The 52,964-nt window shown below is 42.6% G+C and overlaps 2 protein-coding genes across 2 annotated transcripts; both read right to left on the bottom strand.

Moving 5' to 3' along the window:
• Positions 1–11,345: 11,345 nt before the first annotated feature.
• Positions 11,346–31,565, bottom strand: LOC308518895 (zinc finger protein 124-like). The gene is made up of 4 exons (XM_081090688.1): positions 31,365–31,565; positions 14,156–14,282; positions 13,672–13,744; positions 11,346–13,148 (listed from the first exon to the last, which is right to left on the bottom strand). Exons 1-4 carry the CDS (start codon positions 31,365–31,367, stop codon positions 13,109–13,111), a joined length of 243 nt encoding a protein of 80 aa, XP_080946814.1. The 5' UTR covers positions 31,368–31,565; the 3' UTR covers positions 11,346–13,108.
• A 10,097-nt stretch (positions 31,566–41,662) lies between these two features.
• Positions 41,663–47,288, bottom strand: LOC308520595 (uncharacterized protein). The gene is made up of 3 exons (XM_081093199.1): positions 46,686–47,288; positions 46,190–46,262; positions 41,663–45,131 (listed from the first exon to the last, which is right to left on the bottom strand). Exons 1-3 carry the CDS (start codon positions 46,717–46,719, stop codon positions 43,586–43,588), a joined length of 1,653 nt encoding a protein of 550 aa, XP_080949325.1. The 5' UTR covers positions 46,720–47,288; the 3' UTR covers positions 41,663–43,585.
• Between the last annotated feature and the right edge of the window lie 5,676 nt (positions 47,289–52,964).

Below are 52,964 nucleotides of genomic sequence, written 5' to 3'. Positions count from 1 at the left end.
ATACCCTCAGTTCCTGCTAGTCCCTCAGGGGTAGAATGGACATGGGAATAGAAGAGGCTGTGAGGAGGGTGGTCTTTGGATGGCCTGAGAGGCTGTTAGGTGGGAAAAGGCTGTTTTTGTTCTTGTATTTGGGCTCTCAGGGGCCAGGGGAAAGGTGGTTGCTGGTTAGGAGGGTCTGGGTTTTTGGGAACCTGCCGGGGTGACTAGCAGATATAGAGTGACAGAGGTATGATTACTATGACACAGGATTGCTGTGAAAGGGAGGACTAAGGGACTGCCTGGCTAAAGGAACCAGACAGCCTGGATTGCCTGCCTCTGCAGGCTTTAACTGTAATAGCAGTTTGAGATAAAGTTTATCTTTTAGATTCAGTCAGTAGGGTAAGTAATCTTGGGAGGACACATGTGTCTGCAGTGTCCTTTAAGCAAGGGTACCTAAAGATTAAGCATGAAGATTCCAATAAAACTCCCAGGGGCTCAGACTTGTTTGGAAAAGTCAAGGCAGGGTCTGCCCCCTTTGGCAAGGTCCATTCGACTTTTCGGAGAGTCCTCCTTACAGACTTGCCAACCAAGTCCCATGATTCCCCACAGGAATCTGCTGCAGGTGAGGCAGGGGATGTGTAAGGGGGTGAAGGTTGTGGTCTGCTGGGTCAGAAGTAAATTCAGAATCAGAAGTGTTCGGGGTATGATGTTTTATGTGAAGAAGAATCTGATGGGTAAACAGGACTGACAGAGAGACGATGGAGACTGGAGGATGAAAAGGCGTAGACATAGGGAATCTCTGAATATTTTCCACTGTGGTGTCAGCAATTACCTAAATTATGCAATGTGTTAAAATTGCAAGTGCTGTCTCTCACTTTTAATTTCTATTTCCTTGGTGACTAATGCTATGTAGCATTTTTTCATGCTCCCAACCATTTGCATATCTTCTTTGGCAAAATGTGTATGCAGATACTTTACCATATTCAGATTGATTTATTTCATTTTTAAGAATTAGGTTGTGCCCTAAGTGGTTTGGTTCAGTGGATAGAGCGTCAGCCTGTGATCTGTTTATGTCCCAGCCTTCTATTCTAGTTCTAGTCTGAGAACTGTTCATCAGTTTGTAATTTTTAAGTAATTACTATCCTGTTTTTCATACCATGACAAAATATCATATCCCCAGGAGTAGCACACTGGGTTCCAAAGAGTGTTGATGGTGTCCTTTCAACCATAACTCATTAATTACCTGTTTCCATTCGCTAAATGTTCCTTTAAAAGGGGGCAGCCTAGAGGCCTTGAACCACAGACAGTTAACCTTAGCAACTCAAAAAAACAGTGGAAGCTGTTGCAAGACCATGGGAGGAAGTGTGGTTCATTTCTGACTGTTCCTTCAAGTACAGGGGGGTGTGGCTCCAACAAGGGGACAGGGCACCACCTCCTGCACCTGTGCACTTCAGGGAAGGGGGAAATCACTAGCATTTTGAGCCCCTTAGTGAGGTGTGGTGCTGCACTGCATTCTGGGACACAAATGAGGTGAGAGTGACCGTGGGGGTGCTATGTCCTTTGCCACAGGCCATGGAGATGAAATTCTGGAGCATTATTCCACAGGAGAAACCACCAGCTTTGGTGGGGGCGCTGCACACTGTGGAGGCAGATCTGAGGTGAAGAGGCCATGGGTAGTCAGCACATGCACTTCTGAAAACACAGGGGAGTGTGCGCAGGACTCAGGGAAGGCTCTTTAGGGACCGGTAAGCTCCCAGGGGTCACCTAGAGGCTAGGAAAAGGCAGAGCATCCCCTTTGACATTGATGTATTGGACTGTTGTGAAATGTGCTTCCTGGCAAAGAGGGGTGTGTTCTTCATGACATGGGCTCTGAGTTCTGCCCAGAGTCACCTGAGGCTACATTTTGCCAACTCTGATTGTCTTTCCACTTAGGAAAAAGGAAGTATGAATATTAAACTAAAGGGACCACTTGTGTTTATTTTGACATTAGATTTGGCTATTTCCACCTAACTGATCTCATAGCAGAAAATTAACTAAGTGATATAGATGTTGCAGTTAAACATGTTTCCCAGAGAGCAGGCACAGATTTGGCTTGAGATGGGAAATATAAGGACTGGAAAAGGCCTCAAGACCTGCCCTGGGAAGACATGAGGCTGATGCCCAAGGATTACATTAGGACATTCCCAGGCTGACCTCACTTGTGCAGACCAGTTAGATTCCCCATTTCTGATCATAGCATTTCCTGAATAGGACTCAAGAACCCTGGTGTCACCTCAAAGGTGGGGGCCAGGGGCCCTATCACTGTCTCAGCACTTGTGTGAATGAGGGCAGCGGTTGCCCGAGAGGCTGTTTCCTAAAGTCAAATTCAGTATCAAGAACATCCTGCTGTGGCCGGTGCTCTTCTCCAGACTGTGTTCTCAGTTCTTTATCAGAAGGACGCCAAGGTGGTGGAAGGAAGTGTTACACATGCAGACCAAGTTTACCATTTTTGTTGTTTCATATTGTTTTTAATATGTGCACATACTGTTTCAAGAGCAGTTATGAGTTCTCTCGAATGCAGTTACACCACCATCAAGACGGAGAACACTCCATCAACCCAAAGGAACACAGTCGTGGTGGCGGTTTATACTGTATCCCCTCTGAACAGGGATTTGTTACCGGTTCCTCCAACCCTGGACCTTTTCCGGAATGTCACGCAGTGGATCACCACGTGGTCTTTTAAATCCTGTTTAGAAACTTTGACACTGCATTTGCAAGGGCACAGAATTATACAAGTCTAACAATGTTCTTCTGAGTTAAAGTTTTTGACTTTGCACAACAGCACACATTAGGACTTCAAAATGGAGATTCTACTATTATGAGTTACGTAAATTGGGACAAGATTTCTGCTTGCCTTTCTTCATTTGCATGGGAGGGGGGGAGCAATGATGGGGCGGGGGTCATAGGAGATACCAATGATCATAAAATCATAAAATCTCTACATCGCTAAGAAAACAAATTAGCACTGAAAGGAGAAGAGGGACCAAATCTGGATATCCTTTACTTTTCAAAGAAATAAAAGCAACATCTTTTCCCCCTATGTTTCATAACATTTCCTGGAAATATAAACATGGAAATGACCCCTGGAAACAGCAAAAATGAACATGGATGGCTTGGTGCCTTCTGCTGAAACAAAAAACTTTCAGCTACTCCTCTTATCAGAGGCATAGAAAATGTCCCACTTCCATGATATCAAATCTACCTGCTTTGCTGATACTCTCAATTTTTCATTAGATCATTGTCCTCTAAACATCAATGGCTTCCTGGTGTTTTAACCAGAAAACCACCTTGGACTTGCACAGGAATCACTCTATTTACAGAAAACCCATATGGGTACAATTGTGCAGATGACCAGAACTTTCGTCAACTGGGAGGAACTCAAACGTTTCAAAAGGTACACAAATTGTGTCACTCTGTTTGAATAGCAGGAAAATGATATGCCATTTCAAAAATGAATTTCAAATTATTTCCATTGGTTTTAAATAGAAACACCATGGCCTAAAGCAGTGAGAAGTCCTTCAGGTCACACACCCATGTCCATATTCTTAATAAAGTAGCACATGCTCTGAAACTTACAACCATGTCTAGAGCTTTCGGGAAAACCATTGCTGAAACCCAGGAAGGCAGAACTTTGGGGATGTTTGCCCATTGTTTAAATACACACTCTAGCAGATCCAAAAGTCTCTAAGAAGTATTACATGGGAGGAAAGATGATGATTACACCCCATTTACTGAGGCCCCTACCCTCCAAAATGAAGATGTATAATCCACCCTCATTCCCAATTATCTTACCTGTCAGTGTTTGGGCTTACTTTCAACTTTTTTCCTTTTCTTTTAAAAATATATATTTTTTGTTTTTAGAGAGGCAGAGTGAGATAGAAACATCAATGAGAATGAACATACATCAGCTTCCTCCGGCACACACCTCACGAGGGATCGAGCCCCCAACCTGGGCATGTGCCCTGACCATCAATCAAACCATGACCTCCTGGTTCATGGGCTGATGCTCAACTACCAAGCCACACTCACCTGGCAACAACTTCATTTTCTAAGAAACCAAAGCTTTTTTATTTAACCAGTATCTCCTTTCCTACAAAAACTTAAGCACCAGCAATGCAACACATTTTTTCTTTCGTGCCTATATATCATGACTTGGGCAGGTGTGCTAAATTAGGCATGTTTTCCATTGCCTGGCATGTGCAGGTCATTGACATTATCATCATGATCATACTTCCACCTTGGCCAGGCAACTCAGTTGATTTCAGCGTTGTCCCAATGTGCCAAGCTTGTAGGTTCATTCACAGGTCACACACAAGAATCAACCAATGATTGCATAAGCATAAATAACTGGAACAACAGATTGATGTTTCCCTTTCTGGCTCTCACCCTTTTTTAAAAGGTGAGGGAAAAAGTCAAATTCTGTCAGCAAGAATAGCTTCTGGGAAGAGAGATCATAACTTTGTTTTCTTGCTAGATTTGTGTTCTTTGATGATATTCCTAAATTTATAAACCTCAGTTGACCGATAAAGGAGTGAACCAGTTACATATCTTGTTAGGAAGTACGTAATTTTATATTAAGATATATGTAATATAGATACTTAATTGAGGTACTTTTTGGAAATGTGCCCAATACAGCAAAGTAAATATTTCAGTATTTAGGTAACAAGAAAGACAAACGCTGTTCGACAACTGGTTGCTGGCCTTATACTCCCTGTGGGAAAGAAAATGTTAAACGTCCATCATCACACAGAACTACTCGATGACCACAATGAATCAAGACAAAAGCAAAGGCATTCATGTCTGCACATGTGATCAAGGAGAACATGTTTCAAAGAAATAAAAATAACCAATATTGCTTTTCTCACTAATACAATTTGTGCTTCTTACACTTTTGGTTTAGCATTAATTTTTCTGCATTCTAAAGAAAAATGATTTTCATTATGCAAGATAGAATGAAGTTCATTTCCTCCCAGAATTCAATGCAGAAAAATGTATAGCTTCCTTAATGGAAATCAAATTGTCTATCACAAGGCAAAATATAACAAAAAATTCTTTGAAGGCTGCTGTTACTGTTACATCCCAGGCATTTATGGTTTCTGGTCATGCTTATTATTTCAATTCATTTCACCTCATTTCACTTTTACTACAGATGTGATTGTGTTGGTCTTTGGCTGAAGGGGACTAAAAAATACATGACTTAAGTTTTTAATACTTTGAATGAATAAGAAACTAGTCTGTGCCAGATATTATAAGTATGCAGATAAGAAAAAATATAATTTCCCTGGGGAAACCATGTATGAATATGTACACACATGATACTTCTGACTCAGAATGTATAATGATTAAATGGAAAAAGTTACAAATTGATCTGAAAATACATAATTACTATGGGATAATTAAATACATCCTCGGGAAATAACAAAACACCATAACATGTCTTAGCACGAGTGGTTGGGAAACAGTTAATATTTCATTAAAAATTACTGAAGCACTGCCCTAGATGGTTTTTCTCAGTGGATAGAGCAAGAGCCTGCAAACTGAAGGATTGGGGGTTGATTCTGGTCAAGGGTACATGCCTGAGTTCCAGGCTTGATCCCCAGTAGAGGGTGTGCAGGAAGAAGCTGATCAATGAGTCTCAACATTGATGTTTCCATCTCTCTCTCCCTCTCCCTTGCTCTCTGAAATCAATAAAAAAATTTTTTTAATTACAGATGCATTTATTAGGAAAAAAAGGCACATAACTTTAATCACATACAACCAAAGATAACTGAAAACACTGAGAGATTAGGCTCAGCTCTGAGTGACAGCACACATCCAGAGTCTGCCTGAAATGAGGAAAGTGCCGATTCTCACGTGTCTCAGAGCCCTCACTGCAATCACAAACTGTCACATGGCTCCTTGGCACTGCACCATTGCAGCTGTCACAGTGGCATCTGAATCACAGTCAGTAGTAGAACCAACAGGACAAGATGATTACTAGACAAATTAGACCTCATGCAAATGCAATCTAGAGAACAGTGCATACCTTTCAGAAAACAGCCTCAACCATGACAGTCTACATTTACCTGTTGGACATCTATGGGCTTGCAGGAAAAGGCAACCTATGCTGGGTCGTTAATGTTGAATTCTGAACAACTGTAAGCTTACTTAGAACTGACATCAAGGGAAATGAAGCTCGAGAAACTAAGATGGCGGCATAGGGAAAAACCGAAATTGCTGCCTCCTACAACAACTTCAAAACACAATAAAAAGACAAAATGGACATCATCCAGAACTTACAGGAAGGCTGGCGGAGCGGAAATTCTACAACTAGAAGGAAAGAGAAAAGCACATTGAGGGTCAGGAGCTGCGGAAGTAAAGTGCAAAGGTACGGAGGCTCGAGAGCGCGCGGAAAGGGGCTGGTACCTGAGGACGCGGCTGTCCTTTTGAATCGGGAGGGAGTCACAAGCTCCCGACTGGTTCCGGGAAGTCTCTGGGGACCCAGGACTCATACGGGGAGAAACTGGACTGTCTGGAAGCGGGCAGAACTCGGAACTCGAGGGCGTCTTTCTCTCAGAGGTGCTTGAAGCAATTATCAGGACACTGAGAAGCACGCGGCCCCTTAGGGCAGGGCTGAGGATCAGCCATAGTTCCTTGCTCTGCCCGTTGATTCCCTGAGACCCCGCCCCACCCAGGCTGCAGCAGAGGCTTTTGCATATGAATGCCCTGGCCCTTTGCAACCTGAAAATTACCTAACAAACTGCAGCTGGGCCACAGACCCAGAACTTCCAAGAGAAGGCCCAAGGCCCCACAGCAGGTTGCATTGCTTCACAGCTGGGCCTCATCAAGGCACCTCCAAACTCCAAAAAAGAAAGGGGAATCTGAAGTTCCCTTCATAGCTCCTGCTGGGTAACCTCCAAGAGCCAGTGTACCCTGTGGTCAGACGGGGACCATCCGGATTACAACTCCTCAGATCCATAAGAGACACACCCAGGGGGCAGATTCAGTGAGCACCAAAGCCCCACTGAAGCAAGTCTTGCCCCAGAAGGGTGTCTTCAGCACAGAAGTTCTCCCACTGCAGACACAGCCGATTCTTACTGCCAATTGGCCTGGAGGTCAATTACTCCCAGTGATCCTACAACAATCAAGGCATAACTACAACAAGACTGTGCACAAAGCCCACAAGGAGGTGCACCAAGAGTGTCCACCTCAGGTAACAGGGGAGGCTGAGCCACTGGGCCCTACAGGACACCTAGCACACAAAACCACTCTACCAACACAGGGAAGCATAAAAAATGCGGAGACAAAGAAACAGGTCACAAATGACAGAAATGGAGGAAAGCAAACGACTGGATATAGAGTTCAAAACCACGGATATAAGGTTTTTCAAGAATTTTATGGAAACCGCCGATAAATTTAGTGAGACCCTCAAGACATCTAGTGAGACCCTCGAGGATATGAAAAATGACCAACTAGAAATTAAGCATACACTGACTGAAAAAAGAATAATATACAGAGATCCAACAGCAGGCAAGAGGATCCCAAGAATCAAGTCAAAGATTTGAAATACAAAGAAACAAAAAATACCCAACCGAAAAAGAAAAATGAAAAAAGATTCCAAATATATGAAGATAGTGTAAGGAGCCTCTGGGACAACTTCAAGCGTACCAACATCAGAATTATACGGATACCAGAAGAAGAGAGAGAGCAAGATATTGAAAACCTATTTGAAGAAATAATGACAGAAAACTTCCCCTACCTGGTGAAAGAAATAGACTTACAAGTCCAGGAAGCGCAGAGAACCCCAAACAAAAGGAATCCAAAGAGGACCACACCAAGACACATCATAATTAAAATGCCAAGAGCAAAAGACAAAGAGAGAATCTTAAAAGCAGCAAGAGAAAGAAAGTCAGTTACCTCCAAGGGAGTACCCATATGACTGTCAGCTGATTTCTCAACAGAAACCATGCAGGACAGAAGAGAGTGGCAAGAAATATTCAAAGTGATGAATAGCAAGAACCTGCAACCAAGATTACTTTATCCAGCAAAGCTATCATTCAGAATAGAAGGTCAGATAAAGAGCTTCACAGATAAGAAAAAGCTAAAGGAGTTCATTACCACCAAACCAGCATTATGTGAAATGCTGAAAGGTATTCTTTAAGAAGAGGAAGAAGAAAAAGGAACTCTTACCATTTGCCACAGCATGGATGGAACTGGAGAGCGGATAAATACCACAGGATCTCACTCATTTGTGGAATATAATGAACAACATAAACTGATGAACAAGGACTGATCCAGAGATGGAGAGGCATTGATTGGACTGTCGGGCCTTGGAGGGAAGGTAGGGGAAGGTGGGGGTAAGGGGGAAAGATCAACCAAAGGACTTATATGCAAGCATATAGGCCTAACCAATGGACACGGACAATGGGGGGGGGGGGGATAGGGGGTAACGTGGGGATAAGAACACATATGTAATATCTTAATCAATAAAAAATATATTTTTTTTTTAAAAAAAGGGAAATGAAGCAGTGGCTGGCTGATTTGAGGAAAGTCTTGGCTGGCAGGGTAAAGATTGAGAAAAACAAACTGAAATATTCTCTTCTTAATGTGAACTCCATAGCACAATTCCCAGCGAAAAGCCACACACACACACACACACACACACACACACACACACACACATGAAAAGAATACACAGGGGTAATCTACAGTGAACAGTTAATATGCATGAATATATGGCAATACTTCTTGACTAAAATAGTGAATTTCAAGTGCTATTGAAAAATTAAAAAAGAATATATATGTGTGTAGGGCCTATTCATTCAATTCCTGTCAGGGCACATGGCAAGACAACACATCGATGTTTCCCTCTACTTCTCTCTGCCTTCCTTACTCTAAAGCATCAATTTAAAGAAACTAACAAAAATAAGAATGAGTACTGATAATGAACCAAATATGTCAAAAGTTTATAGAACTTCTTTAATGCTGTGAGTTTCGGGGAGTATATGACTTAATTTTCAACAGGCTTACATGTACCAGTTAGATACACTAACAGGATTTCCTACTAGTGCAGTTTTCTAGCTACTCTAAAAGTATCTGTGAAAACTTTAAAGTTTTTTGTTGTTGTCAATCATACAGTATACATTCTCACATGGTATTGTAGGGATATGAGGCAACATGAAGGTTTTCCTACATTTTTACATTCAATACAACTCTCCACTTTGAGTTTTTTTCATGATCTTTCCAAGGAAAAGAGACAGCTGAAGGCTTTATCACCTTCACTCTATGTATACACTATTTCTCCAGGTGCATTTTCACATGTCCAAGAGAGGCTCTCCCAAATTCCTATGTTCATACTTATTCTTGGGTGTGAGTCCCTTCATGATTTTGTAAAGAACTAGGATGGCCAAAGGCTCTTCTACCATGTTCACATGACAGGGCTTCTCTTCAGTGAGTTCTTTCATCCTTTACAATAAACTGGAAGAAATGAATGCTTTCTAACCCTCTTACATTTCTAGGGTCCATCCCCAATATGGATAATCATGCATGATAGCACAGCTAAGAGATAAATGAAGGCTCTTTGTTATTCTTTTTTTAAAAAAAATATTTTATTGATTTTTTACAGAGAGGAAGGGAGAGGGATAGTTAGAAACACCAATGAGTGAGAAACATCTATCAGCTGCCTCCTGTACACCCCCTACTGGGGATGTGCCTGCAGCCAAGGTACATGCCCCTGACCGGAATCGAACCCGGGACCCTTCAGCCTGCAGCCCGACGCTCTATCCACTGAGGGCTCTGTTATTCTTTACATTAACAGTGTTTATCAATAGATTTTGCTTCCACATGTCTATAAAAACTAGTTGGGAAGCTGAAGGGTTTACCACATTCCTTAAATTGATTTGGTTTTTCTCCATTATGAGAATTTTTGTTAATTTGAAAGGATCTGGGATGACTATAGGCTATCCCACATCGCTTGCATTCATAGGGTTTCTTCCCAGTATACATTTCATGACATCTCAGAGAAAAGGGATGGCAAAAGGTTTACCTCATTCCTTATTCATGAAGCTTTTTTTCATCATGACTTCTTTTATGTCTACCAAGATGTGTGACGCAACTGAAGATTTTCCCACATTGCTTAAATTTGTAAGGTTTTTCCCTAGTATGTGTTCTTCCATGCTTTCTAAGAGACTTGTAGAAACTGAAAGTTTTACCAAATTCCTTACATTCTTAAAGCTATTCTCCACTGTGCGTGTTTTCATGTCTGGGAGTGTGCAGGAGGTAAACATCAATAATGCTGTCTTTCTCTCTGACTTCCACTCTCTCAATGGAAAAATATCCTCAGATGAGGCTAAAAAAAAAAAAGAAAAAAAAAAGCCCTGACCAGTTTGGCTCAGTGGATAGAGCATCGGCCAGTGGACTGAGGGTCCCAGGTTCGATTCCAGTCAAGGGCACGTACCTTGGTTGTGGGCACATCCCCAGTGGGGGGTGTGCAGGAGGCAGCTAATCGATGTTTCTTTTTTAAAAAATATATATATATTTTATTGATTTTTTACAGAGAGGAAGGGAGAGGGATAGAGAGTTAGAAACATCGATGAGAGAGAAACATCGATCAGCCGCCTTCTGCACATTCCCCACTGGGTATGTGCCCACAACCAAGGTACATGCCCTTGACCGGAATCAAACCCGGGACCCCTGAGTCAACACGCCGACGCTCTATCCACTAAGCCAAACCAGTTAGGGCTAATCGATGTTTCTAACATTTTATTCATCTCCCTTCCTCTCTGTAAAAAAATCAATAAGATATATTTTTTAAAAAAAGAATTAGGATGGTCAAAGCTTTTGTACTATCTTTACATAATAGGGCTTCTTTTCAGTGTGAGTTCTTTCATTCATTATGATTTCTCTCCACAATGCAAGTTTTTGTGGATTTGAAGGAAATTGGGATGAATAAAGGCTTTCTCCCATTACTTATATTGATAGGGATTTTCCTTATTATGCGTTCTTTCATGACGTTGAAGGGAAGTTGGATAAGAGAAAGCTTTACCACAATGACTACATTCATAAGGTTTTTCCCCAGTATGAATACTTTCATGAAGTCGGAGGTGATATTGATCAGGGAATGTTTTACCACATTCCCTACATTCATGAGGCTTCTTTCCCTCATGACTTCTTTTATGTTTTCCAAGAGAGCTGAGCCAACTGAAGACTTTCCCACATTGCTTACATTCATAGGGTTTCGTCCCAGTATGAGTACTTTCATGATTTCTAAGGGAATAGTGATGATGGAATGTTTTACCACATTCCTTACATTCATGAAGCTTCTTTTCTTCATGACTTATTTTATGATTTGCAAGAGAACTGCTGGAACTGAAGGCTTTTCCACATTGCTTACATTCATAGGGTTTTTCCCCAGTATGAGTTCTTTTATGATATTGGAGGGAAGTTGAATAAGAGAAAACTTTACCACATAGCTTACATTCATAGGGTTTTTCCCCAGTATGAGTTCTTTCATGATCTCGGAGAGAAGATTGATAATAGAAACCTTTACCACAATGCTTACAGTCATAGCATTTTACCCCGGTATGAGTTATTTCATGACGTTGGAGGGCAACTAGAGAATAGAAACCTTTGCCACAATGCTTACATTCATAAGGTTTTTCCCCAGTATGGGTCCTTTCATGATCTCTAAGAGAGTAGCGACGAAGAAATGTTTTACCACATTCCTTACATTCATGAGGCTTCTTTTCGGCATGACTTCTTTTATGTTTTCTAAGAGAGCTGAGCCAACTGAAGACTTTCCCACATTGCTTACATTCATGTTTGTCGCCAGTACGTGTTCTTTCAGGATTTCTAAGAGAAGTGGAACTGGAAGCTTTACCAGATTTCTGATATTGATGGGGTTTTTCTGCAGTGTGTGTTCTTTCATTTTCTCCAGAGTACTTGGGAGAATGGAAAGCTTTGTCACGTTGCTTAGTTTGATATGGTTTCTCTCCACTATGAGTGTTTTTGTGAAGTTTAAAGTAACTGAGACGACTAAAGACTTTCCCACATTGCTTACACTCATACAATTTCCCAGCAATATGCATTCTTTCATGATTTCTAAGGGAAGCTGAGTAGTGGAAAGCTTTCCCACTGGGGCTGCCTTCATGGCTTCGATGCTTGAAAGCTTTCTCAGGTTCCTTACATTTATAAGGGCTTTCTTCATATTCTTGACACAGGTATAGTTTGGGTCCAATGTGAGAACTCAAGTGGCTATTCAAGGATAAATAATGCATGAAGATTTGCCTACACAACCTGGATTTAGGTTGTTTTATTTCAGTAGGAGTTTCCTTCTTTTCATTATGATTTGGAACCTGGCTGAAGTTTTCTCTGCATTGACTACCATCCTTCCTTATACAGAGTCTCTCTACCATATGACTGCTGTAAAAATCAGAAGCATATTATTAATACTCTGTTAACCATTTAATATTTATTAATAGCATAAAAATGACATTTTTACCATTTTCAGAGAAAGGGTGGAGTTTCTGTACATTCCAATTTTTGAAAGTATATATCCTAAAACCTCTGAAATAGACTGGATCATAGATATTACGAAAATACTTACAGTTATTAATGGTACTTCTGTATATTGTTTTCAAGTGTAAATATTTTTTATACACTAAACATATCGCTCATATTTAAGAAAAAACATTTGATGAGATTATTCAAAGAATCAACAAATTTGAAACTGGGCCGATATAATTGGATTACCTGTTTTTAAGATTCTGTTTTGGAACAGGCCCATATGGCTCAATGGTTCAGCATGGACCCATGCACCAGGGGGTTGCTGGTTCAATTCCCCAAAAGGCAACATGGCAAGACTTCAGACTTATTAACCCCAGTATAGGCATGCAGGAGGCAGCCAATCAATTTTTCTATTTCTCCCTCTCACCTCTACACACCAAAATCAATAAAAACATGTTTCTACACCAACAGAGAGGCTCATTGATTGAGAGCTGACCTCTGAACTAGGAGGTCACAGTTCAATTCCTGTTCAGAGCATATGCCCAGGTTCTGGACTGGATTCCAAGTGTGGGGGCATGCAGGAGGAGCCATCAATAAATCTTTCTCATCATTGATATTTCGCTCTGTTTTTCCCTATCCATAGCTCTCTGGAAAAAAAAAAAAAGTCCTATATAATAAAAGCCTAATATGGTAAGTGTCCGGCCATCCGGTCTGCCATTCAACCAGTCAAAGCATAATATGCTAATGATATACTAAGGCCACTCAGCCGCTCGCTATGATATGCAGTGACCACCAGGGGGCAGATGCTCAACGTAGGAGCCGCCCCCAGGTGGTAAGTGCGCTCCCACAGCAGGAGTACTGCTCAGGCTGAAGCCAGGTTCATGACTTATGAGCACAGTGGCTGTGGCTAGGGTCTCTCCCGCTTCCATGGCAGCACTAAGGAGCAGTGAGGCAAGTAGTAAGGAGTGAGCAGGCAGGCGGTTAGGGGCAAGGGATCCAGATTGCAGGATAGTTCAGGTAGGGGTGAGGAACTCCCTCCCCCCCCCCCCCCCCCCCCGCATCCCAACTCATGCACAAATTTCATGCATCAGGCCTCTATAACTATATAAAAACAAATTTTGGAGAAAAAAAAAGATGCTCTTAATGCTTTCTCATGTCAATGTGACTCACCTAAGATTCATCCCATGATTTTCATACTGATCTTCACAGTGATGGTCTTCACATTTTTCTTCTAAAATACATGCTAGAAAAAGCATTATAAACTATTAAAGAATATAAAAAATGGTTAGGTTTGAAGTACACAATGAGCTGTGATCATTCCTAGTTTAATTACCAATGTATTCCCTTTCCATATTTCAGTTTCTGAAACAGCATTAATGAGCAAGCAACACTAGTTTTCTAATTGACTAAATAAGTAACAAGTTGTTGCTGGCCAGAATCACACTGTGGTTGACTGTCAACCTATGAACCAGGAGGACACAGGTCAATTCCCAGTAGGACCAGTTTCCAGGCTAGATCCCTAGTGTGAAGCACACAGGAGGTACCCAATCAGTGATTCTCTCTCATCATTGATTTTTCTCTCGTTATCTCCCAACTCCTTCCTCTCTAAAATACTTTAAAAGGTATTTTTAAAACAAAAATTTGTCATAACTACCTGCTGATGCCAACTTCCAGAAGGTTTCCAGCATCACATCTGTGTAGAGTTTCTTCTGGGTCAGATCCAGGAAAGCCCACTCCTCCATGGTGAACTCCACATTAACATCCTCAAAGGCCACTGAGTCCTAAAACATCCCATATATGCATATAGGAGAATGCGTGAGACATTCAGCACTGGGGATTTATATACAAGAAGTTCACGTAGGCCACGTGGTCCCCAACATTCAGTGTATGATTTTATTGTAAGACTATTGTTAATTTGCTGCACTCACTTCCTCAAGAACACATGGAATTTATTGATATGATTTTACTGTGATCACTTCAAGTCTTCATTGCTCTGAAATGTCAGGGTAAAGAGCACTTTGAACAACTTCTATGTTAATAAATTAAAATACTTTTATTTTATGAGAAAAGTCATCTCTATTATAACCACCAGCAGTCCATGAAACATACTGTCATATCTACATAAAATTTCAATGACTATGAATACAATAAAGGCCTGGTAGCCTTTCTATTCTCATCACCAAACAGGAAAGGCCAAGTGGTGAGTGGAAATTCAAGTTGGAACAAAATGCATTTGGCCATATTGTCCTGAAGTACTCCAGAATATTACAAGTAGTTAGATGTGCCTGAATGAATTAAAATATTCTTATGGAGGAGTATGAATGATCAGATTTTTTAATATTTACTAGGGGCCCGGTGCACGAAATTCGTGCACTGGGTGTGGGGGGGGGGGGGAGGAGAGTGTCCCTCAGCCCAGCCTGCCCCCTCTCACATACTGGGAGCCCTCAGGCGTTGACCCCCATCACCCTCTGATCACCAATCACCGGATCGGCCCCTTGACCAGGCCTGAGGCCTCCGGCAGAGGTGTCAGGCCTGGGCAGGGGACCCCCAGCTCCCCGCGGTTGCAGGCTCCGCCCCTGCCCAGGCCTAACGCCTCTGGCCTAGGCGTCCGGCCCAGGCAGCGGGGACCTGCAGTGGCAGCGGGGGGCGCCGCGATTGTGGGCTTCACTTTAGGCCCAGGCAAGGGACCCCTAGCTCCTGGGACTGCCAGCTTCGACCGTGCCCAGCTCCCATCGCTGGCTCCACCCCTACTTCCTGCTATCACTGGCCAGGGCGGCAAAGGCGCCTGATTCTCCGATCATGGCTGGGGGGCAGGGCAAAGGCGGCCCCAGGGCCGCCTTTGCCCTGCCCCCCAGCTCTTAGCTCCCCCCTGGGTTTCAGATCACTGTCAGTGGCAGGGGGCTTCTTCCTGCTTTCCCTTTCGCCTCCCTGCATTGTGCCTACATATACAAATTAACCGCCATCTTGTTGGCAGTTAACTGCCAATCTTAGTTGGCAGTTAATTTGCATATAGCCCTGATTAGCCAATGAAAACGGTATCGCCATACGCCAATTACCATTTTTCTCTTTTATTAGTGTAGATTAGTAACTCAGTTTGACCTTTTGCCTCTCTCATTTCATGGAGATAGGACATTAGAGTTAGAGCTCAGTCATGAACAAGACAGGACAACTTAGTACTCTACAGAAGTCCTCTACTCATGAGCCTGAGGGTTACTTCATACTGATTTTTAGGACACATGGACACGTATATTGAAATCATTGAATCACACTCAAAAGAAGTCTTTCTGGCAGAATTGTGACACTATAACCGGGGCCTGAACCTTGAGGAACAATTTAAGATTTAGCATGTGCAAGGCCCTTTATTGAAATCATCAATATTTTCTTTTCTTTTTTTAGATTGTGTAATTATTTATTACAAGTAAACGGTGGTTTCACATCTGTCAAAAACGGGTCCTGCTTTTACATGTGTGTGCAGGTTCTGAATGTACAAGAAAGGGTCATGTGCTTAGTTCGTCCTTGCAAAGCTCACACGTACATCACTAAATACTTTAAAAATAGAACTATCTCCTTTTGAACCAATCTGTTTAGATTCACGATAATAAAACAGTATGAAACTAATGAAATACAGTGACAGGAATTAGGAAGTGCGACACTGATGGTTCTAGGCATGTGAAGGGTGAGGGACAGAAGGGTACACACGGTATTCCCTTCAGTTCTGCCGAAGAGATGAGCTCTGAGGGCCCGAGCTGCTCCATGCCCAGAGGAGGTGGGTGTGGTCAGTGGCTCTGTTACAGAACTTCCTACCAAGCAGAGACCTTACCCGACCCACAGGAACCTTTTTACTCCAGAAAACAGAAACAGCCAGTTCCCAATGTGCATGGGAAAACCAGTGTCCCCTCCTGTGCACGGTGTCCTGATGGGGTGACGGGGGAGGTGGGCGAGGGGAGCAGTGCAGAGTTGTTAGGCAGCTGGAGTGGGAGTGGAAAGGCCATGAAATGTCCACAGTCCTGGCTGTGCCCACGGCCTGGGCTGCTCCTCCAGGCCCTGGCTGAAGGATTAGGGCTGATTCTCTCAGAAGGGAATAATCCATGGGTGGAAGATTTACAGGCTCAGGGTGGGCCGTGTGTTAGTTTGGGGCAAATCCCTCAGCATTCCTGCTGCCAAGTCCTCAAAGGAATGAGGCAGAGGCACCCTCACCCCCAAGACCCCTTCATGGACATTTTAGCATCTACGTGATTTTTAATCCCTTCAGGGAGACTTTCAATCCTGCAGTCCAATCCCACCACACTGTTGCTGTTTGTCTGCCAGCTGGGTCGAGCATCAAGGGGAAGGGGGGTTTATACTCACTGAAAGACTACTGATCTTACCGGGAAACCAACCTGTTTACTGTACTGTTGTAAATATCATACCCTTTATATCCTGTATATTGGCTTCTTTTAAATAAAGTGAAATGTCTTAGAAAAAAAAAAAAAGGCAAGGCAGGGTGGGACCCAGAAGCCCCAGAAGCCGCCTGATATGGTAGTAACTCTATCAGTAAGCACTCTGAAAGTCAGTGGCATAAATGTACCAATTAAAGGACAGATTATGAGGATGAATCAAAAACAAAACCCACTTTAAATACAAAGACACATATAGATTAAAAGTAAATGAATTAAGCTGCAGCCTGTTTTGCTCAGTGGATAGAGCATTAGCCCATGGACTGAAGGGTCCCAAGTTCGATTCCAGTCAAGGGCATGTACCTCTGTTGCTGGCTTGATCTCCAGTCCCTATCAGAGCATGTGCAGGAGGCAACCAATCAATGTGTCTCTCCCTTTCCCTTCACTCTCTCTCGAAATCATCAATATTTTCATGTTGATGTAGCACATGATTCCAATATACATAAGGGGTCTTGTCAGTACTGAAAATATATGGCGGAAAACTCTGTAAAACTTGAATAAACACTATGTTCTACACCTGAAACTAATACAAAATAAAATAAAATGTAAATGTAATTGGAATGTAAACTATAAATGGAACCATATATAGTGTTTATGGATAGGAAAAATTAATATTATTAAAATGTCCATACAACCCAAAGCAATCTATAGATAAATTCAATGCAATTTCTTATCAAGATACCAATGATGTATTTCACATAACTAGAACAAATACACAAAAATTTTATATGGGACCAAAAACACCCTGAATAGCAACAGCAATCTTGAGGAAGAAAAACAAATGTGGATGAATCACACTACCTAATATCCAACTATACTACAAGGCTATAGTAATCAAAACAGCATGGTCCTGGCATAAAAAACAGCATATAAATCAGTGGAACGAAGCAGAGAGCCCAGAAATAAACCCATGCCTTTATGGTCACGGAATACTTGACAAAGGAGGCAAGAATACACAATAAAGTAAAGATAATATATTCAATCAATGATGCAGGGAAAATGCCAAAAAAACAACAAAACAAAACAAAAAAAAAACCCAGAACAGCTTCTTACACCATACACAAGAATAAACTAAAAATGCATAAAAGACTTAAATGTAAGACTCAAACCCATAAAAATCCTAGCTGAAAAAACTGGCAATAAATTTGTGGACATTTCTCCTAGCAATACTTTTTCTGATATGTCTCCCCGGGAAAGAGAAACAAAAGAAAAAATAAACAAATGGGACTACATCAAACTAAAAGGAAACCATCAACAAAATAAAAAAGCAAACAACCCAAATACAGAACATATTCACCAATGAAACATCTGGTAAGGGTTTTTTCCCAAATGTATAAAGAATTTATACAACCCAACACCAAAAAGAAAAAAAAAAGAGTCATGAGTTCAGTTCCTGATCAAGGCACATGCCCTAGGGATGTGTTTGATTCCCAGTTGGGGTGTGAATGGGAGTCAGCCAATAGATGTTTTTCCCCAGCTCTCTCTGCCCCCCTTGCTATCTTCTAAAGTCAATAAAAAAACATACCTGCTGGTGAGGATTTAAAAACATGAAATAAAAAACAGCAAAGGAAACAGCTTAGATAAAAAGAAAAATGGGCAAAGGACCTGAATAGATACTTCCCCAGAGGACATACAGATGGCCAATACACATGTGAAAAATGAAATTAAAACCACACTGAATAATCACCTCAAACCTGCCAGAATGGCTATCATCAATAAAGGCACAAAGGACAAGTGTCAGTATGGAGTTTTTTCTAAATTTAAAAATACAACTGATTCATGGCCTGTTGGGGAGCACACGAGACTTGGTTGGAAAGTTTGTAAGGAGGACATCCCAACAAAAGGAAAGTGTGCGGATGGCTGCCTGCCCTGTTTATTGGAATTCCAACTTAGGGGAGTGCTGAAGGCTGTGCCCCTATTTATTCCTTGATCTTTCCAAACAAGTCTGTGCACATGCAGATCCCCTGGCTGTTTACTGGAATCCTTTTACTTAATCTGTGGGTGTCCTTACTTAAAGGACATTCCAAATACATGTGTCCTCCCAAAATTACTGACCCTACTGATTGTATCTGAAAGATAAATTTTATCTCAAACTGCTGCTACAATAAGGCAAACAATACCAGGCGGGCAATCGAGGCTGCCTGGTTCCATCAGCCAGGTCGTCCCTGAGCCCTCTCTTTCACTGCAAATGTTGTGTTGCACAAATCCATTCATCCGTCATTCAGGGTCTGCAGGTCAGCCCCGGCAATGACCCAGCAATATCACTTCTGGGGATATATCTGAAAAACTGAAAATACTAATGCAAAAGAAAATATGCTCCTTTGCCTGCATTGTAGCATCATTTACAACAGCCCCGATTTGGAGGAAGCTCAAGTGCCCATCAGTAGGTGAGGAGATAAAAAAAAGCCGTGGTACAACTCAACTGAATATTACTCAGCCATAAAAATGAAGGAAATCTTACCCGCTGTGCCAGAACAGATGGATCCAGAGAGCATTATGCTGAGTGAATAAACCAGCAAGAAAAACACAAATATCACATGATTTCATTTGTATATGGAATGTAAAGAAGAGAAACTAACAAAGTGTACAAAGACTCATAGAGACAGAGAATTGACTGACAGCTGTCAGAGGGGCAGGGGGTTGGGAGACTGGATGAAAAAAGTGGGAGGGATTAAACAACACAAACTCTTAGGCCAGTGATGGCGAACCTATGACACGCGTGTCAGAGGTGACACGCAAACTCATTTTTTTGGTTGATTTTTCTTTGTTAAATGGCATTTAAATATATAAAATAAATATCAAAAATATAAGTCTTTGTTTTACTATGGTTGCAAAGATCAAAAAATTTCTATATGTGAAACAGCACCAGAGTTATGTTAGGGTTCTTCAAAATGCTGACACACCGAGCTCAAAAGGCTCGCCATCACTGCCAGCAGCACGCCCCTCCTGGTGGCTCCACCATGCTGAGGGGTGGGCAGAATCCAGGACAGACTGAGTTGGGTGCTCAAGGCTGAGTGCCACTCCACCCACCTTCCCCCAAGCCTGACGGGCACCTCCCCCTCCAGGGAGATCCCGAGCCCCACCTTCCTCACACTTAGTGGGCCTGCCCTGCAGAGATCAGGTTCCTGGAGAATCTGGCACAGACTGAGTTGTGTGGCTCTAGGTCTGGGGCCATTTTCCTTCCCAGGCACAACCTGTACAGAGTCCTTCCTTCACATGGTCAAAGTTTGGTCTGTTTGCGCCTGATAAACTCTGCTGGCCACATCCTAAGGACTTCCTGAGGCCCTGCCCACCACAAGGGTGTGGAGCATCCAGCGATAGTGGCTAGACTTTGGCATACGTTGGGACATTTGCTAAGAAATGATGAACACTGTATTTGGGAGTAACAAGAGAAACAGTGCTGGAGGGAACAGCATATGTGGGCAGTGAGTCTTAAGTGGCACTTTTCTATTTCACAGATGTACTGCAAATAAATGCAGAAATTTATATACTCTATTTTTAACCATTCTAGAATTTAATTCCTTTAAATAATAAGTTTAACACTGATAATGTATTGACTTTTCAGAAATTTACATACTGTTCTAATAGTTAACATACAGTTCAACTACAATAAAAATTCAATGATGTAACCATTTTTAAGGTTCTCTAGAGCAAGCATGTCAAACTCAAAGGCTAACACGGGCCAAATAAAAAAGGTTTAAGTTTATGTGGGCTACAAAAGAACAAAAGCTTCGATTTTCATAGAAATTTAGATTTATTTTGATACAAAGGGCTGAAATAAATGAGTAATTGTTAATATAAAATAAAAGAATATTTTAATAAAATATTTTTTCTTGAACATTAACTTAGCAGACACTGAATAACTGCACAAATTAATAAACATAACGCAAATGAACCTATTTTTGTTGATCTCCAAAAGCTAAATATTTCCTGTTGCGCATGCCAAACAAGTCAGTCCAAGACTATTGATGAGGCAATCGGCTGCTAAAATATTCGCTGCTATTTTTAGCGGAGAGAAATGGTACTCCTGAGCTTAAGGGAAATAAATGCAACACGATTTAAGTAATCAGTCATTAGCGAATGTTGTAGTTCGTTATTAACACATTGTTTGAGGGTAGTTTTTATCGCATGCTAACAGGTGGCGCGGGCCATTTTTGCTAATTTTTTGCGCAAATGGCAACGTTCAGTAAAATTACGATAACTTTAATTTACGTATTTATACGTTACCCGCATTCTACCGCTAGTCTATAAAAAATGTATTAATACGTGTCCCGCGCTCTACTACACTGGTAGAATGTATAAATACATAAAACGTATAAACACGTTTCCCGCATACAATGTGTTAATAACTAGAGACCCAGTGCACGATTGGTGAATGGGTAGGGTCCCTAGGCCTGGCAGGCGATCAGGGCTGGCCAGGACCTTCCTTCGTTCCATGCCGACCCCTCGTGGTCAGCGCATATCATAGCGAGTGGTTGAACTGGTCGGTCAAACTCCCCAGGGGACTATCTACATATTAGCCTTTTATTATATAGGACTAGAGGCCCGGTGCCTGAAATTTGTGCTCAAGGGGGGTCCTTCAGCCCAGCCTGCACTCTCTCCAATCCAGGACCCCTCGGGGGATGTCCAACTGCCTCTCACAATCTAGGACCTCTGGCTTCTAACCACTCGCCTGCCTGCCTGATAGCCCTGAACCACATCTGCCTGCCTGCCTGATCGCCCTTAACTGGTCCCCTACCAGCCTGATTGCCCCTAACTGCCTCTGCCTCGCCCTGCACCTGGGACCCAGAATTCACTCCTCTGGCTGGTCATAGGCACCCGGGACCCGGGCTTCCCTATCTCTGGCCAGCCTCAGGCAGCCAGGACCCGAGCCAGCTTCACCTGGGCTAGCTGCAGTCGCAGGGAACCGTGGGTGGGCAGCTTCGCCTGGGCCACAGCCACAGGCGCTCGGGAACATGGGGCAGGTGGCTTGTCCCTCTCCAGGGCTCAGGTGCATCCACTGGCACCCAGAACCGCAGGGCGGGTAACTTGTCCCTCTCCCAGGCTGCAGCCCTAGCAGCTGGAGCCAGGTGGCTTGTCCCTCTCCAGGGCCGCAGGCACAGGCACAGGGGCGCCCCAGGATCATGGGGCGTGCGGCTTGTCCCTCACCTGGGCTGCAGCCTGGCTGGTCCCCATTCCTCTCTTAGGAGCTCATTTGTGCCTTGATGGTCTCCATTCCTCTCTCCCTAGTGTTGAGTGTCTGAGCAGTTCCAGTGGGAGGGTGCGAGGGCGTGATGACCATTTGCATGTTAGCTCTTTATTACATAGGATTATATATAACAGAATAGCATAAAAATTAAGTTACAAAACATTTATTAGAACGTGTCTTACATACCATTATATTGGTTGGGCCACAAAAATATTCATTGTGGGCCATATACAGCCAGCAGGCTGCGAGTTTCATGTGCTTGCTCTGGAGACATGACACATAAACAGTGATCTAAAAATAAAAAATGTGCCCGGTAGGTGTGGTTCAGTGGTGAAGTGTTGACCCATAAACCAGGAGATCATTGTTAGATTCTCACTCAGGGACAAGCCTGTGTTTTGGGCTGGATTCTCAGTAGGGGGCATGCAGGAGGCAGCCAATCCATGATTCTCTCTCATCATTGATGTTTCTGCCTCTCCCTCTCTTTCCTCTCTGAAATCAATAAAAATATGTTTAAAAAACTAAAAACAAAAATGTGCCTGAAAATGTGCAGCCACTATGGAAGACAGTATGGAGTTTCCTCAAAAAGTTAAAAATGAAACTTCCATTTGACCAGGTAATCCCACTGCTAGGAATATATCCCATGAAATCAGAAACACCAATCAGAAAGGATATATGCACCCCTATGTTCATAGCAGCACAATTCACCATAGCGAAGATCTGGAAACAACCTAAGTGCCCATCAGCAGGTGAATGGATCAGAAAACTGTGAGGCCACTTAGGAGACTAAAAATAACAATTAGCCTTCAGGCAGAAGCAACTTCCCCATCCAGTTGAAAAACACTCTCGCCATAACTCAGGACCATTGCCTGGGGGGGACAATTCTAGTCAGAATACTATCAGTGTATACGTAGAGGCGGACTTCTCAGACTTTGAGTCTTTGCCTGATTGAATTAGTCAGAAACAGCATTTGACACTGTCCTGCACTAGAGTTTGAGAGGCATAGAGGATCCACGTAGTACACAGTCACAAACCCAAACTGAGGAGACAAAGAAACAACCCCCAAATGAAAGAACAAGAGAATTCTCCAGAAAAAGAGATAAGTGAAGCAAAGATAAGAAATTTATCTGTTACAGAGTTCAGAATATGATGTTAAAGATGATCAACAGCATGAAAAGAGTTATATTAGCTATGAAAAAAGAACAGTTTGAAATAAAGAATGACAAAACACTAATAAAGAACACATTGGAAGGAATACACTGCAGATTAGGGGAAACTGAGGATGAAATCAGTGAATTAGAAGACAGAATTGAAAATATCACTCAATCAGAGAACCAAAATGAAAGACCAATTAAAAAACATGAAAATAGCTAACCAGAGCTGTGAAACAACGTGAAAATTAAAAATATTAGAATAGCAGGTGTGCCAGAAAAGGCAGAAAGGGAGAAATGGATAGGGAACTTCTTGGAAGAAATGGCAGGAATCTTCCCTAACCTGGTAAAGGAAAAAGTCACACAAGTTCAGGAGGCACAGAGAACCCTAAGCAAGAAGAACCCAAACAGACCCAGGCCCAGACACATCATAATTAAAATGCCAAAAATTAGAGACAAAGAAAGAATCTTAAAGGCACCCAGAGAATAGCAAACTGTTACCTACAAAGGAGTCCCCATAAAGCTGACACATGATTTCTCATCAGAAACTCTACAGGCCAGAAGGGAATAGCATGAAGTACTCAAGGTAATGGAAAGCAAGGATCTGAAACCAAGATTACTATATCCAGCAAGGCTATCATTCAAAATCAACAGGAAACTAAAGAGTTTCCCAGACAAAAAAAGGCTAAAGGTGTACATCACCACCAAACAAGCATTACAAGAAATGCTAAAGGGGGCAAAGGACCTAAATAGACACTTTTCCAGAGTGGACATACAGAAGGCCAAGAGACATAGGAAAACATGCTCAAACTTACTAATCATCTGAGATATGCAAATCAATACGAGATACCATCTCACACCTGTCAGAATGGCTATCATCAACAAATCAAAAATTACAAGTGCTGGTGAGGATGTGGAGAAAAAGAAACCTGGTGCACTGCTGGCAGGAATGCATACTGGTGTAGCCACTGTTGGAAATAGTATGGAGTTTCCTCAAAAAATTAAAAATGGAACTCCCGTTTGACCTAGTAATCCCACTTCTAGGACTATATCCCAAGAAATCAGAAACACCAATCAAAAAAGATATATACACCTCTATGTTCATAGCAGCACAATTTACAATAGCTAAGAGTTGGAAACAGTTTAAGTGTCCATCAGCAGATGAGTGGATTAAAAACGTGGTACATCTATACAATGGAATACTATGCTGCTGTAAAAAGGAAAGAATTCTTACCATTTGCATCAGCATGAATGGACCTGGAGAGCATGATGCTAAGTAAATAAGCCAGTTGGAGAAAGAGAAATATCATATGATCTCACTCATTGTGGAATATAATAAACAACATAAATTAATCAATAAAAATAGATCCATAGATATAGAAGCATCAAACAGATTGTCAAACCTCAGAGGGAAGGCAGGGGAGGAGGGCAGGATAAAAGGTCAACCAAAGGACTTGTATCATTGCATATAAGCATAACCAATGGACACAAACAGGAGCATGTGAGGGCATGTGCTGGGGGTGGGAGTAGCAGGGGAGAACTGAATGGGGGAAAAAGGAGATATATGTAATACTTTAAACAATAAAGAATTTAAATTAAAAAAGAAATAAATGCTAAAGGGACTGCTATAATGAAAAGAAACAGAGAGAGAAACATAGGCATACAGAATTAAAATGGCGATAAATAGCCCTGACCAGTTTGGTTCAGTGGATAGAGCGTCAGCCTGCGGACTGAAGGGTCCCAGGTTCGATTCCAGTCAAGGGCATGTGTACCTTGGTTGCAGGCACATCCCCAGTAGGAGGTGTGCAGGAGGCAGCTGATCGATGTTTCTCATCTATGTTTCTAACTCTCTATCCTTCTCCCTTCCTCTCTGTAAAAAATCAATAAAATATACTTTTTAAAAAATGGCAATAAATAACTATCAACCAATAATAACCCTAAATGTAAATGGATTAAATGCGGCAATCTAAAAGCACTGGTAGCTGAATGGATACAATAATATGACCCAACTATATGCTGTGTACAAGAGACATACCTCAAAACAAAAGGCACACACAGGAAGAGAGTGACGGGATGAAATCAATTTTTCCATGCAAATGGGGAAAAAAAACCAACTGGTGTAGCAATACTCATATACAACAAAATAGAGTTTAAAATGAAGGCCATCACAAGAGACAACAAAGGGATCGATCTAACAAGGGGATATAACCCTGCTAAACATATATGCACCCAATATATGAGCACCTAAATACATTACATAACTTCTAGAGAACTTTAATGGAGAAATAGACAACAATACAATCATAGTCCAAGACTTCAACACCCCACTGACTTCACTGGATAGATCTTTCAGACAAAAACTTAACAAGGAGACAGTGACTCTAAAGGACACACTGGATCAGATGGATTTAATTGAAATTTATAGAACATTTCAGCCCAAAGCAGCAGAACATACATTCTTCTCAAGTGCACATGGCTCATTCACAAAGATAGACAACGTTAGGACACAAAACAAGTCTCTAGAATGTCAGGAAGATTGAAATGATATCAAGCTTCTTCTCAGATCACAGTGGAATGAAATTGGAAATCAACTACAATAAAAACACCCAAAATATTCAAACACATGGAGGCTAAAGAGCATATTATTAAACAATGAATGGGTTAACAATGAGATCAAGAAAGAAATCAAAAAATTCCTGGAAACAAATGAAAATTTGTTGTGTGGAAACATACAACAACCCCAAATCTCTGGGACACAGCAAAAGCAGTCCTGAGAGGAAGATTCATAGCACTACAGGCATACCTCGAATACAAGGAAAATCGACAATAAATTATTTAACCCTACAACTTAAAGAACTAGAAAGAAAACAACAACAAGAGTCCAGAGTAATAAAGATGAGAACTGAAACAAATAACATAGAGACAAAAAAAAAACAAAAAACACACACACACAAATGAAACCAAGAGCTGATTCTTTGAAAGGATTAAAAAAAATTGATAAACTGCTAGCCAGACTTATCAAGAAACAAAGAGAGAGGACCCAAATAAGTAAAACCAGAAACAAAAGTGGAGAAGTAACTACCAACACCACAGAAATACGAAGGATTGTAAGAAAACACTATAAACAACTATAGGCCAACAAGCTCGAAAATGTGGATGAAATGGACAAATTCCTAGAAAAATACCACCTCCTAAAACTGAATCAGGAGGAATCAGAAAACCTGAATGGGCCAATAACAACTGATGAAATAGAAGCAGTAATTTAAAAACTCCCAGTAAACAAAAGTCTATGTCTGGATAGCTTCACAGGGGAGTTCTTCATTCAAAGAAGAACTAACATCTTTACTACTCAAACTATTTCAGAAAATCCAAGAGGAAGGAACACTTCCAAACTCTTTTTATGAGGCCAGCATTATTCTAATTTCAAAACCAAATAAAGACACTACAAAGAAAGAGAATTACAGGCCAATATCCCTGATGAACATAGATGCTAAAATCCTCCACAAAATATCAGCAAATTGCATCCAGCAATATATTAAAACTAGAGGCCTAATGCACGAAACTCATGCATGGGGGTCCCCTCAGCCCAGCCTGCACCCTCTCTAATCTGGGATCCCTCGGGGGATGTTCGACTGCCGATCCCTGGGATTGGGCCTAAACAGGCAATTGGACATCCCTCTCACAATCCTAAACCACTACCTCCTAATCGCTCAGCTGCCTGCCTGCCTGATTGCCCCTAACTGCCCCCCCTGCTGGCCTGGTTGCCCCTAACTGCCCCCCACTGCCGGCCTGGTCGCTCCTAACTGCCCCGCCCACCGGCATGGTTACCCCTTACTGCCCCTCCTGCTCGCCTGGTCACCCCCACGTGCCCCCCCCCACTGGCTAGTCGCCCCTCAATGCCCCCCCCCCCAGTCAGCCTAATCACCCCCAACTGCCCCCTCTCCCCCCGCAGCCTGGTTGCCCCTCACGGCACACCTGCCAGCCTAGTCGTCCCATGCAGCCTGCTGTTCAGTTGTTTGGTCATCCCTCACTAACCCCCCTACAGGCCTGGTTGCCCCATGCAGCCTGCTTGTTCAGTTGCCTGGTCATCCCTCACTAACTAAAAGAGAGCCCACTGTATGGGAGAACATATTTAGCAATAGTACATCTGATAAAGGGTTAATATCCAAAATGTATAAGGAACTCATACAACTTAACAGAAGGAAGACAAAAATTCCAATGAAAAAATGGGCAAAGGACCTAAATAGACACTTCTCCAAGGAGGACATACAGTTGGCCAAGAGACATATGAACAAATGCTCAAAGGCGCTAATCATCCGAGAGATGCAAATCAACACGACAAGCAGGTACCATTGCACACCTTGTCAAGATGGCTGCCATGAACAAATGACAAGAGCTGGAGAAGATGTGGAGAAAGGGAATCCGAGAACACTGGAGGTGAGAATGCAGACTGGTGCAGCCACTGTGGAAAACAGTATGGAGTTTCCTAAAAAATTAAATATGGATCTGCCATTTGACCCAGGAATCCCACTTCTAGGAATACCTCCTTAGAAATTCTGAAACACCAATCAGAAACAATATAGGCACCCCTATGTTCATAGCAGCACAATTTACAATAGCTAAAATCTGAAAACAGCCCAAGTGCCCATCAGTAGATGAGTGGATAAAAAAGCTGTGGTACATTTATACCATGGAATACTATGCAGCAGTAAAAAGAAGAATCTCTTACCCTTTGAGACAGTATGGAGGGATCTGGAGAGTATTATTCTAAGTGAAATAAGTCAGTCAGAGAAAGACAAGTATCACATGAACTCACTGTTATGTGGAATCTAAGTAACAAAAAATAAACTGATAAAAGGAAGTAAAAATTGGTAGTTACAAAATAGAGGGATGTAAGATACAGCACAGGAAATATCCTATCCTATATATCCTATATAATAAAACCCTAATATGCAAATCAACCAAATGGTAGACCGACTGGTTGCTATGACGCCAACTGAATACCAGTTGGTACAGGTTCAATGTAGGACCTGCCCTCTGGTGGTCAGTGGGATCCCACAGGGGGAGCAGCACTCAGCCAGAAGCAGGGCTCACAGCTGGCAAGTGCAGGGGCAGTGGCAGGAGCCTCTCCTGCCTCTATGTCAGAGCTAAGGACCCCTCAGGGATGTTGAGTGGGCCTAAGCCGGCAGGCGGACAACCCCGAAGGGGTTGTGAGAGGGGGCAGACTGAGCTGAGGGAACCCCGCCAACCCCCCAGTGCATGAATGTCATGCACTGGGCCTCTAGTAGTCTATAATATTCTATTAACTATGTGTGGTATCTGATGGGTATTAGACTTTGTAAGTTATGTACATGTCTATTCATTATGGTGACACCAGAAACTAATATATAGTAGTGTCAACTTATTGGGGGAAAAACAACTTTAAAACCTAGCCAGTTTGGCTCAGTGAACAAAGTGTCAGTCTTTGGACTAAAGGGTCCCAGGTTTCATTCTGGTCAAGGGCACACACCTTGGACGCAACTACCCGTCACTGGCCTGAGCCCTGGAGGCCACCAGTGATGTGTTTCTCTTACATCAATATTACTCTCTGTCTTTCCCTTTCTCTTCCACTCTCTCAAAAAATCAATGAAAAATAAATTTTTTAAAGAAAATGGTGCAAACACACACACACACACACACACACACACACAGGAATATCATTGCATTATTCGGCCATTACAAAAAGAAATTCTGCCCTAACCGGTTTGGCTCAGTTGATAGAGCATCGGCCTGCAGACTGAGCGGTCCCGGGTTCAATTCTGGTCAAGGGCATGTGCCTTGGTTGCGGGCACATCCCCAGTAGGGAGTGTGCAGGAAGCAGCTAATCAATGTTTCTCTCTCATTGATGTTTCTACCTATCCTTCTCCCTTCTTCTTTGTAAAAAAAATCAATAAAAAATATTTTAAAAAGAAAAAGAAATTATGCTACTTGTAACAACACATTCATGGACCTTAGGGCAGGATGCTTTGTGAAATAAGTCAGAAAAAGAGAAATACCACGTGTTCGCACTTATCTGTGGAACCTTTAAAAAGGAAACTCCATGGATACAGAGCACAGACTGATGGTTGTCAGAGGTTGCAGGAGTGGTGTATGGGGGTGAGGTGGGGGTTAAATGGATGAACATTATCAAAAAGTACAAACTTCCAGTTATAGAATAAGTCTTGGAAATGCAGCTTACGGTACGGCACAGTGACTGCAGTTATTAATACTATATTTCAGATTGGAAAGTTGCTAACAGTAACTCGTAAAAGTTCTCTTTACAAGAAAAAAATATTCTGTAAGTATGTATGATGACAGATGCTAACTAGACTTACTGCGATGATCACTTCACCATACATACAATATCAAATCACTATGATGTACACCTTAAACTAATATAATGTTGTATGTCAGCTGTAACTTAATGAAAAATAAAATCCCTTCTATAAAAAAGATTACAGTGGATTTGAAAAACTGCAATCCCTAGTGAAGTCATACCCATCACAATGTCACAAGGAAATGCATTATTCAGATGTTTATAATGACGCTGGTGTAAACAAGCTTCCTGTGCTGCCAGTCCTATGAAAGTCCAGCACACACAGTTACGCTCACTACATAGAATACTTGATGATGAGAAACTGGTTTATGCATTTGCTATACTATCCTCTTTATCTTTGTGTGCTTTCTACTTAAAGAAAACTTTGCTGTGAAGCAGTATGCTGTTTTATGTGGGCAGCAGCCTCACAGGTCTTGTGTTGACAGTGCCTTTTGATTGCATCATTGCCTCCTGGGCTTGAGGAATCTGTTTTTTGTGAATTTCCTGGCCTAAGTGTACAGTGTGAATAAGTCTACAGTAGGGTACAGTAACGTCCTAGTCCTTCATATTCACTCATCAATCACTGATTTCTGCAGAGCAGCCTCCAGTCCTGGAGCCAATTCAGGGTTAGTCCCCACATGGATGTACCATTTCCTACCTTGCACACCACATTTTTACTGCACCTTTTCATAAATGCTTCCTACCATTGCATCACAATTGCCTACAGCATTCAGTACAGTAGCATGTTGTACAGGTTTGTTGCCTAGGACCCACAGACCATACCATAAGGCCTAGGTGTGTAGCAGGCTACACCATGCAGCTTAGTGTAAGAGAACTGAGAACAAACCTGCCTCCAGATGTCCTCCCCAGGCTCAGGGGTGCAGGACTGTAGGTAACTGCAGTTTCACCTCTCCCAGGAGTAAAGTTTTAACCCAGTCACTCTGCAACTTGCTGTTCCACACTCATCTGCCTAAAGACTCCGGCTGTTCCTTCCCCTAAGGAAGGGTGACCCTGCCTGAAGCAATCCCCTCTTTTCTTTCACTAATAACCTCTCAAAGCCACTTCCTTTCTGCCTGTTGTAAACGCCTTCCATTGTGAACTGCTGCTCTGAGATTCTATTTCCTAGATGGGATGCAGCCCGATTCGTGAACAGGAATGAAGCCAGTTAGATCTTCCAATTCACTCAGTTGAATTTTGTGTTTAACCGTTTGAAAAGCACCACAAAACAAATAGCTGATAAGATGCTGTGACTCAGAGAAGGGAAGATGGCGGTTAGGATTCGGGGGAGAGACTGGAAATGCAGGCACTTGTTGCAGAGCTAGGCCTGGGGGACAGGGGGTGGACTTGAGAGCCTGCTCCACAAACATCAAAACTCAGGAGAAAACGGGGTCCTTCTGGGGAGAAAGGAGGGGCGGGGGCCCCACAGACCACAGCTCCTCCCGTGCACGAACCGCGGGGGCCGAGTCACCATTGTCCCCATGACCCTCCCCGTGGTCCCCGCACCGACGGCGGAGCCGCGGGGATGAGGGTGCAGAGCTGCCCAGACGCGCTCCGCAGCCCAAGGCCCTGCCGCGGGGACACACTGGACGCCCGGGTCCCGGCTGGGCCCCGCCCTGCGAGCCCGAGGGGCCTGCAGTTTCAGCGGAGCCCCCGGCGCCTCGGTCCGCAGGCTCCGGACCTGACCGTGGAGAGACGGTCCCGCCACGGCGGCTCCACCCGCGCCTCCTCCCCGTCCCCGCGCCCGGCCGCACACTCACCATTTCTGGTTCCTGGGCCTCCCGAGTCCGCCTGCAGCTCCCACCACCTTACAGATCGCAGACGGACAGATGAGGCCAGAAAGAGGGAGATGTGATCCCAGCGCAGCTTAAGTAAAGGGAACAAAAGGGTGGAAACGGAGCTTAACCCCGCCCGCCGCCACCTCTACTCATAAGACGCACACTTTGCACGACATCGCCCCCTAGCGCCTGAGGTGCACAGGCCTGAGCCCAAAGCAGCCAGATCTCCTGTCCAGGGACATTTGCACTGAGAGGCAGCGCTGAGAGTCCCCAGGGAAGAGTGGTCCTTCTTTGCAAACACACACACTTAAAAGGCACCTAGTGCCAGTTGTCATCTTTGTTGACAGCTGGTGTCTGACGTGCGGATTTTCCAAAAAGGTGCACAGGCTCAGGGACCAGGGATGCCTTAGGGTGGTATCCTTCCAGAACTACAGCCAAATTCCCAAAAAGAGCATTGAAACCAGTAACAAGCCATCATTTCCAGCGGGAAAAGTGACTTCTGTGAACTTAGAATGGTTAACTTTAGAAAATGTTTCTCACATGAAAACATGTGTTCCCACTGGTGATTCAGTCACGCTCCTCTGAGGCCATGAGCCAGCCCTTACTTGTGGTTGTCTTGTGGGCAGTTCCACAGACCTACCCAGAGCAAGGAGATGGGCCTGAGACAGAGGTCAGCAGGGTGGAAAGCCCAGGTGTCCAGCAATGGGCAACCAATTGTAGGGTGGGGCCTGGTCCCCAGGGTGACTTTTCCTCCTCTAGCTCCAGGCCCAGATAAGCAGCAAAATGCCAGGGCTGACATCAGGACCAGCTGCACTGAATAATGACCCCTGTCCTGGTGCCGGCCAATCCATCAGTGGAGGCCACATCCCTGAATGGAAACACCTGGAAAGCTACAGAATATTCCATTCAGCTCTTCCCCTGGGACCTCCCCTGAAATCTCCACCCTTAAAACCTTTAGGAAGGAGGACCCAGTGTGCTCTCCCTCCCTGGAGCACACCTGTACCTTTCCCTTCCCCTCCTTCTCCTCCTCCCCCAGGCAGGTTACCATTAGCTTGTGCTCCCAAGCTCCAAGGACACTTCCTTTACCTCCTTAATGCCTTTCCTAAGCCCATTTCTTCTAAGAATTACTTCTACCTCTGTAATTTACACAGTAAATGTTCTCTTACACTTTGGTTCTTACACTGAATTCTTTTCTAGCCAGAACCCAAGAACCCAGGCTGCTGAACCCACGTTTAATCTGAGCCCAGTCAGACACCTGATGTCATTCCTGCTGCCACCACAGTTACACTGTTAAATCCAGCAATAATGAGATTTATCAGAAAACTGGATCCCATCAATGTAAGAATCATTCAAACCTATACAGAATTTTTATGAGTTTCTGTCAGGGAGCAAAATGTCAATGAATCTAGATAATGTCCGGAGTATGGCAGTTTGGTACCTTATTTTATACATTACAATCAAAAGAGAATACTCAAGTGGGTTACCTGAAATCCATTAGGGATAGATTAGGGAGCTGGGAGGAAGCAAAACAGGAAAACCCCTGGGATAGGATGAAAAGTAAAATGATAGGCATACATATATATTTTACATAGCTGGGTACAGGGTAGTTAATACTTAATGATTAACATGATAACAATAACAATGGGAGGAGTTATGGTCTCAGCCCTGCTGCATTGATTGTGCACTGAGGGGTCTGAAATAAAAGGATTCGCCCTGACAATGCCAAGATACACAATCTTATATGCAAAAGACAATGGACAGGCGTAGGTAACGGAAAGATTGAGTTTTGTCAGGGGAGATTCGAGCCTGGGACATGACTATCTACCATAAACTGCTCCTAGTTAAAACGTTCTCATTTTAGAGCATCCCTTGTGGTTATTTTAGCTCTTTTAATTTGCAAGGCCATCACACACAGGCCTTCTCTAAACTTGGCAGGTGAGCATGTGGACTCTTTTCATCCCCACATCTCAATAATAATTCCCCCCGATTGCTGAGTCTGTGATACTAGCATAACATTCATTCTAACCATGATGGAAGCACTCCCTGCCAGGCAGCCTCTCCATAGAGTATGCACAGCTTCCTGGCTCTGTCCATTGCCTCTCTCCAGTCGCTGAGGAAATACTCACCTTTAGTATCATCTGAGACAAACATCCCCACCCAAACTGCAGCAATAACCCATCGATCCTGGGACACAGAAGAACCTGGAGGCCACCTGACACAGGCAGCCTGAGGGCAGAGCCACAGAACCACAGGTGACCTCAATGGAGAGAGGAAAGGAGGGCACACGTTTCACCCAGGACTCAGCTTACCAGGAGGACTACACGGGGAAGAGCAGCATTAGTCACCATACACAGCAGCAAGAAAGGTCTGTGGGTATGCACCATGCAGAACTGAGACGGAGAATATATTTGCATTTCATCATCTTTTTACACCTTCCTTTTCACACTATCTCAAAAACAATAGTCTCCAATCACTTTTTCTAGAAATCATTCTGATTTCCTAAAGTCTGGAATACCTCTGATTTCTTGTTTTGTTTCCTCTCTCATCTCACCCTCAAATAAATGACCTCCTACTAAAAATGCATGTTCACTGGGGAAGATGCCCATGTTTGGTCTCTTCTCTTACACCGTTGAACTTCAGGAACCTGCTGCTGCAGAAATTACATCCCATCCCTGCCCTTCCACACCCTGCTGGTACTTGCTCCTGTGGGAATTGTATAGTTCCAGCTGTAGCCCCATCTGGGCAGAAACCCTCCACTTCTCACAGGTAACAAAGCTGGTCGCTTTGCTGAGGCCACTTCATGCTGCTCTCTAAGGTGCTTGAATTACTGGGTTGTGTTTAATAAGAGGAGGTGGTTCCTGTGATCTCCATCATGGCAAAAGCAAAGGCCAGAATAGACTTAGTGTTGCTGCATCCAGGAGCATCATGGGAATCATGATGGCTCAAGACTCACCCTACAAGATGGTCTTTTCAGTCAAAGAGCCCCACTGAACAGGCACAAGGAGTTCCTTGTATGTATAGAGAGATTTTCCCCGTAGCCTTGGCATATGGCTCTAATGTAAAGAGTCACACAAGGTTAAAGCAGCTGCTCTGTGGGAGGGTCACTGAGATAATGTGACTGCTCATCAACCCATGAGCTGGGCAATGAGATTCCTTCCTCCCACCCCTGTTCTTGGGATATATGTTCTGCCCACGGATGGAGAACTAAGAGCCATTTCAAGGACACAGCTTTGAGAGAACAATGTGTTGCTGACTCCACCTGAACTGTGTCCATGACCCAGTGAAAGCTTCTAGGAAAACTTTGAAGATTCTGGTGGGCAGGGTGGAGGTCTACTCCTCTTCTGTCCACCCAAGACCACCCTGGTATGGGAGTTCCTTTGATTTTTAAAACTGACACTAACACTCACGATTGGCCGGGCTCTGTGGTTGAGTGTCAACTCATGAATCAGAAGTAAAGTATGGGTAATACAAACATTTTTATCATAAATTGTTTATTTGAAGATTAAGTGTCAAAACCTAAAGCTGAGATGAGAAGTGTGCCTGAGGAAACACTTATAGCTCGTCCTTGAACAACGGGGGCTAGTTTCCCTATAGAGAGCAATGTAGTTTGTTTCTTTCCAATCTTTTCAGTGTTCATGCGAAAGGACACCATGTAAAGTATACAGTTTTCTCTCCTCTTTGACAAGCACAGGAGATGTTTTGAAATATGCTGTTCCCCTCTCGTTTAAAAATAAATCCTGCTCTAATTTTCATGTCCATGGTGCAGTGCCACCAGCACACATGATGGAGAAGAGAACCCTAGAGAGCTGCTGCGACTGACCCTAACCCGGCCATCCCTGCTCTGAAATGGGACCCAATGAACAGCAAGATTAGTCACCCTCCAGGCAATCATGCCACAGGACGCCCTGGCAAATAGTTGACCCCATCTGCACATTTTTACAACTTTTAGGCCCATTGCCAATGGTCTGGCTGTCTGGCACCAAGAGCAACAACTCCAAATTGAAGATCATCCTTTGAGATAAACCACTCTGGAATAACCCTGCTTATAATTACTCAAAAAAAAAAAAAAGAATGTCACACGTCTCTGAACATGGGACAAATGAAACCACTGGGCTTCATTTCAATCACAGCTGGATAAATTAGTGCAAGTTTCTGAAACATACTGACACTTGAGGTACACTCAGAAGCAGAGAGAAAAAGGGGGGTGGGGGAACTCGACATTGTAGTATCAAGACAGCAAGGTGTCCCTGCGCTTCCTGGGAGGATGTAATAGGCTTTTTAATACTTCTGCGCACAGACATGGAAATGACACCCATTACCCTGTAGGCTGAGAAGACTGCAATACTATTCTGTAAAATTATGCTATACAACACCCTGTAAAATAAATTATATGTTAATTATATAATATATTCTAAATATCCAAAATATATGCTAAGATATACTACTGTACTATATATGACCAATACTATACAAATATACTACATACACTAAATTCTACATTATATATACATACACAGATAAACATAAACAATATATGTAATAATTTTGTACTATATAATACATTATAATACATTACACAGAGGACTGCTTTAAAAATATTTTTAATTGATTTTAGAGAGGAAGAGAGAGCGAGAGAGAGATAGAAACATCAATGATTAAAGAATCATTGATTGGCTGCCTCCTACTGAGCATGGAGCCCACTTTGGGCATGTGCCCTTAACCAGGACAGAACCTAGACACAGAACCTACACAGAACCTAGAGACAGAAGAACTTTGCTGGAGAGAACATGGCAAAAGATCCTGGACAGAAACTGGCCACAGAACCTAGAGACAGAATCTAGCGAGAGAACATGGCTGAAGAACCTAGAGACAGAACCTGGCTACAGAACCTGGATAGAACATGGCAAGAGAACCTGACTAGAACCTGGTGACTGAACCTGGCTAGAGAACCTGGACAGAACCTGGCTGGAGAACCTAGCAAGAGAACATGGACACAGAACCTGGCTGGAGATCCTAACCAGAACTTCGCTGGAGATCCTGACCAGAACTTGGCTAGAGATCCTGGCTAGGCTGCTGATCAACTGAACGCTGTCTCCATGTCATTTCTTCTTCGCCGACTCCGTCCACACCTTTGGGGACCCCTGGACCTGCTGGGGTTGGACCCCGGCATCGGGCGCCCGAACAGGGACCCCTAGGTAAGTGCCCCGCACTCGGGACGGATAGGACTCCACCGTAGGAAGAGGGTGGATAGTCTTCGCCGACTCCGTCCACACCTTTGGGAACCCCTGGAACAGGATTCCCCTAGGTAAGCCCCCAGCCCCCATTGAGAACCCCACACTCGGGATGGATAGGACTCCACCAGGGTACTGCAGACCCCCCTATAGAGGATAAGTAGGGTAAGAAGGTGGATAGTACAGAACTTAGATTGAGAAGATGTGCCATACTGAGTCCAAAGAAAGAAGACTCTGTATTGATTCTTAGATTGAGAAGATGTGCCATACTGAGTCCAAAGAAAGAAGACTCTGTATTGATCTTTAGATTAAGAAGATGTGCCATACTGAGTCTAAAGAAATGACTCTGTATTGATCTTTTAACACATATGCTTGCTAGCAGAGGAATTAAGGTTACTCCCAGTCAGACAGAATGTTTTATACAAGAAGTATGTCCATGCTTTTCTGAGGAAGGAAAGGTAAATGTAAAGGCATGGGAGGAAGTAGGCCCAAGGAGCCTTATCCTTAACCCCACTGCAGCCTTTCCACCCCAGGAAAGTGCAGGATTGGCAAGTTCTCCCTGGGGTGATAGATCAGGACTCAGGTAATAGCGGAAAGCGCCAATCCTACTCTTAAAATGGATACAAGAGAGCATTTGGGGTTTTTCTTTTTAATGCCTGCTTTTAAAAAATAAAAAAGGGGGAATTTGCCGGGAGACAGTCCATCCTTGCTGTTTCAAGGGACCTGGCATATATGGCATACTGTTCTTAATATGTTTGCTCACCTTCTTGGCACTATGTGTTTTAACCAAGGTCACCTCTTTGAGAAAGGTTGTTTCCCCAGGTAGGGATTTTCCCCTGAAGTTAGGGAGGGAATAAAACCCCTTAACTAAGTGCCAGGCGGGTAATTAATCACTTTAACTACAAACAATCATGCTTAAGCTACATAATCTTTACTCCCTGGAACGGAGATAAGAAACGCCCTAACCTTTGGAATAGAGATTGATAGGATTGGAATCAACTGGTATACTGATGTAACAAGACAACTAGTACAGAACCTAGACACAGAACCTACACAGAACCTAGAGACAGAAGAACTTCGCTGGAGAGAACATGGCAAAAGATCCTGGACAGAAACTGGCCACAGAACCTAGAGACAGAACCTAGCGAGAGAACATGGCAAAAGATCCTGGACAGAAACTGGCCACAGAACCTAGAGACAGAACCTAGCGAGAGAACATGGCTGAAGAACCTAGAGACAGAACCTGGCTACAGAACCTGGATAGAACATGGCAAGAGAACCTGACTAGAACCTGGTGACTGAACCTGGCTGGAGAACCTAGCAAGAGAACATGGACACAGAACCTGGCTGGAGATCCTAACCAGAACTTCGCTGGAGATCCTGACCAGAACTTGGCTAGAGATCCTGGCTAGGCTGCTGATCAACTGAACGCTGTTTCCATGTCATTCCTTCTTCGCCGACTCCGTCCACACGTTTGGGGACCCCTGGACCTGCTGGGGTTGGACCCCGGCAACCTTTGGGGTTGACTGAGGGAATTTGAGTTGGGAATATATTCATTTGGTATTGTTGGGAAACACAGTCAATATATTATGCCATGTTAAAAAAAAAAAATTAACCGATGAAAAGACTACTGAAAAGAAACTTGGAGCTGCCCTGGCCGGTTTGGCTCACTGGATAGAGTGTCAGCCTGGGGACTGAAGAGTCCCAGGTTCAATTCTGGTCAAGGGTATGTGCCTTGGTTGCAGGCACATCAGCGATGCGCAGGAGGCAGCTGATCGATGCTTCTCTCTCATCAATGTTTCTAACTCTATCCCTCTCCCTTCCTCTCTGTAAAAAATCAATAAAATATATTTTTTTTTTTAAAAAAGAAAAGAAACTTGGAGCTAATATAACTGCATTTCCAAAGTACAATTCCACATTCAAAGACCTACTAAGTAAGGTAGTAGAGTGCACTGCGCTGAGTGAGGGAAGTGGAATGGCTGTTTATTTATCTTCCATGACTTCGCTTTCATGCTCCTCCTCTAGCCTAAATAAGCTTTCTGGAGTGCCCCACCAATACACTCTTTTATCTTTTCAGAATCCAACTCATCTTTCAAGAACCCAGCCAAACAAAACTTATTCTCTGTAAAACTTATCCAGACAAGTATTTTCTTCCTACTTGAAAACTCCTATGAAACATACTACTCTTAATATTTGGTTGCAATATTTCTCATGCTGCCTTGTATAATTTTGCAAGACTACATTGAAGGGGTTGGGCCTACAATACAGTGTCTTCTCTCTGCCTCTCATTTGATGTTCAATAAGTACATAATATCTATATCAAAGACACTGTCCAATGGATTGCACAGGAAATATAATAAATCCATACAAATAGCACCCATCATTCTCTAAATCACATCTCCATGTGAAAGGGGAAGGCAAGATGCCTCCTGAAGCCAAATAATTTTGTCATTTTCACCATTAATAACTACATTCCTACCTGTAGAACATCTCTCTTTTTTTTTGCCCACACCATATCTCTTCTCTCTTCTTTTGTGACAACTCCATTTTCGTGGGGGACCTACCATCTACTTCTGCATTAAGTCTCAATGGGAACATCTTTCACTATTCTTTCTTCCCCCTCCTGTGGCCTAGGGGTGGTCATGGAACTAAAGGGATTTGGGCAATTCAACTCTGTGAGCAGTAAAACCAAGGGGGACCCTGGTTAACGCAGATCCATTCCAGGGCAGACCCTGACAGGACTTGAGCTGCCCTTGTTGGGTCCTTCCAGAGGCCTGTGTTTATCTGCCCCATTTCAGAGACATGTCTGCATTCCTTAAATTAACCAGAGTTCCTTTCACTGCTAGCAAACATTAACCTCCACTAAAAAGCCTTCACCTTTTTGAAGTCATTAAAGTGTCTGGGCCAATGACATAGCAGATCATTTTTAACTTTTTACTGAATGGTAGCATTGATGTCCACAAAATACCAAAACAGGCAACTTGCTCAAATAGTGATTTAGCTATGTAATTGTTGAGACAGATTTCTAGAATTGTACTCATTGTAAAGCTAAAAGCTACAGAACCAAGAACTCAGGGGTAGCTAAGCATCAACCAAACAGCATTTACAAAAAACAAACAAAAAAACAAACAAAAAACACTCACTGCATACATTTTTCTTATCTATTCATTTTATTTCCATACATTGTCAGTTCATGAACCCCCCCCCCTTAAAAATTTAGAATCAAATTGTCCTTCAAGTTTATTTCATTCTCTATAAGATATATATTTTTAAAACTTTATTTTTATTGATTTCAGAGAGGAAGGGAGATGGAGAGATAGAAACATCAATGATGAGAGATTATCAATGATCAGCTGCTTCCTGCTCACCCCCTACCAGGCATCGAGCTAGCAATCCGGACATGTGCCCTTGACTGGAATTGAACCAGGGATACTTCAGTCCCCAGTCCAACACTCTATGCACTGAGCCAAACTGGCCAGGGCCAAATTGTCTTTAAATATGAGTCTCAAATCTACTTCCAGGTAAAAAAGGAGGAATTTTTAGTCTTATTAAAAACTGTTTGGTTATTTTTTACTAGATTAATTAAATGACAGTAACTACTTACCATCTAAGCTCTCATAGGACTGGAACTGTGTTTCATGTCTTGCTTGATGGACCTCATTCAGTGATAAGATCACAATAATATTTCTATTAATTTATTAATCCAAATTAGTGCTTTAATGTCTCTCAACTTTGTATTTTTCAAAAGTCACTCATCTTATTTTGTGCCAGTAGTAAAACTGAGTTAATTCTAGGTACAAATGTTTCCCCTAGAAATGTTGCAATACACTTAAGAAAAGATTTTTGCAATTATGCTATCACTCCGTACACTGTAAAATAGGGCACTGTATTCTAGTAATCTGCTTTGGATCCATCTAAGAAAGGAGACTCAAAAATCCTTCCATTCGTACCATGCCTGGCTAAACTCAAAATATCCATTGTTTTTCTCCAAAGTCGATTTCCTGATGATGACAGCCACAGGTCTGCCTGTGGGACACTATCATGGCTGGCCTGCCTATAGCAGCCGCTCCAGGTCCCATAGTCCTTCAGAGCCAAGTCAGGGGACCCGCGAGGAGAGATTTGCCCCAGCGGGATAGAGTGGAGCCCAGCAGCCGGGTGCTCAAGCCACACAGGGAGCCTTGACTGTGGGGCCAGGTGCAGCGCTCAGTTCCTGGAGCATATGAGCATGGTACGTGGGTGGGCACCTTCCTGAGACCCAGCCCCTGCGCAGCCAACCCCCCCACCCCAACAGCCCACACTGGCAGGGAACTAGGAAAATAAGGCCGAAGCCAATGTGTCAAGGACCTCACCCCACCCTGGTGCCTCCTCCTGTAAATATGCACTCCAGGTCAGTCCTGCTCATTAGGCTTTATTTCCATCATGTCTTCCCAGATATGTGACACAACAGGTTTTCCCACATTGCTTACACTCATAAGGTTTTCCCCCAGTATATGTTCTTCCATGCTTTCTAAGAGACTTGGAGAAAGTGAACACTTTACCACATTTCTTACACTCATACAGCATTTCTCCACTGTGTGTGCTTAAGTGGCTGGGCATGTGCAGGAGGCAACCAACTGATTTCTCATATCAATATTGTTCTCTGTCTTTCTGACTTCCACTATCTCAATGGAAAAATATCGTCACATGAGGATAAAAAAAAAAAAAAAGATCTAGGATGGTCAAAAGCTTTTCTAAAATCTTTATACGACAGGGCTTATTTTCAGTGTGTTTTCATTCATTACAATTTCTCTTCACTATTAGTGTTTTTGTGATTTTGAAGGGAACTGGATGAATAAAGGGTTTCCCCCATGACTTACATTCATAGGATTTTTCTTCATTATAAGTTCTTTCATGATATAGGAGGGAACTTAGATAGGAGAAAGTTTTGCCACATTGCTTATATTCATAGGGTTTTCCCTCACTATGAGTTCTTTCATGATGTCGGAAGGAACTTGGACAAGAGAAAGTTTTTTAAAAGTATACATTTTATTATTATTTTTTTTTACAGAGAGGGAGAGGGATAGAGTTAAAAACATCGATGTGAAACAAACATCAATCAGCTGCTTCCTGCACACTCCCTACTGGGGATGGGCCCACAACCAAGGTAGATGCCCTTGACCAAAATTGTACCTGGGACCTTTCAGTCCGCAGGCCGAAGCTCTATCCACTGAGCCAAACGATTAGGACAAGAGAAAGCTTTACCCCACTGGTTACATTCATAGGGTTTTTCCCAACTATGAATTTTTTTATGATTTCTAAGCAAAGAGGGATGAAGGAAAGTTTTACCGCATTCCTTACATTCATGAGGCATCTTTCCATGATGAGTTATTGTATGTTCTCTAAGGCATTTGGTAGAAAAGAAGGCTTTCTCACATTCCTTAGTCATAGTTTCTCCCCAGTATGCATTCTTTCATGATTTCGAAGAGAAGCGGAATATATGAAAGTTTTCCTACATTGCTTACATTCATACGGTTTCCCCCAGTATGCATTTTTTCATGTATCCTAAGAGATGCAGAAAGACTAAAAGCCTTACATTACTGACATACATGGGGCTTTTTTCCAGTGTGTGTTCTTTCATATCGGAGAGAAGCTGGAGAAGATACACCTTTACCATACTTCTTACAGTCTTAGGGTTTTGATCCGGTATGAGTTTTTTCATGTCTTCTAAGTACAGAGGGTTAAGGAAAGATTTTACTACATTCCTTACATTCGTGAGACTTCTTTGTGTCATGTCTTTTTTCTTTATAAATTTTATTAATTTTAGAGAGGGAAGAAGCGGGGGAGAGAGAAACATCAATGATGAGACAGAATCATTGATTGGCTGCTTCCTGCACATCCCCCACTGGGTATTGAGCCCGCAACTCAGGCATGTGCCCTTGGCCAGAATCAATCCCGGGACTCCTCAGTCCACAGGCCGACACTCTATCCATCGAGCCAAACCAGCTAGGGCCGTCATGTCTTCTTTTATGATTTCCAAGAGAGCTGCGCAAACTGAATACTTTCCCACATTGCTCACATATACAGGGTTTTTCCTTATGATGAGTCCTTTCATGACTTTGGAGGGAAGATGGATAAGAGAAAGCTTTATCACAATAATCACATTCATAACATTTTGCTCCAGTGTGAGTACTTTCATAAAGTCGGAGGTAATTTTGATCATAAAACATTTTACCACACCACGTACATTCAGGAGGCTTCTTTCCAGCATGACTTTTTTTAATGATTTCCAAGAGAGCTGGGGAAAATGAAGGCTTTCCCTCATTCCTTACATTGATACAGTTTTTCCCCAGTATGCATTTTTTTGTGATATTGCATGGAAGTTGAAGAGAAAACTTTACCATAAACCTTACATTTATAGGGTTTTCCCCCAGTATGACTTCTTTCATGATATTGGAGAGAAGACTGATAACAGAAACCTTTACCACAATGCTTACATCCATAGCGTTTTACCCGAGTATGTGTTCTTTCATGACCTCTAAGGAAATAGGGATGATGGAATGTTTTACCACATTCCTTACATTCATAAGGCTTTTTTCCATCATGATTTCCTTTATGTTTTCAAAGAGAATTGCTATAATGAAAAGCTTACCCACATTACTTACATTCATAGGGTTTTTCCCAAGTATGCAGTCTTTCATGAGTTCTAAGGAAAGAGGGATAAAGGTTTACCACATTACTTACATTCATGAGGCTTCTTCCCGTCATGATTTATTTCATGTTTTTGAAGAGAGCTGCTAGAATGGAAGGCTTTCCCACATTGTTGGCATTCATAGGGTTTCTCCCCACTATGCATTCTTTCATGATTTAAAGAGAAGTGGAACGTATGAAATCTTTCTCACATTGCTTACATTCATAGGGCTTTTCTCCACATTGTGTCTGTTGATGCTTTCGATTACACTTTGGACAACTAAAGGCTTTCCCACATTGCTTACATTAACAGGGTTTTTGCCCAGTATGCAGTCTTTCATGAGTTCTAAGGAAAGAGGGATAAAGGAAACTTTTACCACATTCTTTACATTCATGAGGCTTTTTTCCATCATGCTTTACTTTATGTTTTTTAAGAGAGCCATTAGAATGGAAGGCTTTGCCACATTGTTTACATTCATAGGGTTTCTCCCCAGTATGCATCCTTTCATGATTTCTAAGAGAAATGGAACGTATGAAAGCTTTCCCACATTGTTTACATTCAAAGGGTTTCTCTCCAGTATGCATTCTTTCATGATTTTTAAGATTATTGTTATGTGTGAAAGCTTTCCCACATTGCTTACATTCATATGGTTTTTCCCCAGTATGCAGTCTTTCATGAATTCTGAGGAAAGAGGGATAAAGGAATGTTTTACCACATTCCTTACATTCATGAGGCTTGTTTTCGTCATGATTTCTTTTATGTTTTCCAAAAGACCTGCTATAAGAGAAGGCTTTCCCACATTGCTTACATTTATAGGGCTTCTCCCCAGTATGCATTTTTTCATGATTTTGAAGAGAAGTAGAAAATATAAAAGCTTTCCCACGTTGCTTACATTCATAGGGCTTTTCTCCACATTGTGTCTGTTGATGCTCCTGATAAGACTTTGAACAACTGAAGGTTTTCCCACATTGCTTACATCCATAGGGTGTTTCCCTGTTATGAGTTCTTTTATGATTTTGGAGGGAAGTTGAATAAGAGAAAACTTTACCACAAAGCTTACATTCATACGGTTTTTCCCCTGTATGCATTCTTTGATGAATTATAAGGGAATAGCGATGACAGAATATTTCACCACATTCCTTACATTCATGAGGCTTCTTTTTGTCATGACTTCTTTTATGTTTCCTAAGAGAGCTGAGCCAACTGAAGACTTTCCCACATTCCTTATATACATCAGGTTTCTCGCCAGGATGTGTTCTTTCATGATTTCTTAGACAAGTGGAACTGAAAGCTTTTTCAGATTTCTCACATTGATAAGGCTTTTCTGCAGTGTGTGTTCTTTCATTTTCTCCAGAGTACTTGGAAGAACTGAAAGCTTTGCAAAATTGCTTACTCTGATATGGTTTCTCTCCACTATGAGTGTTTTTGTGAAGTTTAAAGTAACTGAGATGACTAAAGACTTTCCCACATTGCTTACACTCATACAGTTTCCCAAGAATATGCATTCTTTCATGATTTTTAAGGGAAGCTGAATAGTGGAAAGCTTTCCCACTGGGGCTGCCATCATATCTTTGAATATGTTGGTGAGGCTTGAAAGCTTTCTCAGGTTCCATACATTTATAAGAGTTTTCTTCATATTCCTGACACAGGTATAGTTTGGGTCCAATGTGAGAGCTCAGGTGGTTATTCAAGGATAAGTAACGTATGAAGATTTGCCTACACAACCTGGATTTAGGTTGTTTTATTTCAGTAGGAGTTTCCTTCTTCTCATTATGATTTGGAATCTGGCTGAAGTTTTCTCTGCATTGACAACCATCCTTCCTTGTACAGAGTCTCTCTACCATATGACTGCTGTAAAAATCAGAAGCATATTATTAATACTCTGTTAACAATTTAGTATTTATTAATAGCATGAAATGACATTTTTACCATTTTCAAAGAAAGGGTGGAGCTTCTGAACATTCCATTTTTTAAAGTGGATATCCTAAAACTTCTGATATAGGCAGGATCATAGATATTATGAAAACACTGATATTCAGTAATGGTACTTCTGTATATTATTTCCCAGTATAATTATTTTTGTACACTAAACATATAGGTCATATTTCAGAAAAAACATTTTGATGAGATTATTCTAAAAATCAATACATTTAAAACTAGGCTGATACAATTGGATTATCTGTTTTGTTTTTTTGTTTTTTTTTTAATATATTTTATTGATTTCTTACAGAGAGAAAGGGAGAGAGAGAGAGAGAGTTAGAAACATCGGTCAGCTGCCTCCTGCACCCCCCCCACTGGGGATGTGCACAACCCAGGTACATGCCCTTGACTGGAATCGAACCTGGGACCTTTCAGTCCGCAGGCCGACGCTCTATCCACTGAGCCAAACCAGTTTCGGCGGATTATCTGTTTTTAAGATTCTTTTTTGGACCGGTTCTATATGGCTCTGTGGTTCAGGAAGGACCCATGCACCAGGGGCATACCAGTTTAATTCTCTGAAAGGGAAAATGGCCAGACTGCAGATTTATTAAACCCAGTACAGGGCATGCAGGAAGAGGTCTATTGATTTCTCTATCTCTCCCTCTCACCTCCACATACTAAAATCAATAAAAACATATTTTTGTACCACCAGCGAGGCTCAGTGCTTGAGCACGGACCTCTGAACCAGGTGGTCATCTTCAATGTCTGGTCAGAGCATATTCCCAGGTTCTGGACATGATTCCGAATGTGGGGCATAAAGGAGACAGTCATCAATAATTCTCTGTCATCATTGATGTTTCTTTCTCTTTCTCCCTCTTTCTACCTCACTGAAATTTTAGAAATATTAAATATATAAATAAATATATAAGAACCTATTTTTAAAAAACATAAAGATGCTCTTAATGCTTTATCATGTCAATGCAACTCACCTAAGATTCATCCCATGATTTTCATACTGATCTTCATTGTCATGGTCGTCACATTGTTCTTCTAAAATACATGCTAAAAAATGCATTATAAACTATTAAAGAATATAAAAAATGGTTAGATTTTAAGTACACAATGAGCTGTGATCATTCCTGGTTTAATTACCAATGTACTCCCTTTTCATATTTCAGTTCTTGACACATCATTAATGAGCAAGCAATACTAGTTTTCTAATTGCCTAAATAACTAACAAGTGGTTACAGGCCAGAGGTGCTCTGTGGTTGACCGTCAACCTATGAACCAGTATGAACCTGGAGGTCACAGGTGAATTTCCAGTAGGACTGATTTTCAGGCTAGATCCCCAGTGTGAGGCGTGCAGGTGGTACCCAATCAGTGACTCTGTCTCATCATTGATTTTGCTCCCATTCTTTACCTCTCCTTCCTCTTTGAAATCAATAAAAATATAGTTTAAAAAAAAAAAGAATTTGTTATACCTACCTACTGATGCCAGGTTCCAGAAGGTTTCCAGCATCACATCTGTGTAGAGTTTCTTCTGGGTGGGATCGAGGAAAGCCCACTCCTCTGTGGTGAACTCCACATTAACATCCTTAAAGGCCACTGAGTCCTAAAACATCCCACATATACATATAGGAGAATGAGTGAGATAGACAGATATACATAATTCATAAGAAGTTCACATAGGACATGTGGTCCCCAACATTCAGTCTATGACTTGATTGTAGAAAGACTATTATTAATTTGCCAAACTCACTTCCTCAAGAACACATGGAACTTATTGATATGAATTTACTGTGATCACTTCAAGTCTTCATTGCTCTCTCTAATTTCAGAATACAGAGCACCTTGAACAACTTCTATATTAATACATGAAAATACTTCTATTTTAAGCCCATCAATTCCTTGTGAGAAAACTCATCTCCATTATAACCACCATTTTATGCAGCCATGCATGAAACATACTGTCATGTGTGCATAAAGTTTTAGTGACTGTGAATACAATAAATAACTGTATTATGCTTTCATCTATAGCTCTGTTATTCAGGAATATTGTGTTTTTCAGAAAGGACAATATTCCATGTCATTTGCAAATATTGCTGATTCTTAAACTTTTTGTTTTTTAGATATAAGGAAGCATTTTTTTTTAAAATATATGTATTTATTGAATTTTTGCAGAGAGGAAGGGAGAGGGATAGAGAGTTAGAAACACCAATCAGCTGCCTCCTGCACACCCCCTACTGGGGATGTGCTCGCAACCAAGGTACATGCCCTTGACTGGAATCAAACCTGGGACCCTTCAATCCCCAGGCCGATGCTCTATCCACTGAGCCAAACCGGTCAGAGCAAGTAAGCATTTTTTTTTAAATTGTTTTATTGCTTGAAGTATTACAAAGAGTATTACATATGTCTCCTTTTTTCCCTGCCCTTGACAATCCCCTGGCTTCCCCTACCCCCCAGTGTCTTATGTCCATTGGTTATGCTTATATGCATGCATACAAGTCCTTCAGTTGATCTCTTATCCCCCCACCCGGCCCCTCAACCCTCCCCGGCTTTCCCGCTGTAGTTTGACAGTCTGCTCGAGGCAGCTCTGCCTCTGTATCTATTTTTGTTCATAAGTTTATAATGGTCTTTATTACCCATGAGTGAGTGAGATCATGTGGTGTTTTTCCTTCATTGACTGGCTTATTTCACTTAGCATAAAGCTCTCCAGTTCCATCCATGCCGTTGCAAATGGTAAGAGCTCCTTCTTTTTTACAGCAGCATAGTATTCCATCAGGTAGATGTCCCACAGTTTTCTAATCCATTCATCTACTGATGGGCACTTAGGCTGTTTCCAGATCTTAGCTATGGTGAATTGTGCTGCTATGAACATAGGGGTGCATATATCCTTTCTGATGGTGTTTCTGGTTTCTTGGGATATATTCCTAGAAGTGGGATTACTGGGTCAAATGGGAGTTCCATTTTCAGTTTTTTGAGGAAACTCCATACTGTCTTCCATAGTGCCTGCACCAGTCTGCATTCCCACCAGCAGTGCACAAGTGTTCCATTTTCTCCACATCCTCTCTAGCACTTGTTTGTGGATTTGTTAATGATAGCCATTCTGACAGGTGTGAGATGGTACCTCAGTGTTATTTTGATTTGCATCTCTCGGATGATTAGTGACTTTGAGCAAGTTTTCATATGTCTCTTGGCTTTCTGAATGTCCTCTTTTGAAAGGTGTCTATTTAGGTCCTTTGCCCATTTTTTGATTGGATTGTTTATCTTCCTTTTGTATGAGTTTCCCATAAATTTTGGAGATTAGTCCCTTATCAGATATAACCTTGGCAAATATGTTTTCCCACGCAGTGGGCTTTCTTGTTGTTTTTTTAAAAATATATTTTATTGATTTTTTGCAGAGAGGAAGGGACAGGGATAGAGAGTTAGAAACATCAATCAGCTGCCTCTTGCACACCTCCTACTGGGGATGTGCCTGCAACCAAGGTACATGCCCTTGACCGGAATCGAACCCGGGACCTTTCAGTCCGCAGGCCGACGCTCTATCCACTGAGCCAAACCGGTTAGGGCCTTTCTTGTTTTTCAAGGAAGCATTTTTAAAGCAAATTGGTAAATTATATATTTCTCTCCCTATGTGTCCCTCTAGTGAGTGGCAATTTTTAGTAAGTAGCAATAAAGTTCTTTGCATGAATTCAATAAGACCTGTTTCCAATTTTAGCTATATAAACCAAGAAAAACTGATAATGGGCCTGCTTATAGCAGCCTTGGCTTTCCTCCCTTTTGCAGACCTTTGTCCATCCAGCATTCCATGGGAATGCCTTATAATCCACAAGGGCAGGCCACCATTGAATGTGCGCATGGTACCCTGAAGGGTATGCTAGTAAACAAAAAAGGGGGGTACGGGACTGAAGGACCCTGCTACACTACTATCTAAAGCAGTCTTTATGCTTAATTTTTTGAATCTGAATGATCATTTTCAATCCTCTGTAGAATGGCACTTGATCTCAATAACCTAATCTCAGAAATCACAAGTCTTGTGGCAAGATGTGGACACTAATCATTGGATAGGACCCAATGAATTATTAACATGGGGAAGAGGATATGCTTGTGTTTCTACCCCCACAGGGCTGCTGTGGATTTCAGCTCGCCAGATTAAACCCTGCCATGGCATGGCACAGAACCTATCCTCTTCCAGAAGTGAGTAATTTGGGCCTGGGGGCTCCATAGCCTTGAATGATATGCCGTCCCCAGATCCAGATGGTGCGCAGAATAACCTAGGGAATAATGATGAAGCTGACAGCCAATGATGAGCAATTATTGGAATGTACTCACACTCTACACATTCCAGATAACTAACCATTCCTCTTTTTGTTTTTCTCATAGCCTGTAAAATCAGAACTGGAACAGTAAATGCATTTCACAGACTCCGATATTCCAAAGAAGAAAGTTTGTTGCCTCTCTCTGTCTTCTACCAATACATTCAGCAAAACGAAAAGGGGAAGATGTTGGGGAGCACCTGAGACCTGATTGAAAGTTTGTAACGAGGACATTCAGAAAAAAGCGAAGTGTGCGGATGGCTGCCTGCCCTGTTTGCCGAAATTCCAACCTAGGGGTGTACCAAAGGCAGTGCCCCTAATTATTCCTTGACCTTTCCAAACAATTCTGTGCACGTGCAGACACCAGGTATTTACTGAATCCTTATATTTAATCTTTGGGGGTCCTTGCTTAAAGGATATTACAAACACAAGTATCCTCCCAAAATTACTTCTCTTACTGAATGTACCTGAAAGATAAACTTTATCTTAAACTGCTGTTACAAGAAAAGCCTAACAAGGCAGGCAATCAAGGCTGCCTGAGCAGCCTTGGGTTCCTTTAGCTGAGCAGTCCCTTAGGCCTCTCTTTCACAGCAAACTTTGTGTCAGAGTAATCCATACATCCATAGCTCAGGGTCTGCAGGTCAGCCTGGCAATGACCCAGCCATTTCACTTCTGGTAATATATCCAAAAAAACTCAAAACACTAATGCAAAAGAAAATGTGCACCCCTGCGTTCATTGTAGCATTATTTACAATAACCCAGATTTGAAAGAAGCACAAGTGCCCATCAGAAGGTGAATGGATAAAAAAGCCGTGGTACAAAGCAACTGAATATTACTCAGCGGTAAAAATGAAGGAAATCTTACCCTCCGTGACAGCATGAATGCACCTGGAGTGCATTAGGGTAAGTGAAGAAAACCAGTAAAAAAACAAACAAAAAAACACAAATACCACATGTATTCATTTACATTTGAAATATAAAGAAGAGAAACTAAAGTATATAGAGACTAATGGATACAGAGAACAGACTGACAACTGTCAAATGGGAGGGGATGAAAACAGGGGGAGGGATTAAGCAACACAAACTCTTAGACTCAGACAACAGCATTGGGTACCAGAGGGAACAGGGAGTGTGAGAAGCTAGAAGAGGGTAAAGGGGAGGATTAAATGGTGATGGAAGGAGACTTTGGGTGGGGAACACACAACACAATGTACACATGATGTTATGGAATTGTACACTTAAAACATATAATTTTATTAGCCAATGTCATCCCAATAGTTTTTAAAAAAAAATCTTCAATTTGAAGACATAAAACTTACAAAAGTGATTTTCTCCAAAAACTTGATGATACTCTAGAGCAGGGATCCTCAAACTATGACCCACTGGCCACAAGTGGCCCCCCGAAAAACATTTATCTGGCCCGCCGGGTGTTTTTGCCGCCACTGTGTGCATAGGAATTTGTCCATAGTTTTTTTTTAACTATAATCCGGCCCTCCAACGGTCTGAGGGACAGTGAACTGGCCCCCTGTTTAAAAAGTCTGAGAACCCCTGCTCTAGAGGCTCTTCTCCCAACTGGTCTCATTTCTGAGCTCTCCTGTGAATTCCAGCAGCAGGACAGTCTATCCCAGGCATAGGACCTGCCCAACAACATAATTCCCCTAATGCTGCTCCCAGAGAGACATCATACCCACTGATGTCTATGTGTAGGGAACAGAGGAAAGGTTCCCACTCACCACTTGTGATGCCAGAAAAAACAATGATCTACTCAGTAGAGCAAGGACAAAATAGGAAAACCTCTCTTGTGTTAGGTCCAGGGAGAGGAAGGAGTAAGCTCCCGGTTGAACCCTAATTGTTTTTTCTACAGAGCAGGGGTTGGGAACCTTATTTCTCCTGAGGGCCATCTGGATAGTTATAACATCACTCATGGGCCATACAACACTATCAACTTACAAATTAGCCTGCTATATTTGGTCACACATTTATTTAACTGGCAGAGCCAGAGCAAATGATTCCAGAACCACTTTCAAGAGGGCACAATACCATACTCTGCCTGCCAATTGCCTAGAAATGCATGAAAGCTCCTGCTCTGGTACAGAGAAGAGAGGCACAACAGGCTCAGCAATACCACATGGGGCAGCACAGCTCCCAGCACCATCCGCTCAGCACCCAGCAGCCACAGGTCAGTGTGGATGAGAGTGCTGCTGGTGTGTCACAGCCCTCACACCCACACCAGGAGAGCAGGACAAGCCTTAGGACTCACACAGAGGTCTCAGGAGGGCCGGGCTGGCCTCTCAAGCAGCTGAGACCTGGCTTCAGACCCAGAAATGGAGCCTGGTGTGGTCATGTGGTCCTCGAAGATGGGTCCTGGGCAAGAGTTCTGCATAGGCAGGGATTCTGTGGTTTGAATCACCTGCCTGCTCTATAGGAGACACCACCCAGGCTTTCTTATCAGCTTGTTCAAGTGGGAGGCAATAGGGACAAGAGTGGCTGAGGCTCAACCTATCAGCAGGCAACCACCAAAAAATGCAGTTTGCCCGAACTACATGACTCAGTGCTTGAGCATCCACCTATGAACCAGGAGGTCACAGCCCTGTTCAGGACAGGTGTCCAGTCGCAGGTTGGATCCCCAGAGGGGAGTGGGGCGGCAGGATGCAGTCTATGGATTATTCTCATTCATCATAGATATTTCTTTCTCTCTCCTTCCCTCTCCCTTCCTCTCTGAAATCAATAAAGATATCTATTTTAAAATGAATAGTCCAAGTGCAAATTACAAGGTAAGAAAAATCCTCGGATATTGTGCTCTGCTAAGGAGTCAGCTGCCTGCCTGAGTGTGGGCAGACTCTAAGGTGTCAGTGACTGACCTGTGTGCCTCTGGGACAAGGGTCATTCCCCCAATGTTTCCTGTGAACCTGACTGGTGCCTCCCCCTGAAGAGAGATGCCCTAGTCCCACCTCTGGACTCCCAGCAGCACGCCCCTCCTGGTGGCTCCACCATGCTGAGGGTTGGGCAGAATCCAGGGCAGACTGAGTTGGGTGTTCAAGGCTGAGTGCCACTCCACCCACCTTCCCCCAAGCCTGACGGGCACCTCCCCCTCAAGGGAGACCCCGAGCCCCACCTTCCTCACACTTAGTGGGCCTGCCCTGCAGAGATCAGGTTCCTGGAGAATGTGGCACAGACTGAGTTGTGTGGCTCATGGTCTGGGGCCATTTTTCCTTTCCAGGCACCACCTGTACAGAGTCCTCCCTTCTGTTTGCATCTGATAAACTCTGCTGGCCTCATCCTGAGGACTTCCTGTGGCCCTCCCCCACCACAAAGGTGTGGAGCATCCAGCTGTAGTGGCTAAACTTGGTATATGTTGCGACATTTGCTAAGAAATGATCAAAATTGTATTTGGGGGGGATTAGAGTAACAAGTGCTGGAGGGACCAGCATATGTGGGCAGTGAGTCT

This window comes from Myotis nattereri, assembly GCF_964212035.1.
Source record: "Myotis nattereri genome assembly, chromosome: 5".
NCBI classification, from domain to species: domain Eukaryota; kingdom Metazoa; phylum Chordata; class Mammalia; order Chiroptera; family Vespertilionidae; genus Myotis; species Myotis nattereri.
The sequence above is the reverse complement of the archived record's forward strand: the minus strand, read 5'-3'. Positions and strand labels throughout refer to the sequence as shown.

Bases quoted from the DNA above. Each gene is read 5' to 3' on its own strand.
- LOC308518895 (XM_081090688.1), bottom strand. The intron at 13,745-14,155 runs GTAGTTATGACA...TGCTTTTTCTAG, and splicing joins CTGGAAGTTGGCATCAGCAG to CATGTATTTTAGAAGAAAAA. The intron at 13,149-13,671 runs GTGAGTCACATT...TTTTTTTTCCAG, and splicing joins AATCATGGGATGAATCTTAG to AGAGCTATGGATAGGGAAAA.
- LOC308520595 (XM_081093199.1), bottom strand. From the start codon at position 46,719: ATGCTGGAAACCTTCTGGAACCTGGCATCAGTAG. The intron at 46,263-46,685 runs GTAGGTATAACA...TGCATTTTTTAG, and splicing joins CTGGAACCTGGCATCAGTAG to CATGTATTTTAGAAGAACAA. The intron at 45,132-46,189 runs GTGAGTTGCATT...TGATTTTTACAG, and splicing joins AATCATGGGATGAATCTTAG to CAGTCATATGGTAGAGAGAC.